Consider the following 72089-nt stretch of genomic DNA (forward strand, 5'->3'; position numbering starts at 1 on the left):
TTTTAAGGTGCACATGCATGTACTTGTTTGTTTTCTTACCGCTTGTGTGATCAGGACTCAGTGTGTGTTTAAACACAGAACTAAGCACGCAATGAGCCGATTGACCCAATGAAAGCTATGCTAAATGAAGCTCCTCCCACTCCCCTTTAAGCTCCTCCTCTCCCTCATATTCTGTTCTTTATAAGAGTGCAATATGTTTTTGGAATGTTTTACCCAGAATGCACCTTTCTGAATGCCCTACCCAGTATCCAGTCAGACAGGACCTATCTCCTATCTCTCTCTCTCTCTCTCTCTCTCTCTCTCTCTAGAACATGTCGGTGATGGAGTCACAGAATAATACGGATGACATCTCGCCAAAGAAGACAACAGTGTTCAAGGTGTGTGTGAAATGTGCCTGATTCTATGCCTAATTTTATGCCGTTTTCATGATGTAAAATCTGTTCCGGTATATTACCGGTAAAATGTAATTACTCAGTGACCCAATTCAGATATCACAACATTAAAAGTGACATCATCTTTTATCACCTAAATAGCCCTAATCAGACAGTAATTGTTTCTCATGAGGTTGGCAGGTATTTTCAACACTTACAGGAAGTAGTCTGTGATTTTATTGCTGTTCGAATCCAGAATATCTGTGTTTCTCTCCCTCATAAAAATCAGTGTTATTATCATTAACTAAAAACTTAAACTACATGAAAATGAGAAAATATTTTTATATTTACCATTAAAAAATTTGATGGCTTTAGTTTAAGTACTAAAATAACTAAAACTTAATAAATTACATAGACATATTTTTAAGAGTCAATAATATTAACAAAAATTGTAATAGTAAATCAATGATACTAAAATAACACTGATAAAAATTCCTGGCCAAATTACTTGCTTTTCTGTGACAAACTCCAAGGTCATCTGGTAATTTAATTTCTGACCGAATTTATAAGAAGGGATCAATTGAGCAAAGTACGGTAACTCTGGTGCTTTACGGTAATGTGCATGCATTTTAAAAATATACTTTTATTTCTGAAAAACGGTTTACAAGAATAATAATACATCACTATGCCACTACAGTTAATGGGAGCTGTTAAGAAGAACAAAAAGGAAAAATCGCATACATTTTTGAAACGAGCCATTATTATGGCAGCAACAGGTATGCATTACGTTTTAGTTGACAAAAGTAGCCTGGTCAAATGTTTATTTTTTCTTATGCAAATAAGAGGTGGCATTAACTTATTTCTGCTTATTTCCAAATTTCCAAATTTTAAGAGAAAATACAAGACAAAAAACATTTGAAACATGGCGTATCAATTTTCCTATTATTAGATCGAATACATAAATAAATGTGTCTGACCACCAGGGTTATTACCGCTAACTAAAATTAAACTATTAAAACATTTTTGTTGAACTAAAGCTGAAATAAAATAAAATATTTAAATATTAAATGAGAAAAACATTTCAGTTAGTTGCTAAATTTCTCATTTCATTTAGATACAACACTAAAATTACTGACACGAAATAAAATAAAATAAAAACAAACAGTAATATTAAAAGAAAAACTGACAAAAGCACATACTAAAATTTTAACTTCAATTAAAATGAAAAATGAAAATATAAAAATCAATGCTAAGTATGATTAAAAACAATAATAGTCTATAAAACTAAAATAACACCGCTGATCACATGAGAAGTGAATTTCTGGATTTGTGGACCACAAAACTCACTTCTCCACCATGAATAAATCCTCATCCAAACACATGATCATAGTTTTATCACTGAGCTATGAGAAACAATTGGCGTCCGAATCAGGCCACATATGCAAATAAAGAAACTTGATGACCTAAATATAAACTCAACCTCTGGTTTGAACCGAGTGTGAAGTTTTGGCAAGCTTGTGTTCTCACTTTCACTCAGTCGCGCTGTTGTTGTCCGTGTGTCCAGTTAGGGAACGGGTCAGTGGCGGGATCGAGAAAGAGGCCGTCTCAGGGGAACTACGAGAAGGAGAAAGATCTGTGCATCCAGCTGTTTGATCAGTGGTCAGAATCTGATCAGGTGGAGTTCGTGGAGCATCTGATCTCACACATGTGTCATTACCAGCACGGCCATATAAACTCGTACCTTAAACCCATGTTACAGAGAGACTTCATCACCGCGTTGCCAGGTAACTAAACACATGCACACGTACCCTAAACATTGGCTATAACAAATCCTCCTACTCCAACACACGCATTAGCAGAGTCAGAAATGTGACTGTCGGCATGCAGCCAGAACCACCCTCTTACATCACTTCACTTACACAGACATCTGATAACATGTAATGTCAATCTTTTTATGATTTATGATAACAAAGGATCGGATGTGCAATACAAGTGGTAGTTTAATCAGATAATGACGTAAAAATGGTTCTACTGACGTTGACTTTGAGGTCAGACTTCAGTCATTTAAGTAATAATAATAAAAATATATTATTTTACAGTCATAACATAAAGTTGTGGTCATAAGTTTACATGCACCTTGCAGAATCTGCAAATTGTTAATTGAGATATTTTCCCCAAGTTTTGGTTTTATTTTATTTTTTAGCACAAATACAATATTAAGAGTAACAAAGCATATATAAACACAACAATATATATATTGTTTACATTTTTTTTAAGAGGGATCATCAACAACAACAAATTGGCATTGTGTACATCTACAAAATGTTTAATAGCTTATTCAAGGCTGCACTAATTTAAAACAAAGTGCACAGTTTACAATCCTTATATAATACAAAAAATAATCCTTTCATTTTATTTATAAAAAAATACATTTTGCAAGTTCTGCAAGATATGACTGCAACTGTATGATGTCATGAAATAGAATACAATGTTCACTTGTTATGACGTTCCTCAAATCATCAAGGAAGCTCTTCCTCTGTAGCCTGGTTAAAACCAGACCATTCTCAGTTGTAACTGAGTTATGGTCTGGCAAAGCTTCATAGACAAATCATTTCCAAAGGGGCGTCACCAACGGACGTAGCTCAAATGCCTCTGGGTGCAATAGGCTTTATTCCGAGCGTCACGTGACCAAGCCGGAAAACAGATCACATCGCTTCCGATTCAGGTCTTTTGTATGTGCTTCATGAATTTTTTTTCCGGTTTTACTCAAGACAACTTAAAAGGAGCAAGCAAAAATGATCACAACCAATGTCCCTCGCATGTGCAGATTGATATTTAAAAGTTTTTTAATTTTTCTTCTGCACACTAACGTTTAGATATTTAAATAGCATAAAACACCAATAACAAAGTGAACTTAGTAGGTTAGCTGATTACCTTAAAAATCCATAGATATCGTAGTTAGTTCTTACGGCCGTTAACACTTTCTCTGACAAGCGGATGCAATGAGACCTGTTTTCCGGTTTGGTCACGTGACGCTCGGCATAAAGCCTATTGGATAGACTTAAAACCAATCAGAGCGATGAAGGAGATGACGTATGCAGAGCGACGTTCGTCTGTTATAGAGCAGACACTAATTGGCTACTTGCTCTACGTTTATTTAATATTCACAGCAAGACAACTAGAAGTGAATGTACTTTCCATTAAATAAATCACACACAGTAAACAAAACCTTAAAGTCCCTTTAAAGGCAATTCTAAAAAAAAATCTAAACCCATTATAAATGTTAGAAATGTATTGCTAAAACATATTACAAAGACTGTGAACTGTGAAGTACTGAATTGTGGAGTTAGACCATTAAACAGTTTTTCACCATTGCTATTTTCCGGGTTTTTTGGGCGGGGCTAAAACGGGGCTCGATGACGCACTGGAGCCCCTGACCTCGTGGACACGCCCCTACTTGATGACGCACTGAGGCCACTGAGGCTGGCTCCTCCCCTAACAATAGAGCACATTTGCTTCAGTTTGGCGCTCAATCGCGAGTTACTGTACTATTAGTTACTACAGCCTATGGTTTGCTAGCTAGCTATGCCTTCGACACGGAAATGCGTAGGCTACTACCTGGATGCGATCATGTACAAAACAGATCGGTGTCTTTATTTAAATTCCCTAAAAACGACCACATCAAGAAGAGCTGGATTAATTTTTTGAAGAGCCAACCTTGATGGAGAGCTGAGGATCACCGCCAACACCCGCCTCTGTAGCGATCATTTTACACGGATAGTTTTATATACTTTCGTCGGAGACAACTGGGATTCACTGATAATCCGCTGTTACTGGTGAATGGGGCCGAACCGACTATCTCCCGCCTCGGCCTTCATCTCCCCGTCCCGAAAGCAGTATCACCTAATATCAGCGTTGGCAGCTTTCCCGCGAGTGGGCGTGGTTTCAGCGCAGCCAGCGGACACGCCCCCAGCGTTTGAGAGCAGAGAATACTGCTCATTTTTTCAAGATTTTGATAGCTTATTTTATGTACTTGCCGGCTTTTTTTATCATTCAAATTTGGCTGGGTGGCTAATAACACATTTTTCTGTGGTGTGACAAACTCAGAACACATACTTAATTTTGACTTTACAGGGACTTTAACAAAAAAAACTTTGCAATGAACTTTGCAATTTAGACGCGCAAACTGGGTGCCGGTGCGGTGAGACGTACATGCTCGGGCAGATTCGGCTTGAAGTCGTTCATCCTCGGACGCGGCGCCGCGCGCTGTTACAAAAAAAGCCGTACACATAGCCAAGCGAAATGGGGTCTTGCCGGTCTTGCGCACCGAACGTGGCATTTTTGCCGCGCGCACCTTCGCACTCGTGCGGACGCGTCGAGTATAAACAAGGCTTTACTCCGTGTCAGCGCGCGCTCTGATCGGTAAAGGGGCAGAGATTTCAGACCTCCGTTTAATTAAGGAGATCTCAAAGATTTCTCTTCATGGAGGGGGGGGGGGTGCACAGACCTCTACCGAATCATCTCCAGCACTCAGCCTCCGAAGCACCACTAACTCCGCCTCCGTTTCCCTAGTAAGCTGATATTAGTATTTAAACATTCTCTATGATTATACATTTTTGTGAAAAAAATATTTTTATAACATGGTTTTGGCGGTTATAGAGTTCTAATGACGGTGTTCAACTATAACCGTCACACGTCTAGTTCCACAGCGGCATCCATCTTTGTAAATGTACAAAATCTACTTCACAGTCGCTGTGCTGTCGTCATCGTGTAAAGCCCGCCCCAACGTTTCTGATTGGTGCCGCGAATTCGACGGATTAGAAATGGCCTTGAATGAGCTCTTTGCTAGACTAACTTGCAGAGCAAATCTAAATTTGCCGGAAGTTGTCTGGGTTTTCCCAGGCTACTTCCTCCGTGAAGAACCTGCACCGTATGACTGCGAGTGTGTCTCAATCAGCTCCTAGGTCAGTAGTCAGGGCACTGATCAGGGAGTCAGACATTTTAAGGGCCTTCTCAATTGCTGAATCCTTCCAGTGCGCTAAAAGCACCCTGAGAAGTCCCACAATGCACCATGAAAACTAGCGAAATGCTCACTTTTCCTTAAAGTTCTGAAGCGTGAAACACGAGCCAACTCCCAACACATAACGACACAACAGATGTTTTTAAAAATACAAACCATCATTTTATTATATTTCAGCATCAACGCACATCGCTAGACAGTTAACGAACATAATCTAGCTAACATTTCTAATTTATCTACGGCTGAAATGTTGCATGTATATGTAACAAGCAAAGTATTTATCGTAATGTTATCTAAATAACATTTACAAGTAATGTCAGAAAGATATCAGCTCTGCTGTTGTTCATAAATACCAGTAGTAATGCTGTACAATGAGGACGTTTTCACGTCGCCGAGTCATCAGTGTCCCAATGTGTAGTGAACCCACGTCCTTTACTGTCCTTACCTGTCCTTACCGAATTCGTGAACATGATGTGACTGATAGTCACCGTGTGACCACACTGAATCTCACTTCATCTCTCTGTTTCTAGCTCAGGGTCTGGATCACATAGCGGAGAACATCCTCTCGTTTCTAGACGCTCGTTCTCTGTGCTCAGCTGAGCTGGTCTGTCGAGAATGGCAGCGGGTCATATCAGACGGGATGCTCTGGAAGAAGCTCATCGAGAGGATGGTGCGCACGGACCCGCTGTGGAAAGGCCTGTCAGAGCGGCATCAGTGGTAAAAACACACACACACAGACGCTCATTTGCATTGTTACGCTGAACGCACGTGTTTAAAACTGTGCAATCTTTATTTAAACTCTTTATTGTCGTTGTACAATGAAATTATTAGTCATGAACACTAAAAAAGATCATTTTTTTAAGCTTACGTGTTGGGTTCAGCAACACATTTATATGACATAGTATATATACGTGACATTATATATATACATATATACAGTGGGGCAAAAAAGTATTTAGTCAGCCACCAATTGTGCAAGTTCTCCCACTTAAAAAATGAGAGAGGCCTGTAATTTTCATCATAGGTACACTTCAACTATCAGAGACAAAATGAGAAAATAAGTATTTGGTCACCTACAAACAAGCAAGATTTCTGGCTCTCACAGACCTGTAATGGTGCGTTCACGTGCTATGGTAATTATGGTAAATACCAAAAGCCGACATGGAAAATGCACATGAACACCCCCTCATGTGGTATTTTCCACTGGGCAACTCGTAGAATATTTTGATGCACGAGTTGCCGAGATGAGATTACCTTTGACCTTTTCAAAATGGCAGAGAGCAACGCAAGAGTTGTGAATGGTAAAAATATGTACTATTCATGATCTAGAAAATATACAGCATATATTATTTACGTTTGAGTTTTGATAAATCATTTTCTTGCTGTAGCAGATGACTTAAGCAATCTAAAATAGTTTTAGCTAAATAAGAGGTCTGGATCTCCATCTTTTTACCACATTACGACAACAAAAGCACTTGAACGCAACACACTGGTAAATACCAGTTCACAAGTGGAAAATATCATATTTTCCATAGCACGTGAACGCACCATAACTTCTTCTTTAAGAGGCTCCTCTGTCCTCCACTCGTTACCTGTATTAATGGCACCTGTTTGAACTTGTCATCAGTATAAAAGACACCTGTTCACAACCTCAAACGGTCACACTCCAAACTCCACTATGGCCAAGACCAAAGAGCTGTCAAAGGACACCAGAAACAAAATTGTAGACCTGCACCAGGCTGGGAAGACTGAATCTGCAATAGGTAAGCAGCTTGGTGTGCAGAAATCAACTGTGAGAGCAATTATTAGGAAATGGAAGACATAGAAGAGTAAGACCACTGATAATCTCCCTCGATCTGGTGCTCCACGCAAGATCTCACCCCGTGGGGTCAAAATGATCACAAGAACGGTTAGCAAAAATCCCAGAACCACACGGGGGGACCTAGTGAATGACCTGCAGAGAGCTGGGACCAAAGTAGCAAAGGCTACCATCAGTAACACACTACGCTGCCAGGGACTGAAATCCTGCAGTGCCAGACGTGTCCCCCTGCTTAAAGCAGAACTAAGTAAGAATTCCGTTTTTGTCAAACAGCGACCCCTAGAGTCGCTGTGGAGTACTTGTACTGTCGTGAATAGCACTCACGCAGAGATGGCTCGCACTCACGGCCGGATCCCCTCCCCCTGTACACCGGTACCAGTTCAGTAGGATGGACGCGGTAACGAGTGGAAATAAGGTATGGCCCCTTTAAGAGCTGCGCGCGCCCTGCGTCTCGAACACCACATGAATACGGCGCCGGGTTATTTCTGTTTGATGCTCATTTTATCAGAATTTTATCAGATCTGTTTTTTGCCGTAAAGCAATTCGTTACCTCGCGAGACCTGATATCAAACGATACTTCCTAACACTGAGGCCGGCGGCTCGCCGGCCCAAAGTTGCAAGGGTGATTTTGCGGCTCACAGGCACCAGGGGGGTGCGAGGCGACCACCATTCAACACGAAATCAGTAATATAAACATTACAATGACTCCAAAGCTGTTCGGTTAAGGTAAAAATGTTACTTAGTTCACCTTTAAGCCAGTACATGTCCAGGCACGTCTTAAGTTTGCTAGAGAGCATTTGGATGATCCAGAAGAGGATTGGGAGAATGTCATATGGTCAGATGACACCAAAATAAAACTTTTTGGTAAAAACTCAACTCGTCGTGTTTGGAGGAGTTGCATCCAAAGAACACCATACCTACTGTGAAGCATAGGGGTGGAAACATCATGCTTTGGGGCTGTTTTTTGGCAAAGGGACCAGGACGACTGATCCGTGTAAAGGAAAGAATGAATGGGGCCATGTATCGTGAGATTTTGAGTAAAAACCTCCTTCCATCAGCAAGGGCATTGAAGATGAAACGTGGCTGCGTCTTCCAGCATGACAATGATCCCAAACACCCCTGGGCAACGAAGGAATGGCTTCGTAAGAAGCATTTCAAGGTCCTGGAGTGGCCTAGCCAGTCTCCAGATCTCAACCCCATAGAAAATCTTTGGAGGGAGTTGAAAGTACGTGTTGCCCAGCGACAGCCCCGAAACATCACTGCTCTAGAGGAGATCTGCATGGAGGAATGGGCCAAAATACCAGCAACAGTGTGTGAAAACCTTGTGAAGACTTACAGAAAACATTTGACCTCTGTCATTGCCAACAAAGTGTATATAACAACGTATTGAGATCAACTTTTGTTATTGACCAAATACTTATTTTCTACCATAATGTGCAAATAAATTCATAAAAAATCCTACAATGTGATTTTCTGGATTTTTTTTACTCATTTTGTCTCTCATAGTTGAAGTGTACCTATGATGAAAATTACAGGCCTCTCTCATCTTTTTAAGTGAGAGAACTTGCACAATTGGTGGCTGACTAAATACTTTTTTGCCCCATTGTTTTGGCAACTAGCTGTAAAAAAGTAAGCTGTAAAAAAATTGTTTTTTAATATTATATTTTTATATTTTATTTTATTTCAGTTAAAGGTAGGGTAGGCAATTTCGGAGAGGCTAGCAATAGCGAGCTAGCTTTGAACGCGTGAGATCCCACCCTCCCTTCAGAGCGTCTCCAAAGCCACGCCTCCTCCCAAACACATGAACGCACAGCAGAGTCTGCGAAGCTTCACGGGACGAGAGAGTATGCAATGATTGGACCAACATGTTTTGGTCCTGTGTCTTTCACAGAAGATATATGTACATGTTTTAATATTTAGACCATAAATTCATTCTTTTATTGACTTTTCTCAGCATGTGAAGAGAGTTTCAACCAGAATAACAAAGTGTTTATGAAAAAATTGTCTATCCTACCTTTTAACGTTTTTATGGTTTTAGTTGATGATAATAACCCTGAGCTTAAGTCAAATCTGCTGCAATTAAGTTATGTAACAACTTTCTCAACTCTTTATATATTTTTTTCATACTTGCTGAGCTTTGATGATACTTAAACATTCACTGCAAATAGTGCAACTGACTTTACTCTTCTTACACATCCCATCTGAATTCGATTGTTAAAATTTACACATCATAGCTTTTGCATTTGGTAAATGCATACAAATATTGAATGAATCTCACACATCAATGGCAATGCATGAACTTTTATGCTTCACGTTTTACTGCCAGAGCTGTGCTGAATATCTGTACATTGTTGTCCTGGTCAGGTACTAACATTTTCAAAATGATAATATCAGTCTGCTAAGAACAATGTTGCTAATTTTGGCTTTAAAAACTCATTTTTGTTGACTGGAGTGGTACAAATTTGATCACTTTTCCGTAGAAATATGATCTATTATGATCTAAATATGACGACATCCGTGCGTCGTTGTGAATCATAATTAGTTCTGACAAACCCAGAAATGCATGTGATGATTGTCAATCCTGTGCAATTATTAGCAGAAGCTGTTAGTATTTTACGCGTGTGTGTGTGTGTGTGTGTGTGTGTGTGTGTGTGTGTGTGTGTGTGTGTGTGTGTGTGCGTGCGTGTGTGTGTTTGTATGTAAAATATGTGCTGAAAATATTAATGAAGTATCAAATGAATGTGGACGGATACATGATCATGAAATCATGTATCAGTTCTGTTTTAATTGGGTTGTTTAAATGGTTTATACTTTGTTTGTATCTGATTGGTAGTTTTTTGTGTGTTTTTTTTTTTGTCTCCAGGGAGAAATATTTATTTAAGAACCGAACAAACGAGGTCCCACCCAATTCATACTACCATTCACTCTATCCCAAAATTATACAGGACATTGAGGTGAGCGTCCATCCCGTCGTTCATTTATTCAGTGGTCAGTTTATCCATCCACCCAGCCTCATTCATTCATCCGGTCTCCTGTTTTCTCATTGTGTCTCTCTAGACGATTGAGGCGAACTGGCGTTGTGGGCGTCACAATCTTCAGCGGATTCAGTGCCGGTCAGAGAACAGTAAAGGTGTTTACTGCCTTCAGTACGACGATGACAAGATCATCAGCGGCCTACGAGACAACTCCATTAAAGTACTTGTCTGTCTTTCTATCTGTATGTCTGTTGTTATCGTCGTTACATTGTGGTCGTCCCAATTTGTATACTTATGCACTATTCTGTGCCATTTAGTAGTATAAATAGTGTGTGATTAGTGTGTTCGCACTAAAAATTCCAAAAAAGAAAAAAAGTGCACTTCAAATACCCAGATGATGCACTTACTTAAAGGACAATTCCGGCGCAAAATGAACCTGGGGTTAATAACACATGGGTACCGAGTCGACCGTTCTCTGGGATGTGTTTTCATGATAATTTAATGTACCCAGTTTTAGCTCGAACCACAGATTAGCTTATAACGCTAGTATAAAGGCATAGAGTAAGTAAAAATAAAAATCGCTAGTTAATACTAACACTAACAAGGCTCAAAATAGCCCCACACTAACACGGTAACATAATGAGGGTCCCTACCTGCAAACCGAAGCATTGAGAACTTTGTAAGTGTACAGACAGTTTAATAAGAAGATACTTTACAGGTAGGAGCCATCTTTGGAAAACAGTCTCGACCAGTCGAACCACGAACGCCGATTCACCTCTCAGTGAAAATGCTTGAGCTATGTTTTTGGTAAAAATATTGAAAGTATGGGGCCCCTTCTTCCCTTGTAGTTAGTCACCCATATATTTTAATAGAGGTGATTCACCTCTCAGATATATTTCTGAGAGGTGAATCGGCGTTCGTATTTCGACTGTTTTCCAAAGATGGCTCCTGCCTGTAAAGTATCTTCTTATTAAACTGTCTGTACACTTACAAAGTTCTCAATGAATATATATAAATAAGCAACATTTGTAAATGAGTAGTTCTATATTTCTTAATTGTTTTTAATTCGATTATGCTATTCTCAGTGCTTCATGGGATTGTAGTTTTTTCTATCGCTAAAGCCATTGGTTACACAGTACTTTTTGTCTGACATACTTTTTTGCTTCAAATCAAAGTTTGTAATGTTATGATTCATCGTGTTGCTGTTTGGTTCATGGCTTATAACACCTTAACGAAGACTTTTTTCAAATCCCCATGTAACAAAAGAAAGCGATAAATACTTTGGGAACCAGCACCACTAAAAAAGTGGGCGGGCACTTTTGCACTGTTACAGAGTGAAGGGGGAGGGGCTATCAGCTTCCAATGTTAAATTAAATGCACTACACAGTTGAGTACATAGAAGTGTATAGTACAACATTTGGAACATAACTTCTGTCTCTCTCAGATCTGGGATAAACAGTCTCTGGAGTGTCTGAAGGTTTTGACGGGTCACACTGGTTCGGTTCTGTGTCTGCAGTATGATGACAGAGTCATAGTGACAGGATCCTCTGATTCTACCATCAGGTACACACACACACACACACAACACCATGAGTTTGGGGTCAGTGTGAATTTTTTAAACGAAATTAACACTTCTCTCAAGGATGCATTATCTAAAGTGACAGTAAAGACATTTATAATGTTACAAAAGATTTCTATTTCAAACAAATGCTGTTCTTCTGGAAATCATTATATTAGAATGATTTCTGAAGGATCATGTGGCACTGAAGACACTGAAGATGTTGAAAATTCAGCTTTGATCACAGGAATAAATGACATTTTATAATATAGTACAATAGAAAACTCTTCTTTTATATTGAAATAATATTTCACAATATTCCTGTTTTTTATCGTGTTTTTGATCATAAAAATGCAGCCTGGGTGAGCAGAAGACACTTCTTTTAAAACATTAGCAATATCCTTCGACCCCAGCCAAACTTTTGAATGCTTGTGTACATCGATGAGAAATTTCCCAAATTTAATGTTAAATATTATTTTATTATAAATGCTAAAACAAGATGTGTATTGATTAAAGAAATCCTCTATCCGCAGATCTAAAATATGTCTTTAGCCAGAAATCACTGTTTGTACGTATATATTTTTAAAGTCCCCATGTAGTCAATAATTTAATCCCTTAAAACTACTCTTTGATCACCAAAAATCCCATATTTAAACATTTTGTCCTTGAAAAATTCTTCATGCCTTAAAATAGCTTGAATGTAACTACACCCTTGCCTTTAGTATACGTTGTTCTATGAATATGCAAATGAGCCCCGCCTCCACTCACTCACACCAGCTCAGAGATCCACTCATTGACGATCACATGTTGATCTGATTGGTTTCAAGGTAGTTTGTGACGTCAGAAACACCAGCGATTTTAAAAAGTGTTTTTGAGACTGTAGTGTGGTTCACTGCAGTTTTAAGGAGAAAATACTCAGCAATGGTGTCGACTTATGAATTTACTAGGGCTGTCAGTTAAACGCGTTATTAACGGCGTTAACGCAAACCCATTTTAACGGCGTCAATTTTTTTCATCGTGCGATTAACGGTCTTTTTGGCCTTTCAAACTTTGTAGTTTTTTTCACATGCTTTTGCAACAGGACGCGGCACTGCGCTATGAAACCCATTCATTTCAATCAATGGCTTGCGCCGCGCGAGGACGTTTTGTTGCTTTGTCGACCAAAGCACAAGCGGATCTAGCTAGACCGGAAACAAAACAACAGGCACGCCGCACACACTTGTTTGGGTTTGCAAGCCGGCCAAATAGTTGGTTAACGTTATGTTTTGAGTGGATGACGAGCGCGAGACGCCGAAATGGATGCCAATAAGATTCTGAATGGAAAGTTTACTTTTAAAAAGTTGCCAAATGGTTCCATTGACAAGACCAAAGTGATCTGTGTGTTTTGTCGTTGTGAACTGAGCTATCATCATCGCAGCGCGTCCAGTCTGAAATACCACTTGATGATGGCCAAACACACACACACACACACACAGCTGATGCGAATTCTCCGCCCCCTCGTCAATATCAGGACCTCGTCAGTATTACTTTCACCCTTTTATTGATGGACAGTGTTACATTGTGTGAGAGATTATTTGCTCCAAGTGAGAATGTTAGTGTGAAATTGAACACAGTATTGTCAATGTTGTTTTCAATAAAAAACATTTGCACAAAGCAAGCCGATCCACTTTTCCATGTTGATAAGAGCATTAAAATGAGAAAAAATAATGGGACAAAAAGAAATCAAGAGACTTTTAGAATAGATAAAAATGTGCGATTAATCATGAGTTAACTATGACATTAATGCGATTAATCACGATTAAATATTTTAATCGTTTGACAGCACTAGAATTTACACATGTTTTTTCTTAAAGCATATTTAAAATACCACATAGACATATAAACAACATTAAAAACTTTTACCACAGGGAGACTTTAAATGTAAAAAAAAAAAAAAAATCATCCAGTAATCCTGGATGACTAGAAAAGTCCTTTGTCTAAAAGTGTGTGAATCCTTAAGAATGAAAATTAAAAGATGAGGAATTTCAGTACAGTGCTGATGAAACTATATAGTTGAATATGTTTCACACACACTAGCTCCCTCCGGCTGAATAATCTCTATGAAAACAATGACCTCACTTCCCTAGCAACTGTTTAAAGCTCCGTCCGGAGCGCTGTCACCTTTTCCAGTGCGAGTATGTGTGTGTTTCTCTCTCACCTGAGAGAGATTTGTGGAAGAAACTCTCCAGCTGCATAAATCAGGTTTACGTCACTCGAGTGGAAGCGCGAACGGCCGGACGTTTAACACCTGGAGAAGGAAACGGCTTTGTAATGTGATCGTGTTTAAAGAGCATTAACACATCAGTTGGCCGCGTTCAGCTCGAGCAGGGTGTTTCAGCTGCCGGTGAGGTCGTTCACATGTCATTTACGGTCCGGTTTGTTTTAACAACAGCTATGCTAATAAAGCGGAGCAGTTATTACAGGAGATATTTACTACTTTCAAACATGAAACCTGTTGAAAAACATTGAAGGAATCTGTTATTCCTTCAGCCTGTTCTGTTTTAAGCAAATTCTGGGCAATCAAAGTGTCAAAAGGATGCATTAAATTGTGACCGTAAAGACATTTATAATGTTACAAAAGATTTCTATTTCAAATACATCTGTTCTTTAACTTCCTATTCATCAAAGAAGCCTGAAACAAAGAATCACGGTTTCCACAAAAATATGAAACTGATTATATTAAGAAATGTTTCTTGAGCAACAAATCAGCATATAGTGCTGTTGGGTGACGCATTTTTGTAGGCCCAAACCTGGAAACGAGTTAGCATTTTAGCACTAATACTTTCACTTTTTATTCTACAACATAAAATACATCATTATCAGCCCACTCGTAATTTGATGTTACGTGTCTTGAAAGAGAAGGTTGCTGACATGGGTTTAAATGGGACTACAGAGGTTTTTTGAGATAATCCAAAAGCCTATGGAAAAATCCTATTGGTTTTTGTTTAGGGAACCAGTATGATGCAAACTTTCGGGTCGGCCTACAAATGTACGTCATCACTGCACCAAGGATCATGTGACACTGAACACTGGAGTAATGATGCTGAAAATTCAACTTTGATCACAGGAATAAATGACATTTTAAAATATATTACAATAGAAAACGGCTATTTTAAACTCTAATAATATTCCACAATATTACTGTTTTTACTGTATTTTGATTAAATAAATGCAGCCTCAGTGAGAAGAGACTTCTTTTCAAAATACATTTTTTAAAAATCCTACAACTGTAAACTTTTGAAAAGTAGTGTAGATCAATGAGAAACTGTCCACATTTAATGTGATTTATTTAATCTAACTAAATCTTTAATCAATACACATTTGTGTAGCTATGCTATTTTGTAGCTTAGTTATAATAACCACAAGCTCACATTCCCTCATATTGTGTACTAATCTGTAATATTTTCCCTGTCTCTGTCAGGGTGTGGGACGTTGGTTCCGGTGAGGTTCTCAACACTCTGATCCATCATAACGAGGCGGTTCTGCACCTGCGCTTCTGTAACGGGCTCATGGTGACGTGTTCGAAAGATCGCTCCATCGCCGTGTGGGACATGGCATCCGCCACTGACATCAGTCTGCGCCGCGTGCTCGTGGGTCACCGCGCTGCTGTTAACGTGGTGGACTTTGACGACAAATACATCGTGTCTGCGTCTGGAGACAGAACCATAAAGGTGAGCGGGTGGGAGTGGTCAGCGGGTGAGCGGGTGGGAGTGGTCAGTGGGTGAGCGGGTGGGAGTGGTCAGTGGGTGAGCGGGTGGGAGTGGTCAGTGGATGAGCGGGTGGGAGTGGTCAGTGGATGAGCGGTCGGTGGTTGAGCGGGTGGGAGTGGTCGGTGGTTGAGCGGGTGGGAGTGGTCAGTGGATGAGCGGTCAGTGGTTGAGCGGGTGGGAGTGGTCGGTGGTTGAGCGGGTGGGAGTGGTAGGTGGATGAGCGGGTGGGAGTGGTCAGTGGGAGTAGTCAGTGGATGAGCGGATGGGAGTGGTCAGTGGATGAGCGGGTGGGAGTGGTCAGTGGATGAGCGGGTGGGAGTGGTCAGTGGATGAGCGGGTGGGAGTGGTCAGTGGATGAGCGGGTGGGAGTGGTTAGTGGATGAGCGGGTGGGAGTGGTCAGTGGATGAGTGGGTGGGAGTGGTCAGTGGGTGAGCGGGTGGGAGTGGTCAGTGGGTGAGCAGGTGGGAGGCGTGAGCGGGTGGGAGTGGTCAGTGGTTGAGCGGGTGGGAGTGGTCAGTGGTGGGAGTGGTCAGTGGATGAGCGGGTGGGAGTGGTCAGTGGTTGAGCGGGTGGGAGTGGTCAGTGGATGAGCGGGTGGGAGTGGTCAGTGGATGAGCGGTCAGTGGTTAAGTGGGTGGGAGTGGTCGGTGGTTGAGCGGGTGGGAGTGGTCGGTGGTTGAGCGGGTGGGAGTGGTCGGTGGTTGAGCGGGTGGGAGTGGTTGGTGGTTGAGCGGGTGGGAGTGGTAGGTGGATGAGCAGGTGGGAGTGGTAGGTGGATGAGCAGGTGGGAGTGGTAGGTGGATGAGCGGGTGGGAGTGGTCAGTGGGAGTAGTCAGTGGATGAGCGGGTGGGAGTGGTCAGTGGTTGAGCGGGTGGGAGTGGTCAGTGGATGAGCGGGTGGGAGTGGTGGGAGTGGTCAGTGGATGAGCGGGTGGGAGTGGTCAGTGGATGAGCGGGTGGGAGTGGTCAGTGGATGAGCGGGTGGGAGTGGTCAGTGGATGAGCGGGTGGGAGTGGTCAGTGGATGAGCGGTCAGTGGTTGAGTGGGTGGGAGTGGTCAGTGGTTGAGCGGGTGGGAGTGGTTAGTGGTTGAGCGGGTGGGAGTGGCTGAGCGGGTGGGAATGGTCAGTGGCTGAGCGGGTGGGAGTGGTCAGTGGCTGAGCGGGTGGGAGTGGTCAGTGGCTGAGCGGGTGGGAGTGGTCAGTGGCTGAGCGGGTGGGAGTGGTCAGTGGATGAGCGGGTGGGAGTGGTCAGTGGATGAGGGGGTGGGAGTGGTCAGTGGATGAGCGGGTGGGAGTGGTCAGTGGATGAGCGGGTGGGAGTGGTCAGTGGATGAGCGGGTGGGAGTGGTTAGCGGGTGGGCGGAGCTTTAGTGCTGGATGATGGGAGTGTGAGTGGGTGGGAGTGGTGAGCGGGTGGGAGTGGTCAGTGGATGAGCGGGTGGGAGTGGTCAGTGGTGAGCGGGAGGGAGTGGTCAGTGGATGAGCGGGTGGGAGTGCTCAGTGGATGAGCGGGTGGGAGTGGTCAGTGGATGAGCGGGTGGGAGTGGTCAGTGGTGAGTGGGTGGGAGTGGTCAGTGGTTGAGCGGGTGGGAGTGGTCAGTGGTTGAGCGGGTGGGAGTGGCGAGCGGGTGGGAGTGGTCAGTGGTTAGTGGGTGGGAGTGGTCAGTGGGTGGGAGTGGTTAGTGGGTGGGCGGAGCTTTAGTGCTGGATGATTGGCAGATGTAGATAAAAGAGACCGTGTGTGTCTGCAGGTGTGGAGCACCAGCACGTGTGAGTTTGTACGGACACTTAACGGTCACAAGCGTGGCATCGCCTGCCTTCAGTACAGAGACAGACTCGTGGTCAGCGGGTCTTCGGACAACACCATCAGGTGAGACAATGTGTGTCTGTAAGTTTACTGTATGATTTGCAGTTGAACTGTTTTGTCTTTGTGCCTGTTTGCAATAAAGAATTATTTTTTTCAATGGTTTTTGTTCTCGCCATACTAAACATATTTGACTTATTACTTCCACAAGAAAATGTGTCTGTTTAATATTACAGTAATACAGTAACTTTTTTCATACAGTAAAAATAATAATATTGTGAAATATTATTACAATTTCAAATAACTGTTTTCTATTTGAATATATTTTGTAATTGAATGTGATTTATTCCTGATTATTCCAGTCTTCAGTGTCACATGATCCTTCAGAAATATTTCTAATATGATGATTTGCTGCTCAAGAAACTTTCTGATTTTTATCAATGCTAAAAACAGTTGTGCTAGTTTATATCTTGGTGAAAACCATGATGCATTTTTTTTCTCGATTCTTTGATGAACAGACTTTATTTAACAGAATTTTTTGCAACATAATAAATATCTATACCGGCACTTTTAATTAATTTAATGCATCCTTGCTGAATAAAAGTACTAATTTCTAACAGACCAAAAAAAATCTTGCTGACGAAAAACGTGTCATTGTTTTCAAATAGTCAACCCACAGTACAATGCAAAAATAGCTTGGGAGAGCATCTTCAAAAAAATCCCATCTCAATGTGGATGGAAGGACAAAATGTATAGAAAATCCGGATTAAGTGTAGACATCCGTGTGTGTTTTCAGACTGTGGGACATTGAGTGTGGTGCTTGTCTGCGTGTGTTGGAGGGTCATGAGGAGCTCGTGCGCTGCATCAGATTCGACAACAAGAGGATCGTGAGCGGAGCGTATGATGGGTGAATACACACACACTCGGTCACAGCACCATCTGTTTCTGACAGGCCGTTCATCTGTCAGCCTGGTTAATATCGAGCACTCATTACTCACCCGCACATTCTCTCTGTTCCTCTGCAGGAAGATTAAAGTTTGGGATTTACAGGCAGCTCTGGATCCTCGGGCCCCTGCCAGCACATTATGTCTGCGCACACTCGTGGTGTGTGTGTGTGTGAATAAAATAATTCCATTATCATATTTATAAATAGTTGAATTTATGTTTTGTAAAATTTCTCTATCTGGTTTGTATGGAAGCTTGTTTCCACCACGGAATAAAACAATTTGAAAGATAATTGCGACTTTTCTCGCAAGTGTGACTTTTTTTCTCTCGCAATTCTGACATTTTATCTCACAAATCTATTTTTTTTCTCGCAATTTAGAGTTTACATCTCGCAATTCTGACTTTTTTCTCGTAATTCTGACTTTCACTCATTGTTACTTTTCTCGCAATTCTGACTTTTTCTCTCAATTGAGTTTACATCTCGCAAATCTGACTTCTTTTCTCAGAATTGTGATATATAGACTGGCAATTGCGAGTTATAAAGTCCAATTCTGAGGTAAAAAGACTGACTTTTTTCTCAGAATTGTGAGTTAATATCACGCAATTCTGAGAAACTCAGAATTGTGAGATAAAATGTCACAATTACCTTTTTTTTTTAAATTTATTCACTGGCGAAACAAGCTTCCATAGGTTTTCCATATTATTATGGATACATTTTTCATTGTCATGCAAGTAAATTTCACATATGATAAAACAAACAGCCACAAGAGGTCACTGCAGGTTTATTTACACTGCTAATTACCTCAGACAGTTTGAAATGATCATTTAGTTAATATATTTGGAAATTAATGTAAAACATAATTCGTTATTCTCAAATTAACTGTCACCTAGTGCTACCTTGAAGCTAGTTTGGGAAACTGCAGGCTACTAGAAATTCAAGTTGTTAAACCACAGGGACTTACAGGAACATAGTGAGGAGTCAAATTAATTGGTGAATCGATTCTTTTTGGAACGTTAAAACTGAAAAAATAGGATTCCTAGATCTACTAATAAACAAACTTTGAATCAAACTGATTCACTGAAGGAATAGGATTCCTGTCTACATTATTGAATAGTATAGCTAAGAATCAGATTCTTTTAGTGAATCAGTTCGTTTCAGTGAACCATTTCAAAAAGAGTCGATTCAGTCCTTGTGCTTTTAATACTAGTACTTCTAAGTAGCTTGGCCAACTTCCCCAACCCTAGGTGACACCTCATTTGAGAATTATGAATTCTGTTTTACATATATTTCCATATAGGTTAACCAAGTGATTATTTCAACAGTGTTGCTGCGTTTACTCCCAACACCGGACTCACCGTTTCTGACAAACCTCTGGAGTGTGTTTGCGTGTATGTTTTTGTGTTCTTTTAAGTGTGTGTTTTCATGGCAACCTCTCGCAGGAGCATTCTGGGCGTGTGTTCCGACTGCAGTTTGATGAGTTCCAGATTATAAGCAGTTCCCATGATGACACAATCCTTATATGGGACTTCCTGAATGTCTCCACCAATGGACAGTCAGAGGGGCGATCGCCCTCACGGACATACACGTACGTCTCCAGATAGCAGGTACACGCCCAGACCAGTTTACAACAATTCACCAGCTCTTTATTTCATTATGTATTATGGTTCTTCCGAGGGGTTCTAGTTGACAAAATACACTGATCATCCAAGATAATTGTTTCCCCCCCTTTTTTTAATAAACACTTTTCTCTATAGTTCTGTATCAATTTGTTTATATTGTAGTGGTTATTATGGTTGCAATTTATTTGGTCATTTTGAAATTTTATTTCAAAAGAATGAAAAATATTTATGTGTATACATTAAAATGTTTTTTTCTATAACTCTGTAATTTGTATTCATATTATTGTTTATTATAGTAAAAAAAAAAAATCATTTGTTCATATTGTGGTGGTTATATAGTCGATGGCGGCCCATATAACTAAGTAGGAAAATTATAAAAATTGGCACACTGTGATGGTAATGAATGGTAATCTGACCAACTCTATAGCGCCACCACCAGTTCAAATATTCACTTTTCAAAAGGTTATAACATTTGAACCCGTTGTTCTAGAAAAATTAAACTTAGTAAACCTGATTCCACTCAGCGCTCTAATCGCATTCAACATTTTACTTTAAAAATTCACGGCTTTATAAAGTCTTAAATTTTGAAAGTATTTTTTCTAGGGATGCACCGAATATTCGGCCGCCGAAAATAGCCCAAAAGTGCATTTTCGGTTTTCGGCCGAAAGACTTTTATCACCGAAACAATACGGCCGAAATGTTGTGATGACGCAAACAGAAACCGCGACCTGCACGTGCTTGTCTGAAGCAACATGTCTGCGGTGTGGACGTATTTCAGTATATCTGAACCAGGCTCTGATCTGAACCATAGACTGTAAAAGATCTGAACCCGCGAGGAGACGGAAGCCTTGTTTATACTTTCGCCTGCCTCCGCAGCGCGAGTCTATGGAAGTTTTTTCCTAACAAAATTAAAATTAAAATGCTTAAAATATAAAATAATAAATCAAAGTCTCAAAACAACTGCTCAAATGATGAATCAAATGGTCAAATTATTAAAAAATAAATCAAAGTCTCAAAATGGCTGCACAAATGATGAATCAAATGCTCAAATGCAATTTCATTTCCTCAATCGTGGAAGCATGAACTGTATCAAAAATCAAGTTAAAACTCATTTGTATTTGATTTTTAATTTTCATTATCAACCCAGTATAAACCTGTCATAATTAAATCTATAAGTCAATACTCAAATCATAAATCAAATGGACAAAATATAAATCAAATGCTTAAACCAACATCGAAAATGGCAAATCAAATGCTCAAACGGACATCGCAAATGATAAATCAAATGCTCAAACGGACATCGCAAATGATAAATCAAATGCTCAAACGGACATCGCAAATGATAAATCAAATGCTCAACGGTAGCCGGAAACGGCAAATGATAATTCAAATGGAAATGAGGAATGTCAATCAAGTTGCGTGGGCGGAGCTTTGAGCTCAAGATCGATGACAAACTGACAATGTTTATACAAGATATAATTTTACATGATTACAGAATTTGGCTGACTGAGATTAACGTTAGACTCACCTTAAGGGCGTAACTTTGGTTTGAGAAGTGGGGGGACACAAAATGGGGGAAAATGTTTTCGATTTGAATCCCATTTCCTGGATGTACATGTACATTTAGGGACTATGGTGATACAAAAAACAGGAAATAATTTGATTATAATGATAAATTCTGCTAAAAAGAATAGTAAGCTATATGTATAAGTAGGGATGGCCCGATACCGATACTGGCATCGGGGATCGGGCCGATACTGTCCTCATATACTCGTACTCATAAAAAATCGCCGATACCACGTACATTTTGCAAAACGAAACAGGCCGCCGCGAGTGCTTTGTCGAGGTGAACTGAGGCATAGGAAAGTATAATGTCGGCGATTTGGGCTCATTTCAAGATAAGGAATGATGACAACAGCAAGGCAGACTGTAAGTTATGTTCAGCTAAGGTGTCGAGAGGAGGGAAAGAAAGTACATCGTTTAACACCAGCAATCTAATTAAACATCTGAAGACGCATCACAGATCTGATGGCCGAGCGCGCGCGCGGGCGGTAATGCACTCACTCTGTGTGTGCGGGTTACGGGAGAATAAAACGATTCGCGGGACTCCCGCAAACTAGAAATATCTATGAATAAAACATGAAAACTAATAGATTTTTATTCATCTCTTGCAGAAAAGCAACAAGAACAACTACAACAAAATTGAAACGATTTACAGGCCAGAGTTTCTATTCATAACATGGTTACAGCGTTGAGCGATGTAGCCAATCACAGACATATGTGTTGATTTCTTGAACGCAATGGCCAATCAGAAGCATTTAAGATGGACTCCCCTCACCGCTCTAAACTTACTTTTTTGTTCAGTGCTGAATTCTGTATGCTGGCAAATCCTCTAATTATAACAAACAAAGTGTGGATATTATGAAAGATTGATTGTGCAGTCAGCTTCACTGATAATAACAGATGTGTGAGATCGCGAGGAACTGTCAGCTTTTAGGATTTATTAAGGGGGCGCACTTTGCGTGCATTCAGTCATGCCAGACCATGCACGCAGTAGCCTGCTTGCTTTTATGTTAAATTAACAGTGGTTTGTGTGTTAATACATTTATTATTTTACTCATTTTTATTTATTTTTAGACTTGTTAAAACAAGCAGAGAAGAAAATAAAAACAGTCTTCTAACCTGTGTTCTAAAATAGTCGTCGTCTTTTCTGGGAGCCTATTACTTTTGCGGTAGAAATATCGGTATCGGTACTCGGTATCGGCAAGTACACAAATGTAAATACTCGTACTCGTATCGGTTTGAAAAAAAATGGTATCGGGCCATCCCTATGTATAAGACAAAAATATTTCTTACTTTCTTTATTGTTTATAGGGGCCGATCGCCAAGACTTTAGAGAATCATTTTATAAAGTCAAAATGTTAGCCATTAATGTTTTGTGTGTAAATAAAAATGTAATGTGAGCCTCAATTTCCACTGTAATGTAGAAACAACAAAGACAGTATATTTAAAATAATTGTTTAATGGCATCTGTTAATGAATGAAGGCCAGTATCACTGATATTAATGCTATAGCTACTGATGTCTCGATGAAAATGATTCTGCACACTCTAAAAATAGCTTACTGAAAGTTCTAATGAGCAGGTATCGCGGTTGCGGCACAGTCGGCGATGAAACGACAGAAACAACAGGTGACTTAATTGATTTTAGTTAAAAATCATAACAAAATGTTTTAAAGTGGGGGGTGGGGCACAAACAGGATTTTGAAAAGTGGGGGGGACATGTCCCCCCTGTGCCCATAGGAAATTACGCCCGTGCAAGTTGCAACGTTACTACCTCTTGTGCCCGTCGATCTGGTGCACATTCAGCCGAAGGCTGCTGGGGAGGGCCGGTTGTCAATAATGTGCTCTGCTCCAGGGCCTCTGCTGCATCCCTTAAAAGTTTTGTTATTGCATTTGTGTCCATTTTATATTAAAAAACGATGTCGTCGAAGAGGTAAAGTCGACAGCAGCGGCTGAGGTAACGTTCCCACGGCCCGTTGGTCTCAAAGCTCCGCCCACGCAACTTGCTTGACATTCCTCATTTGCATTTGATTTATCATTTGCCGTTTCCGGCTTCCGTTTGAGCATTTGATTTATCATTTGCGATGTCCGTTTGAGCATTTGATTTGCCATTTGCGTTGTCCGTTTGAGCATTTGATTTATCATTTGCGATGTCCGTTTGAGCATTTGATTTATCATTTGCGATGTCCGTTTGAGCATTTGATTTATCATTTGCGATGTCCGTTTGAGCATTTGATTTGCCATTTTCGATGTTGGTTTGAGCATTTGATTTATATTTTGTCCATTTGATTTATGATTTGAGTATTGACTTATAGATTTAATTATGACAGGTTTATACTGGGTTGATAATGAAAATTAAAAATCAAATACAAATTAGTTTTAACTTGATTTTTGATACAGTTCATGCTTCCACGAATGAGGAAATTAAATTGCATTTGAGCATTTGATTTATCATTTGTGCAGCCATTTTGAGAGTTTGATTTATTATTTAATAATTTGACCATTTGATTCATCATTTGAGCAGTTGTTTTGAGACTTTGATTTATTATTTGATATTTTAAGCATTTTAATTTTAATTATGTTAGGAAAAAACTTCCATACGAGTCTCCACAGACAGCGCGCGCACCGCTCCAAACGGTCGAGGCGTTTATACTTGACGCGCTCGCCGTTGTACTATTCTTTGAAACGACAGGGGACGACTCAAGTAACTGTCCTCTAACCATCAGGAATCGGTGAGAAGAAGAAAGATAAACACGTGACAATGTTTATTTTTTAGTACCACCACCAATACAAAAATAATCATGTAAAACCCAGTAAACCCTGAGATTATTACTTGTGACATTACAACAAAATATGTATAGGAATATGTAAATTAACGCTCTCTTAAATATTTTCTAATTTCACTAAACATATTTCATTAAGTTTCGTGTACATTTGTATTAAACATGGACCTTTGTTCATTAAAATGGCTTTTTATGCTAGTGTATGCTCATTTTTAAAATGTAATCAACTAATTTAGACGTGCAAACTGGGTGCTGGTGTGATGAGAAGTTCGTGCTCGGCTTTGTTTTTATGAGAGAACATTTCATTTTAAAACCTTTCTGCAGGCCAGCAGATTATTATTTAATGTACACATGAGTGGGGTCAAGTTAAACATTTTAGTTTGAATTTTATTTTATACTGTGCATTGTGCTAAATAAATATTTGCATAATTTGTAATTGATTTATTCTTTGAAAATGTTAATTTATGCAATTGCAATGCCTTGATTTTAGTAAAGTTTGTACACAGTCATAACCATAAATGCAATGGTACTTATAATTGGCATAATTTCTTTCGGTGTTTCGGTTTTCGTTTTTCCGGCCTTGGGTTCCTCTTTTTCGGTTTTCGGTTTCGGCCAAGAATTTTCATTTCGGTGCATCCCTAATTTTTTCTGAATTAGCTGTCCAACAGTTTGAGTCCCAAAAACATCGTAAAAGTGTGTGAATTTAGTCATTTTTATTTATTTTTTTTAAACGAAGAACTGAGGCACATGTCAGCATGATTGTTGTTGAGGGTGGAGCAAAGTTTTGTTTTGTTTTTTAATAAACTTTGCTTTGATTTACTATCCCAGCCTATTTTATTTTTTTATTTTTTATCAGAGTGGTCTATAGTCTTTATCACAAACTAAAACTGTTAAGTTAGAAGTATCACTGATGTAAATGGTTACAGCTTGAAGTGGCGGTGAGGTATTAAAAAATATTGAGAAGGTCTTGAAAAAGTCTTGAAAAGGTATTAAAATTAACTTCAAGATTCCTGCATATACCCTGGTACAGTAATCTGTTTCTTTTGCTACTCCACCAAATTTTGCCCAATTCTTGCTAAAATTTGCTTTGGACTGAGCCTCACAGACATGAATAAACATATTATTTTAATTCATCTTTGTTCAAAAGAGTCATGAACTTAATATGTGGACCCAATATTGGTTCAGAGGCTGTATTGCGGCAAAACTTTGATCAATCGAAACGAAATTTTGTATGCTTTATCGGAACCATAATCTGAGGATCCATGCCAAATTTGGGAACAGCGCTACAGGATATGAGATCTGAAAAATAGTCATAACTTTTGAACAGTTTGTCAGAATGTGTGTGTTCGTGTTTGTACCCGGGTAAGCGTTGAACAAATCTTTCTTCCTCTTGGATTAGAAATGTGTTTTTTGTTTATTCTGTGTTCTTTCTCATCTGAACTTCTGCTGATTTTGAGTTCATTCTCATCTGTACTTCTGAACCAGCTGTTTTTTAGTTTTTTTCCCTCTGCCTCTGCACTGCTGTTGCTGATGTTTATTTATTATGTTAAAGCAATATCATATTAAAAATGAAAATGTTTTTCTTTTAATTTATTCATATTGTGCTACTATAGTTGCAATTAATTTTTCATTCTTTCTTAAGCTTATTTATTTATTTAAAGTATAGTTAGTCTGATACTTTTTAGCTTTCATTCATATTATTGCTTATTATAGTCATTATTTTATGTTAAAACAATAAAATATTAATTTGCTTGTATTGTAGTAGTTGTTAAAGTTTCAATTTATTTTTCATATTTGTTTGTTTATGGTCTGTCTCTCCATTTCAGGTGCCTCTTCTATGTGCCAGTGTGTCCTGGGAGAGCTGAGAGCTGATTGGTTGTTGGCCGTGTCCATCACAGAATTGTGCCTAGGAATCCACCTCCTCTTCTCTGTCCTACACAGATCCATGCTTTGCCAAACACACAGACACATGCTGCTCTAAAGATTCAAAACACTGTTCTGCTTTATCTAGTGGGAAAAAGAAGCAAAATCACACACACACACAGATGTTGACAGCTTCAAACCTTATCTGTACTACCACTGCTGCTCAAATAACCCGAAAACCAATGATCTCGTACTCACAAGCTCTGCACTACTAACAGCTCATATCCACACCAGGATCACTCTGTTATGGAGAAGCTGGGATTCTGGGAGTGACGTATGGATGATGATGGACAGGGAAATGAACCAGGAAAGACTTTACGATCAGCTGTTTGAGAGAAAGAGACTCAGACAGCAGCAAAACTCTCGCAGGAATAAAAGAAAAGAGAGTGGTGATGGTTAAGGACGTCTGTTGCCTTTTCTGCCCGCTCGCTGTTGTTTTCATGCCTCTTCAGGACCAGGGACACACTTGTTTTTCAGGATGGCGGTGTGGAGCGCAGGTCCGTCAGCATGCATGACTGTCTGCTCTGATGCCTCTTCCACGTTTGTCTTTAGTTTTTATGATTTCGTTGTTCTATTTAATTTGCCTCATCTTTTCAGTCTGGTTCTGCTAGGCATTGTACGTCTGTGTCACTCAATGTCTGGTTTCTTTTTCTCTCTGCCTGCTTGCTCATCGAGGGCTGAATCTAGTTGTAAACAGAATTGTCTTGTCAGATTGTGTTGTATATTAAAAAAAGAGAGAGTTTTTTAAGAAAAAATATTGTGAATAAAGTACTTGACCATGGTTGATGTATTGGTCGTGTGTGTGTGTCTAAGGTCTGAAACGTACTCTACACAAGAGCTGGATTTCACTTGATGCGCTCCCAAATTGCATTCGAATGCAATTATGTTTTTGTAATCGGTCAGATATTCTCTTTCAGATCAACTACTGTCATGACCGAGCAAAGGTGTGAAGAGAATCTTCCTGAGCTGGTTGGTTTAAGTTAATTAAGCTAACCATACCTGAATAAGGAAACGGATCACATTGAATACCGCAATCGAGTATGTGTTAGTGTTAATTTAGTATCAGTGATATTATAGTTTTTTTATTAATATTTGAATTTGATTTTATTTATGTACTATGTTTTTTTATTTTAATTTTAAAGTTCTAGTATTTTTTTTTGTTAGGTTTTTGTTTTAGTACTTCAATGAGAAATGTTGCTAAAATAAGTTTAGTTTTATATTTTATTTTAGTTAATGTATTTATTTCAAGTAATGAAAATGTTTTTATGGTTGTAGTTTTAGTTAACGATGGTTTTCGATATTTTAGATGCCACGGACTGCCATATTTCATCTTTGTGCAAAGGACCTAAAATTTAAAAGGCATTTATACAATTACTTATTAAAGACCCAATTCATACTGTGAAGTAAAAAGTCTAAAATATTATCTGAGAATATTTATTTCTATCGTTACATTGTTTTTCTCTCTTAGTAATGTAGGCTACTGTTAGATTAATTTACTTTATAATGTAATTATTTTAATCCTATATTTAGTCATGTATTTATTTTTATTTATTTTATTTTACATTTTTACACCGTTTTTCTCCCAACTTTTCCACAGACCCTGCACTGCTCCCCAGTTTGAAAACCACTGGTTTAGAGTATGTTTCTGACCTCAGGCCTTTAATTTAACAGTGTACATTTCAGGAAAATCCTAATTGATTATCAATAACAATCAATATGACCTTTGACCCCCAGTAGTTCCCTTAAATAGTAATAACATGCAGAGCAGCACGTCCTTGCTGTTGTCAGAGCGGCCACTAGGTGTCGCTGGACGCCCACAGACAGACTCAAGCTCGACTGACACTGACCCGAGGTCATCCAGGCAGAACAAGCCTGAACGCTCCTGATGAGCTGCCGGTTAAAGCGCCTGATTGATTAAATAATAAGCGGATGACAGAGTGCCCTGGCCCGTGGGGTGTGGATTAATCCAGACTCGTGCCAACAGAGAGAATTCTTCCAGAAATCCTGTCTTGTCTTGGTTTGTGTGATAAACACTCTGACAGCGCCAGTCCATTGAAGTGGAGCCGATATTGTTCAGTATGTCACTCTCTCTCTCTCTCTCTCTCTCTCTTTTTTTTTTTTTTTTTTACGGTTTTTGAACTCAATGGGGTGAGTTTTATCTAAGATATTTTGTTCTTTGTTTCTACAGATCACTTTGAAGTCAAAATGAATCAGATTGGGTTAAAGGGTTAGTTCGCCCAAAAATGAAAATTGTGTGATGTTGACGCAGGATTTTGCATTTATAACCCGGAAGCGGTGCACTGTGTTTACAACGTGAACAGTGGCTGCGTCCGAAATCGCATACTCTCCTGCGTACTTCTTTTGAATTTGAGTAATTACTTTAGTGCTGCTAAAAAAGTATGTTCTATATGGTAGTATCATATGCACACCAGAATCTCGCTGGAAGTGTCATCCAGGTACTTTTTTGCCTACTCTTTATCAGTACTGAATTTGGACGTACTGCTTTTGTCACGTGACATACTGTTTTTCATCTACAATATAGTAGGGAAGTATGCGATTTCGGACGCAGCCATTGTCAGAGACTGAGGTAGGGTTGCCACCTTTGATTTGTGAAAAACCGGGACACTTTGAGGGGGAGGGGTCAACCAGGGGCGTTTCCAGCTTTGAAGGACATCAAAAAAGAGAACAATCCCGGGAAAACCGGGACGGGTGGCAACCCTAGACTGAGGCCCTGTCCCAAATGGCACCCTAAACACTCGCGGCCTTCCTACGAGTCCGCACTTTCGTGACGTAACGCCGCTTTGACTGTCGGGTAGAAGTCTGTTGCGGAGCTCGCACCAGTGCGGTTTCGGCAACAGGGCGCATCGAGGGCGCATGTCGTCCGCAAGCTGAGACCTAAAATGACAAATGGGACACCCTACGGTCTCATGGTCTTAACAGATGCGCTCACGCGGCAGCCATTGTAAGTCCTCAAGACCGAAAGTCCATATGAAGTGTGCCATTTGAGTCAGGGCCTGACACGTAAGAGAAGAAATTGTTGAATAAAGTCGTTATTTTAGTTTTCTTGCGCACAAAACATATTCTCGTCACTTCATAACATTAAGGTTTAACCACTGTAGTCACATGGACTATTTTAACGATGTCTTTACTACCTTTCTGGGCCTTGAAAGTGGTAATAACGTTGCCATCTATGGGGGATCAGAAAGCTCTCGGATTTCATAAAAAATATCTTAATTTGTGTTCCGAAGGTGAATGAAGGTCTTAAAGGGATACTTTACGCAAAAATGAAAATTAGCCCATGATTTACTCACCCTCAAGTCATCCTAGGTGTATATGACATTCTTCCTTTAGATGAATATCGAAGTTATATTAAAAAATATCCTGGCTCTTCCAAGCTTTATAATGGCAGGGAATGGCTGTATATCACTTCAGAAGGCCTTTATTTACCCCCCAGAATCGTGTAGAGGATTTTTATGATGGATGGATGCACTTTGATGGACTTAAAAAAATATACAGCCATTCACTGCCATTATAAAGCTTGTAAGAGCCAGGACATTTTTTAATATAACTCCGATTGTATTCGTCTGAAAGAAGAATGTCATACACTTAGGATGGTTTGAGAGTGAGTGAATCATGGGGTAATTTTTTGGGTGAACTATCCCTTTAAGGGTTTGGAACAACGTGAGGGTGAGTAATTGATGACAGAATTTTTATTTTTGGGTGCACTAACCCTTTAATACATGCTCAGTATTGATCAAAGCATGGTTTTGGTTTTCCAGTTTTCCTTGTGAAGGACCCCATCCTAAAATTTAAAAGGCATCAATGTAGTTTCTTGTAGAAAGACCCAATTTATGCTGTGAAAAATCAATATTACAAATATTATCTTCAAAATATTTTGTTTGTATTTAGTTACATTATTGTGTTTTTTTATATAATCATACTACTTGTATCTTTAAATTAAATAACATTTATTTCTCTTTTATATATATTTTTTATACTTTATATATATATTTTATATTTTAATCTTATTTTTATGTATTTATTTTTATGTCTTTTTTTACACTATTTTTCTAAAATTGGTTTCTAAAAACCACTGGTTTAGAGTATGTTTCTGACCTTTAATTTAACAGTAGCCTGGGAAAACCCAGACAACTTCTGGCAAATTTAGATTTGCTCTGCAAGTTAGTCTGGCAAAGAGTTCATTCAAGCCCATTTCCAATCCGCCGAAATCGAGGCACCAATCAGAAACGTTGGGGCGGGCTTTACACGATGACGACAGCGCTGGGATTTTGAAGCAGATTTTGTAGCCTACATTACAAAGATGGATGCCGCCGTCGAGCATCACTCGTTCGAATCAGCTATCGCGTCTGTTTTAAGCGATTTGAACGTTTCCTTTTAGTTAAAAACCGAGCAAAGAACAACACTCGGAGATGTTTCTCCGCCGCTCTGCATACGTCATCTCCTTCATCGCTCTGATTGGTTTTAGGTCTATCCGCGACGTCCGTTGGTGACGCCCCTCTGGAAATGATTTGTCTATGACGCTTTGCCAGACCATAACTCAGTTACAACTGAGAACGGTCTGGTTTTAACCAGGCTAATTTAACAGTGTAAGCTTCAGGAAAATCCTAATTGATTATCAACTATAGAAAAACATTAAAACAGTCTATTGATAAAACCTTCATAATAAGAGCATGTAAATAAGTTGTAAGTTGTGATTCATTTTGACTTTAAACTGATTTATATGTAGAAACAATAAGATCTCAGATAAAACTGACACATTTTTTCCAAAACAAAATATATGCTTATCTTGAAAACTTTAATTTAATTTAGGCTATACGTGTTTAGATTTTAGACCTGTCAGGATGGTTTTCGCAGGAAATTGCGTTCACACGTCACTCGTCTGTGTGTGTCTCCTCATATGTAAATAGAGAAAAGTTGCTCCAGCCACTCTCACGTGTGTATGGTGTAAAATAAATCTCCAACCACCGCGGAATCACCCGTTAAAAAAAAAAAGGTGAACAGAGGAGAGTCTGCTGGCTAAAACAGAACGTGCCAGAGCTTGAAATAAAACAAGAATCAACATTGGCTTGGCTTTTCAGAGATAAGGTGGAAACATCCACTTTACACCATGCAATCAATTCCTGATTTTTGTTTTGTCTTGTTGAATTGTGTAAAAAGTGTAGTTCACCCAATACTGATAATTCTGTCGTCATTTAGTCACCCTCATGTCGTTCCCAACCTGTGCGACTTTATTTCCCTCTAACCACAGAAAAGCATTGCATTATAGAAGGATAATAGGTTGCATGTACAAAGTTAGTGCAGTTAGTACAAGTTAGTTTGATAGAAGGATTTCTTTTGCAGGATCTCTTCTATTACTGTTACAGATGTATCTGAACTTCAACATTTTTAGAAACTTAGTTGGCATTCAAAAAAATCAAACCTTATACTAGCTCCCATTGGAGAAGTGTGATTCGAAACGGTCTGAACAGTGATGTGATTGGCTGGTTTCTGTGCAACCTGCACAAATCACATTACCGGCCAATCACATTCAAGTCTCTTGAAATGTGATTGGCCGGTAGGAGTGTTGTTCCAGTTGGACCTCAGCGTAAGACACCCTGCCAACCACCTTCACCCCTGTGTGGACTTATGCTTGGAAATGTTAATATGTCCTCAATGGATTTTCCTTGGCAAACTAGAGCATTTAAATGCATAAATGTAACTCATCCAGAATAGATTGGAAAAATTCACAACAAAACGAGCTAGAAGAGAGAACAAACTAGCACATGCAGGTTCAGAAGAGGTCTGGTTAAAGCACTTGTCTGAATAAAATAATAATAATAACAACAACAACAATAATAATTATTATTAATCATCAAACGTAAAAAAAAAACGATAAAAATTCTATATATAAAAATTATATTTGTCATTAAGTAAATTAAGCAAATTTGTAGAAATAATAATTGTTTTATGTTCAGACCTATACATAATTGTCATTATGTATAGGTCTGAATCTGGTTAAAGTGCTGTATATAATAATAATAATAACTATTATTATTGTTATTATTATTAATATTATTATTATTATTATCATCACTAAAGGTAAGACATTATATTTATCAGGATTAAGCAAAGTTTTAGAAATAATAATAATAAAAATAATATGGTATTACTTTACTTGAAGGGGTGTGCATAAGACTGACATGACACCTTCATAATCATGACATGACACATGTCATGAATATGAAGGATGTTTTATGCATGTTTATGACAACTGTCATTAACTGTCATTCGCTCAATTATTACATTTTTAATGCAAATATGACATTGTTTGAGATGTCTTTGTTATGACACCTTGACATAAACCAATACATCATAACCTGTCATAAATATGTAATAAACATGACATAGCAGCTTAATTATCAAATTTAAGAAACCACTTAGCTTTATGGGTTAACATTATATTAAACTGTCATGTGGTTGGTTTTGACATTGGCTGTCATGAGGCCATTATAACTGTGTCATGAATATTTGTCTTGACCTCAACTACAGTCGTACAAATTGAATTTATCTTTAAAATGTTTAATGGCCTCATGACAGCCAATGTCAAAACCAACCACATGACAGTTTAATGTAATGTTAACCCATAAAGCTAAGTGGTTTCTTAAGTTTGATAATTAATCTGCTATGTCATCTTTATGACATATTTATGACATGTTATGTTGTCTTAGTAATGTCAACTTGTCATGACAAAGACACTGACAGGTTATGATGTATTGGTTTATGTCAAGGCGTCATAACAAAGACATCTCAAACAATGTCATATTTGCATTAAAAATGTCATAATTGAGCGAATCACACTTAATGACAGTTGTCATAAACATGCATAACACCTCCTTCATATTCATGACACGTGTCATGTCATGATTATGAAGGTGTCATGTCAGTCTTATGCACACCCCTTCAAGTAAAGTGTTACCAATAATATCAACAATAATAATTATTATTATTAATATTATTATATACATGCATAGAATTCACAACAGATCAGTACGAAGAGAGCTCTAAATAGCACAGGCAGGTTCAGAAGAGGTCTGAATCGGCCTTAAACTGTGGCCATAAACTTTTCCCTAACATTCCCAAACAAACACAGACAATCCCAAACGTGGGCCTGCCGCGCTGCACCTGTTAGCGGTTCCTGGCGCACCTCAGAGACTCTCCCCCATTTCAAACAATTCCTCTGGCTCGCAGAGCGTTTGAAAGCCAGCGGCCAACATGAGAATGTTTGTCTGGGAATGTTGGGTTGTGCAAGTCGATTCAGCCCATTTCAACCAAATACATCTTCAGAAAGGGCATTTGTCTTTGGAGAGTTTTATCGTCGTGCCTTTACGGATTGGAAAGAGAGGATGTGTGTCAGGAGTAATTTGTTTGTGGTATCGGCGAGAGAGAAGGAACACTTAATGTTTAAAGCCGGTCGTTGTTTCACATTGTGGGTCTGGCTGCGGCGTGTCGATGTCGTTGTGGTTTGCTGTGCTGAAAAGTGTGTGTATGTGTGTGATGGAGCTGTGGTTATTCACTGCAGAGCAATATGACCTGGATTCAGTCTGTACACTGGGATATTAGTGGCCTTCTAGTGAATATTCGTGGCTGGATGTTACAGAAGAGCTTTGTGTGTGTTTGTTCGAGTCTTATGAACAAATACCGAGGACAAATTTCACCCCATGCAACATCAAAGGTTAAAAACAAGAAATTATATTTAGCATCATGTAAGAAATACCACCACCAACAACAGTTATTATTTGCTTTTTGACATTTTTCTTTATATTTTCAAATTCTTAACACCAAAAATGGTGTTAATTATATTATTTATAATTATAGTCATTTGTAATTTAAATGTAATTATTATTTAATAATAATAATTATTATTATTATTATTTGCATTTTTTTTGTATTTTCAAACATTCTTAAACCATGAAGTTTAAAAAAAATCTAATAACTTATTAGATTTTTACTATGATAACATTATTATTATTATTATTATTAAATCATTATAAATTCAATTTAGCACTATAAATTGCACTATGATCTGGAAATACTTTATTATTAGTAGTACTGTTGTTTTTTTATTTATTTTGCATTATGGTAATGAGTGATTTATAGAATTAATTATTATAATAAGAAGAATTTGGGGGTATAATGTGCTTAATTATCATCACGACACAATGCTCTTAGTTTTTGTTTATCCAAAAAAACTATTTCTTTCTTTCAGATTTTTGTGTGAAATATGACCTGGACATGTTTTTGTGATTCACCTGTTTTTCGCCAGTAATTTGCTGCATATAACAGCATATTTTAGCGCTGTGTCTGAAGCTGTTATATGAGTGTGTCTGCGCGTCCATCTGGTTGAGGGTGTGTTGTGTGTCAGACGTGTTCGGTGTGTGTCATACCGCGGGTGTGTATGAATATGTGTGAGCGTGACCTCTGCGTGTCTGGCTCTAATGGACCGTATGTGTGTGTGTGTGAGAGAGAGAGAGAGAGAGAGAGAGAGAGATGGAGGGTGTGTGTGTTTCCTGTGGGTCGGTGGGATATGTTTTTTTCCCATAATTCTTGCAGGTCTCAGGTCACCCCTGTGTTCTCACGCACATATTTAGCATTCTTTCCTCCTCCAGCATTACCATACACCTTCCTCTGGGTTTGGCCCGACAAATCTTTCCACCACTTCGCCTCCAGAACAGTCTGTTTCTCTCTCGGAATCCTTTGCTTTTCCCGCTGACTCAGCTGAGCAGAGACTGCCGGGATTACAGGTTGTTAGTGACAGTAGTGTGTGTGTGTGTGTGTGTTTTCACTGCTTTAATTACAAGCAACAGGTCCACATGTAATATATCATGTATACATGCACTGTTGGTTTGTTCAGATCACTAACAAGTACATGGACTAACAAAGGTAAATACAGTGAGAAAATGCTGGTCCTAACTCATGAATCGCTGACCATAAGGTTCTTCGTTTCTCTGTTTGATGATAATGATGACTCGCACAACATGTATGTTTTGAAACACGGACACGTTTCTGTAGAGTTTACTGGCTTTGGAAAGGTTTTTGCCGTACACAGAGATAAAATAAATAAGTGAAATTCTTTTATAGTAACAACAATGATAGTAGCAGTCAAAGTAATATCACTTAGTCAGCATTAATCTTTATATATTTATATATATATTTATATTTAGAAAAGGTTTTGTAATGTTTTTCCTTTAATAAGCTGGTATAAGACTTTGGTTCTCCGTTATATTTCCCAGTAGCAGCATTCCACATGGAATCCAAACAGGAACGTTGCTCCTCGTGTCATTTTGTGACGACCCACCCCATCCCATCCCATCCCGCTGTCCCCGCTGTTCAGGTTGTCACTGTCATTGGTCACCATTTGTCTTTGGTCGTTTAGTGTGTTTTTGGTGCAGCTTTGAGAGAGTTTCCTCATTATTGTCTTTTACATTCCAGTTCTGGTCAATTCCGTCCATCCAGCAATGGCCTTCTTTTGTTATAAGTCACGTATGATTATATCCCTCATGGTCTTTAATGCAACCTGAAATACGCCATCACACACACTTATACAGCATTACATTCATTCGTTCATTAGCTTTAAATGAATAGTTCAGCCTAAAAGGAATATTCTGTCATTATTTACTCGCCTCACATTAACAGTTCATAGTGACCACGTCTCTCATGCTCCAAAAATGAACAAAACACTATAACTGTGGGCCTTGTCTTGTGCACTATCTTTATATATCTGAAGTCATGATGATTTGCGCAAGCCAGGAAATGAAATTTCACCCTATCTATGAACAATTCACCCATGTCTAGGTTTAATTTTTTTTTATCTCGTAATGTTTAATCAAAAGTCATAGCTAGATTTTCCTGATGAAACGACAGACTTCTCCGCAGGATTCTCCAATTATTTAGTGTGCTTAAACTCCGCCCCTGCAAGTGAGAGCCACGCCCACATCTCAACAGCCAATCAACAACTGATCAACAATAATCTCAGATGTACATCACAATACAGAAGAAAATACATTTGATGCTACTTGTTTCCAACCTTCAAACTAGGATAGATACTATATTCAAATAATTAAATAATTAAATATTTTAGCGCTCGATATAACTATAAAAATGTTTTCATTATAGAAATATTTGTTAATTTCCATGACTTTTCCAAGTCTAGAAATCACACGTTTGAATGTACATCACAATACGGAAGATTGATCGTTTCATTGCAAATTTAAGTTATAATTGTCTATTGAGCTGTTGTTGTATGGACAAGAGCTATGCATTTGTTAAGTTATTATAATAATAATAATAAAACATTCATAATTAATAATAACTTTTGCTGCATGATTTCGAATGACCTGGAATATGATGCATGTGTGGGATGGATCATTGTTATGGTGTTTTTTGTGCTTTCGAGAGCTTGACGAACATGATCACTATGAACTGTTGTGTGAAAAAGAGACACATCAACCGCAAACAAGTTTAGAGTGACATGAGGTGAGTAAATGATGCCCAAGTTTCCATTTTTGGCTGACCGTGTCCTTTAAGTCAGGTCTTATCCAAGGAGCACTCCCATATAACAGTAGCCTTTCTCTTATCTGTTTCTCTCTTGGATGTCCATGTCTTTCTTTCTTTCTTTCTTTCATTAATTCTTCAGGTGTATCTGCTCCTCTCCCTTAGGCGGGATCACGTCCAAGTCTTGTCTTAGGAAAATTGCAACACGATCAGCATCTACAGGCCAACGTGGTTGTGTTTTGTTGCGTGTCTTCATTGGATGTCCAGCCTAACGCTTCCTCCGCCCGAGCGCTGGGCCGGCCGTTTGCTTGTGTTTGCTTTGGTTAGTCATCTCCGTGTCAGAAGTGAGCTGTCGTAAACCACAGCTCTGGTGTAAATTAGCTAGTATTTATTATTAGGGTTGTAGAGGTCCAACCCAGTGGAATATAAAGTGATGCCATGGCATTGTCTGGTCAAACAAGACAAGACGGTCCTGCTTTGCATTAGCAGTGTCATTTTCACTGGACTGTGGAGTAGGACTGTCTTTTTGTTTATTCCTAGTCCTCATGTAAACGTTAGCAGTGGGATATTGGCGTGCGCGTTAGCGTGGCCGCGCGGCACGCACTCTCTTGCTCCTCTTGCTGACGGTGGTGAAGCGGAACGGCATTAAGTCCGGCTGCTCTCCGGGCGGGAATCGCTTCATGAAGTGGACGTCCTGCTGGTTGGGAAGCGTGTGCGGACCACGGCGAGGGCGCCCTTTTTTGGTGAAGCCCACGTACCACCCTGTGTAGCGTGCTGACATTAGCGCCGTGTAGTTGTTTTCCAGAACCTTCTCTATGAAGACACAGTCTGCGCTACGATTGCTGGCCTTCTGGGGAGAGAGAAAAGTCCATATACACATACGGAGACAAACACACACAAAGAAAGAGAGGGGTGCATGTGTTAGCTTGATCATGAACATTATATGTTTAATGCATTTAAAGACCCCAAAATTGGACTTAATAGTCACAAATATCCATGTTTGTTGATCATCTATATTAGTGGTTCTCAACCTTTTCGATTTCATGTGGGCTTAGGGTGTGTTCACACTTAAAGCTGCAGTCGGCAAGTCTGGCAGATTGAGTGGATTTAGGCAAAATTTTGAATGTTTACAACTCTCATGCCCCTCCCCCACTATCAACGAATACCCTCCCACCGAGTTCGTGCTCGTCAGTGCGTGTGCACCAGATTTTCAGTGAACGCGCCCGTCTCATCAGCATCCATCAACACCATGGATTATTCGGAGGTATGCTGTCCTGGCTAATCTACCGATAGATTGCAATTGCTAACGTCATTTATACTCTAAATGAGCTTACTTGATTTTCCGCCATCACTCTTCGTTACTGCGCGAACTTCAGGCGTGTGCATGTGATTGTAACGTGCGCGAGGGGTGGCGTGTGCCCGATCTGTGATTGACAGTCAGATCTCACACCCCCCTGCGCTGATTGGACCCGATGATCCGGGAGCTGTGGATTTTTGCAAAACAAATAACACGCTCCAGGTGGAGTTAGAAGCTCAGGTTTTTTTCTAAAACCACTTTATTTATGTTGTTCTGTCGGATTATAGTGTCGATTTCACTGTATATGATCAAAAAAATGTCGCCGACGGCAGCTTTAAAAATTTAGTCCTGGTCCGCTTAGCGTTCACATTGGCATTTTAGCACCGAACCTAAAGATACGGAACCTAAAGGGATAAAGATAGGGATAAAAACCTAATCGGCTTTTATTACGTATATTTCGCAACGGAACTTACCGAACATTCAAAACAATGCTGATGTGTTCTGGGCTAAATGTGCTTGCTGTATGTGTGTAGCCTGCATTAGATGGTATTTTGACCGGCTGAACTCGTGAAGAAGAGATAAAATGTGTAAAGGAGTCAAAACAGCGTCACACCCTCCGTCACTCCGTCACACACAAACGAAGATCTTCCGCGAGGAGACGCGGTTCTGACGCCTGAACTGTGACGAGAACAACAGGTATGCTTGAGCATTCTGTACTTTTTAGAGTCGCTTCTTCTGACATCATGTCCCATTTTTGGTTTGTGTACATGTCTTTGGTCCGTGTTGCGTTCATATTTCATTAGAACCGCACAGTCCGCACTGTTGATTCGATTTGGAAGCGGATCGAGACCCATCTTTTCAGCGGGTTCGGTCCACTTGTTTGGTGGCACCAGGGTTCAGACGGCAGCGTTCACACTTATTTAAATGAACCGCATTAACAGAGCAATCAAACCAGGGTTCGTTTTAATCCAATAAAACATGCCAAGTGTGAACACATGCTTAGATGCACTGATACCTTAAGCTACTTTAACACGGTCCGTTTTGGGGATTTGACAACCGCATTTCCTTACAGATCTGAGTCACGAAATGTCTTGTTCACACAGCAACTTACAGTAGCGTCTCGAATACTGTGTGTATGAACAGGAGTCAAGTAATATCAAAGATGGCGACCTCAATAAAACTTAAAATCGCGTTTGCCACGACAAGAGTCCAATCGAGCCGTGAGTTCATCCAACAAATCTTCATTAACCGACAGCAGCTTTAATATCTGGCTGGAGAGCGGAGCATTTGAGTCGCGTGTAGGACACAGAACTGGCAGGAGCTGCTCCAGTGGAGAACCAGGACTGGATCTAAAACCTTCAGACATCTCCGTCGCTGTAAGCTACCGAAACCACATACGGAAACCCGCATTTGTGCAGCGTAGAACAGCTTTCTCCCACTGTATGACGTGACAGACAAGGGGCTGCGTTTCCTGAAAGCGTCGTAAGCCAGATCGTAGAACCCTTGGGAAACGCAGCCCAGTCCGGTTCCGGTTTTCCGAGAATGCGGTTCTCCTGTAAATAACTATTGCTGTGTGAACGTGGCCTATGTGTGAACATAAACAAGGACTTAAATACAGGACTAACACCCGTATTCTGCTGCTGTGTGACCGTGGTCTTTTCCATATTTGTTTTTACAGGTGTTATTTTGAGTTATACATATTGCATTGTGTGTTAAAGGGGTCATATAATGGTACATGCACTTTTACAAGTTGATTGTACTGAAATGTGTGTTGGCAGTGCCTGTACACAACCATCATAAAATGGTAAAAAATCCATCCAGTGTTTTTGTTTTAATCTCCTTATATGTTTTCCCCTGCCTCAAATCAAGCCGTTCGACCGTGTGACGTCACAAGCTCGGAAGCCCCTCCCACGGTTGTTGATTGACAGCAGCGTTTCAACACAGACCCGCCCTCGCTCGTGAGCGAGCTGTCAATCATAGTCTGCGCGGACCGGCGCGGTCATTGTTGATATGTTGGAGCACTGTCTGTCTATGAGCAGAATGGCGTCTAAGCGATTGTGGTGTTCTGTTCTTGGGTGTAATAACGAACACAGAAGTCATTTTAATGTTCCTAAATCCGAACCGCTGAAGACGCAGTGGCTGAGTTTGTTTTCGAAGGGAATATTCCCCACGAGCAACGTCAATGCTCTCATGTTTGCGCGAATCATTTCACACCAGACTGCTTTATAAACGAGGGTCAGTATAAAGCTGGTTTTGCTAAGAAGCTGCACCTGAAAAAAGGATCTGTACCAGCTATTCGTGTTCCTGCTGAACCTCTGTCTAGAACAACTGAAGTGAGTGTAACGTTTTATTAAACTTTATATTAATATTTATAATAATCTTTGCAAATCGCTAGCTGCACACTTCACAATGAATGCGTCTAAGGTTTACACTTAGGGTACATTACGGCATGTTTTCTATGTATGATGTTCTCAATATAATTCATAATCCCACGTTTATACTGAACAACGCGTTATGGTTATTGTGTTATTGTGTTACAAACGGTGTACGCACAGAACAGAGAGGCGGGGTGAGCAAAGCTCATTATCATTTAAAGTCATATGCACTGAAACGGCGTGCTGAAAACAGCTTTTTATTTTTAAGAATTTTTAAGAATTTTTAATTAAAGTATATTACAAACTTTTAATTTAGACCCTAAAGAATCATACTAGCTTGTACAAAAATGGCATTATATGACCCCTTTAAAGGAAATGCACGTAAACGTAGAAACGGAATATATATACAGAATATACGTATACAAAGTGACAAGGCTTATTCTTATGTATTAACTTCTGTTTCAATACAGGAAAGAAACAAAGTGAAGGAAGTGTGTTTCACCTTGCCTACGAGCTTTCCCCTGCGGTTCATACACAGGTAATAGTTGGTCTCCTTCCCTCGGATTCGCACCTGGCTGCCGAAGGTGTCTGCCTCCACTACGAGCTGGGCTTGTGAAGAGACAGGCAGAGAGACAGACAGACGTTACTAAAATATCACGGTGAGCTCTGGTTTTGCAATGACGTACATAATTAAGGTTTGTAATCTGATGTGATGGCTCTGTTTCAGCAGCTGCCTTGACTGGAGAGAGGGGATAGATAACCTGATTTAAGCCAAATAAATAAAAGCTCAATATAATTGACATCAGCGGTTGACAGAGGTATAGATAACCATCACACTCATGCTTATCAGTCTTTTCTTATTATTTCTGACTATGTTTGAAATGACATGCTAGCATACATGCTAACTGCATTGTATACTGTGCCTACTGGTTAAAAACAAAACAAAATGCAACAATACCAGAATATTTTCAGTTTCTATACGGATTTTTTCTAAGTTTATTTAATAAACAAATCTAATGAATATAATTGTAGCTGTTTTACCTTCATTTGATTTAAAGCATTTTGATAATATATATATTAAATATGCATCAATATTTTATATAGTGCTACACTGTTGTCACATGACTCCATTACATTGCATGTTTTTTTATTTGACATCCAGTTAACGTTTTTTTACATGTTAAATCCAATTTTCTGTACAAATGTTTTAACTTTCTGCAGTCTGATCAAATAATGTGAGTAAAGACAAAGGTGTTAAAAAGATTGGCTTCACTTCCGGTTCATTGTAATGCATCATGTTGGCAGTGGTGGGTGATAGAGATTTCCATGCATATTCCAGACAATATTCATAATGCACGGCACGCTGTAGAAATACTACGAGTAGTGTTGTACTACGCTCTTCTGAACATAGCCGCTCTGTCACTTGATTTTAAAAACCTCCATTTCACGCTATATTTCACTGAGGTCATTCAGCCTGTGTATGTGTGTGTGTGTGTGTGTGTTTCAGGATATGGCAGTTGAAGCTCTGAAATGGCTCCTTGCGTGACCTTTATGAGCGCAGGGGTCACTGGAGATCAATAACCTCTTTGTCGTCCTCCAATCTCTCCTCATCCAGACATCCCTCACTCGCTGTGTAAATACATTCATCCTCATCCCCCTTCCCATCTCCCTGTCTTTCTCTTCCCTTTATTTCCTGATGAGGAGAGTCGATCATAAAAACCCGGAAGCATTCAGAACAATATTTTCACAATAAAAAAATTAAAGCATTATGAGGACTAATCTCACAAAACCTGTCAAGATCACGTCAAGGTCATTTATTTACTCTGGAGAAATGAGTAAAAATTATATTTTACTTAATTAAAATGAAACTTGTTTTAGGACAATTAATAATTTTGATATTAATTTAGAGAGAATTAAGTCCATGTCAGTCCATTTTCTCATTCAGTTGTGTTCTGATTAATGCATTGAGGGAAAAAAAAAACTATGATAAATTATTTCAATTTAAAGTATTTATAAATAATGGTTAGTATTTGCTGTATTACATTTCATTTAGACTGTCTTAAATATAATGTTGATTTACAATATTTGTGTATTATAATACATTAATATATATATATATATATATATATATATATATATATATATATATATATATATATATATATATATATATACATTATACTTAAACATGAATGTATTTCTACGTATTTCGTATTATTTATTAAGTAACATTTGCTACAACTGCTAGATTTTTCTGAAAATGTCACAATGCAAAAAACTTTTTCTTTCTCTTGCTTTTTAAAAAATGATTATTTCTGTGGCTTTTTGATGTTTTTGTGAGATTCATCCATGAATGAAACCGGCCCGCTGTTCGATTTGAGCGCATATATCCATTTTCAACTTCCTTGCCCTTTAAATGTACATCCGAGACCATTGAGAGGAGGAGAGGGGGATGGATGAATGGATGGATGGGGGAGAACTGAAAGGTTTTTCCAGTAGCCTATAATGATATGTGGAGGTCGGGCGGCTGACGGCCACAATTACATTCATTTAAACTCAAAATTCACAATTTATTTTGAAAACAGAAAACGTGCAATTGTTTGGTAAATATTAGAATGGAAACAAGTGGGAATTTCGGCTAGTTGATAAAAATAAAACTTTAAGAAGAAAAGGATCTATATAGAATCATAAAGGGTTCCGCCAGCCGCTTCATATAGAACCTTTTAGAGGTTCCATCATCAGATCGGTTTATGGATTTAGTTTTAATGAATTCATTTAGTTTTAATTCATTTTTTTATTTTGATTAAATTTTATGAATTAAACAGCATGTAAACATACTTTATCACTAGAAAAATTGAAACAACCTGTTAAACATTAAAAAGTATTATGCAATAATTTAAGACATTTCTCCCTATATGGAATCTTTTTGGCATAAAGTGTTCTTTTAAATTGAGACAAGAACACTAGGGTTCAATATGCCATACTGAACCTTTAAGAGTGAGATGTTTTTCTTGGAATTTCAACAAAAACCTACAAGAAAACAGAATTCATTGGCGTCTTTTTCTCTCTCCCTGTCTGTAAATCACTGTATCAGCAGTAGCTGAGTCTTTGTCTTCTACTTTTCCTGTTTCCTGTGTGTGTGTCTGTCTGTGTGTGGCCAGTCTTTCTCATGTGTGTTTGCTAGAAGAGTGAGACATACATGTGTGTGTGTGTGTGTGTGTGTGTTGTTACCATATTTGTCTCCGTCCTCTCCGCGGGCGCTGATCTTGCGTCCGAGCACCTGGACGTGTTTGCCACTGGTGCGGCTGTATAGCTGGTACACGCGATGATGTCGCCGGCTCATGGCGTCTCGTGCACGAGTCTGATTCTCCACGTGCACACTAAAGTTCACCCCATCCACTCCAAACACCTGCAGGCAACAGACCACACACACATCCTCATCCACTCTTTCTTCCCTTCTTAATCTGACATTTTTCTGTAGTGAAATCATTGTAAAAACTAAAAAGTACCATGCTATGACCTATAGTTTGACTTTATAGTGTGTATTGTTAATGCAGGCATTTCATATCATATCTCAGTGTTAGTTCATGTTAGCTACACTATAAAAAATAATTTTCGAAGTTGTAAATAAAGATTAATGGAGTACGTTTTTTCTACTTCAGAATTTCATGTTTAATTCAATGTGTTACTTGTGGTTTCATAATTGTTTGTGAAATTCACAAGCAATTTCTGAGTAAAAAAAATTGTTTCGACACAAAACTACTGTTATAATGTTATCGAATGCGACCGTATCAAGTGTAAGCAAATTAATGAAAATGTATGATTATTAAGAAGACAAACATATTTGAAATAACATGCACTGATAAATCGTGCACAATAAGACCAGGAATGTGTATTAAACAGTCCGTTTTGTTTGATGTTGAGCAGGTGAACTCACCTGTAGAGGATTACACATGACCAGCATCATCTGGATATACCTGAGGAGAGAGAGAGAGAGAGAGAGGTCAGGTGAGTGCTACTGCTACCATGGTAACAAAAACAAATCCACCCTGCATCCCAAAGCCCTGCTGACGGCAGATCCACAGGGAAAGGGATGTTATCATTAACATCTCAAGAGCTTGAAGTTTATGTAAAGGCTAATGTACAGTCAGATGCTCATTATCACAAATAAACCTTGACTCGGGTCTTATATCCTACTGAAAGCGTTTGTTTATCCCACTTATAATGCTGCTGCTTATCAAATAAAAAAATAAACACCTTATGCAAGATATCAGATTCATTAGAAGCTATAGGGAAATAGCTAGAACAATGACAAAGTGCAGTAAACTGAAATCTGCTCTACAAACCAATGATGTGATGATAAATACCAGTTTGCAATATAAAGCAGCATAATGGACTGTCTTTGTACAGGTAACATAACTGGAAACGAATGACACAGGAAGACTCGAATGACCAAATGTCCGATCGCTCTTACGTTAAAAATAAGGTGGATATAAGTTATATATGATGTGACTTCAGCTTCTAAGAACCCCGGGAAATGTGAAAAGGTCCATTGCTTACAATAAGATCTATAGCATGCATTTAGAAAATAGATGAATTTGCATTTCATGCTGATTTTCAGCTACTTTCCCTTCTTGGTTTAATCTCCACATGTTGTTGGAAAAGGGAAAACCCTGACATTTGAAGCATAACTCAGATTTTCATGGAAACTTGGACGTCCGTGGGTGTGAGTACGATTTTAAGCGCATATGAGCGAGTGGATGAGGGCAGCGCTGCACGGCCCACGGTTAAGTTCTCCATCACCACAGGCCCTTTTCTGGCAGGGGACTGTGACTTTGAAATCGAACAGGCCCGCAGGACGGATCAGTGCGTCTGCTCAACATAAGTCAGTGTGAAAAGTCCGATGTTATGACAGCCAAAGAGGAGACCACAGGCCCCAACGGGACTAACGCCTCTGCAAACTCCAAACTATAGAAACCAGTGGAGGAACAGCTTTCACTTCTGCTCAAATACACTTGAAGGTGACGTGTTTATGTTTTCTGATGTAAAAACACTTTCTCCTATCCCAGCTAAATATGTAGAGACCACTATAAGTAAACCATTCGCAGCGTAAAACTGTGAGACGGATTGTTTGAGCTTCAACCAATGAAGCAGTATTGAACTAAATTGAATCAACATTGAGCTGAATAACGACCAATGTCTTCTGTAGAGCTGCTTTACATCTGAAACTGTAAATCATTTCATACTCTTAAAAATAAAGGTTCCAAAAGAGGGTTTTTTTCCATAGAAGAACCATGTTTGGTTCCCGAAAGAACCTTTCAGTGAACAGTTCTTAAAAGAACTATGTTAGTCTTAGTGTGAAGGACATTAAAACAAACCTAAAGAACCTTTTTCCACAATAAAGAAGTACAATGGAACGGAACCAAAGGTGTTAACGGTTCTACATGGAACCTCGATGCCAATAAAGAACCTTTATTTTTAAGAGTGTTAATGAATTTTGCAATTCTGTGAAGAAGCTTTGAAACAATCCTGTATTGACTTGTAAGGACTATCTGTTCCGGACTGTTCGGGAAACCTGTTTGGAAACAATATTTTTGCAATTGCTTTTTGCAGAAATAACATGCTTCTCCTTCAAATGCAATTAGATGTTTTTGTTTTAGAGTTTAAAATGGTTTAGCATAATTAATCAAACACAATGCTGTTGGAAAGGAGAATTCATGTCAGTATTAACTGTTAAGTCCTGAAGTGCTTCCCATTGATGTGAACACAACGCAACTAAAATTCCTTAGAAATAAGACCAGACATAAATGACTCAATAGTTGTCAATTGTCACACAGTAAGAGTATAAAAGCATTTGATCATGATTTTATATTGAAATCATATTGAGATCTCTGACTTTGGTATTAAATGTGAGATCACTGGGAAACATCTGAGGAGCAACAAAGATCTCCCTTTTCTTTTATTTATTTGGCTGCTCTGAAGATATTAACCTACTGCAAATCCTCTAAATCATCAACATGATCAAAACTTTCTGAAAAACCTGTTGTACACAATCTACTACATGCCATCTGTCGTCTGATTGATAGTTCATACTTTTCTTTTTTTTCGCAAGTAAAAAGCCTTTTAGAATAATTGTACAAACGTCCTCCTTCGGGTCGTGGTTCACGTGTCTTTTTGCTGTGAAATCCTTGCTGATTTTTATAAAGTACATGTAAGAATAACTTATATTGTTAGTAAAATTTCAAGATGAACACTTACTGGACTGAAACAACCTGATTAACCATACATTACTTTTTTTAAGTGTTAAAATGTGAGTATCAAATATGATCCATCAGGCTTTAAGTAAGGTTTATTTGTTCATCTCGCAATCATCATTGTATGGCATTGCATTATATATATATTTTTTTATTTACAATTACAGAGCTTTAATAAAAAAACTAAGCATTTAAATATCATCTTACTCATATTATTTGAGCTATACTGTTATTAAGATCTCATTGATTTACATTACATGAAGAATTACGAACATAATCCGAATTTCAGGGCACATAAATATATGCATATTTGTGCTCAGTTTGGGCCTCTGAATAAAACTGAGGTGTTTTTTCCTACATATTCTCATCAGACTATATGAACCACAAAAACCTGATGTATCAAATATGATACTCAACAAAAAACACATGCAGACATAAAAAAAACATATTTTGTCAAAATGTTCAAGAAACTCTTCCTTTTAAAGAAAAATTGTGACAGAAAAATCTGTCAATTATTTTTTGTCAAGCTTTACAGGGTTAATGAGAATCTCCATTGTGATTTTTCTTTAAAACAAATACATGCAGGCCAGTGGACTGATGCTGAGCTCATGCAGAAGTCTACCGGATGCTGGTCAACACCTGCTCAACAGAAGAGGTAGAGCTTCAGTTTTATGCATTTGCCTGTAGATGTGGTTTGCAAACAGATTTTAGAAGTTCTGATGCCACATGTGTCATGTTTGGGATGTTAGGCATTTTCCCATGCAGAACTCACTGTCGTGATACTAAGGTGTTGCTATAAGGTTACTAAAGCGTGGATGGTTTTAGCACATTGATTTGGTTTGCTCTGTAATCTGGTCTCTAGATATGGCTCAGTGTAAGTGGGATTTTCTCAGCTGTTTTATCATCGACCAGGTGAAAACCTTGAGTTTGATTACTTAAAGTAACAAAATAAGTGTCTGTTGCACAGCGGTATGAGAAGCGTAATGTGTAACGTTACTGTATCTTTGAATGTGTTTGTTTAATGCAGGGTATTTATCGTTTACTAAAACTGAAACCATAAAAAAATATGTCTATCATGAACTTAAAACCTATATAGGCATTTAAAAACACTTTACTAAAAGCCTTTAATTTATAATGCATTATAAAGTTATTCATAACGTACATATAATGCATTATAATATTTGCAGATTCCCTGCACATCTGAAGTCGTTTGCTAGTCATGTGTTTTAATGCATTCTATATTAAAGGGATACTCCACTTTTTTTGGAAATAGGCTCATTTTACAACTCCCCCAGAGTTAAACTGTTTAGTTTTACCGTTTTTGAATCCATTCAGCCGATCTCCGGTTCTGGCGGTACCACTTTTAGCATAGCTTAGCATACATCATTGAAGTGGACAAGACCATTAGCATTTCTAAAAAAAAAAAATTACCAAAGAGTTTCGATATTTTTCCTATTTAAAACTTGACTCTTCTGTAGTTACATCGTGCACTAAGACCGACGGAAAATGTAAAGTTGCGATTTTCTAGGCTGATATGGCTAGGAACTATACTCTCATTCCTGCGTAATAATCAAGAAACTTTACTGCCGTACCATGAGAGCAGCAGGCGTAATGATATGACGCAGCGCCTGAAAATAGGCCACCTTCCGTCAACACAACGGAACTATTTTCAGGCGCTGCGTCATATCATTACGCCTGCTGCTCTCATGGTACGGCAGTAAAGTTTCTTGATTATTAGTCAAGTCAAGTCATCTTCATTTATATAGCGCTTTTAACAATGGATTGTTTCAAAGCAGCTTTACAGAGATAAACATATAATTTAAGGTAACAGATTGTTTTGGCGTTATAGCGGTTCTTGAATAATTCTTGAATATTACGCAGGAATGAGAGTATAGTTCCTAGCCATATCAGCCTAGAAAATCGCAACTTTACATTTTCCGTCGGTCTTAGTGCACGATGTAACTACAGAAGAGTCAAGTTTTAAATAGGAAAAATATCGAAACTCTTTGGTCATTTTTTTTTTTTAGAAATGCTAATGGTCTTGTCCACTTCAATGATGTATGCTAAGCTATGCTAAAAGTGGTACCGCCAGAACCGGAGATCGGCTGAATGGATTCAAAAACGGTAAAACTAAACAGTAAAATGAGCCTATTTCCAAAAAAAGTGGAGTATCCCTTTAAGCGTGTTCAATGAATAATTATAATCAAATGTATTATAACTGTGGTTACAATACTCATGAGATCATACATTGCATTATAAGGTACAATACAAGGCATAATTAATGCATTAATAATACTTTTATAATGCATTATAAATAGTAGTCTTACCTATAAATAATAAAAATGACTAAAACGCATGAAATGAAAAAAATGACATCTATATCAAAAACTATAATAGGATATCAATGATATTAAAATAACAGTGATGGGTAAAATGACACTGGTTGTGTTTCACCTTCATATTCTCTTTATTTTCTCTCTCTCACACAGCTTGTGCACACATTTCTCTGTCTTTCCCTCCCTGTGTGCTTCTTGGCAAATGTTTGGTGAAAACAGTGAATCAGATATCGCTCTCTCTCTGGGTGGTGTGGGTGTGGTCAGTGTGATGTCACTCATTGAGAAGGCGACGGTGGGTGTGAACAGAGAGGAAAAAAAGCGGAACACATCACTTCCTCCTTATCGTCTCGCCAGTGACCCCGCGACCTCCCCATGACCGAATGTCTGAGATCATGAGCGTGTGGGTGTGTGTACAAGTTTTGCTATACTTGTGAGGCCAAAATGCTTTGTTGACGCTATAGTCAAAAATCACCTCACTCATAGTTGTCTTTTAAGCGATCTACATGTATGTTCATACATTATCTGTACGTGTACTTCTCTTAGTGGTTAGTGTGAGGGTTGGTATAGGGTATAAAAGGTCTTTACCAATCCCAGATAGAATGCATATTTTGCCTGCATGTTTATTAGATATATACTGTATATATTCATCTGGAAGAGAGTGAATGCTAAAACGTCGCCTTTTGAATGTTAGACCGTTCAGCAAATTCTATGTTAATTATACTGTGAGTAAGCCATTCATAGGCGAACGCTGTGTTGTTTTCATAACATGGCTGCATGAGTTTGATTCATGCTATCTGTTTGTCCAAACAATGGTAGACCAATCGAGCTTTTACGCGTAAACACATTTCTTTTTCATGATTATTTTGGTGATGCTGAAATGACACATCTCATCTTTTAACACACGCCGTCGTCATGTGTGTGCTTATTCAGAGACCGCCGAAAGAGAAGGCTTATGATTTCTTACATGGTTTCAAAAGCAACATGATTCCATTGATTCCAGAAATGCCCTCTGACCCCTGATGTAACAGCGCATCAGTGAGCCCACTCCACCAGATTCCCAGTCAATGAGGTTTCCTCTGTCTGACGTTATGATTGGTGAGAACTGCGGCCAGGTTAAGGCTCTTTGCAACATTAATATTACTCTGATCGCGATAAGACGGTAGTTTTTGATTTATTCTGGATGATTCAGCTGCGGCCCGTCGCTTGTTTACATCCCAAAAATTCACCCCGCAAAATGAAATCACCACCAGGGTCAGTGGAGACGCCGAAAACAGAGGAAAACATGCCGGAGGGGGGAAAAAAGACAGGAATGGAGGAGATATGAAAGGAATTGAGAGAGTGTTTCTCATCTTGTCGTTTTTAATCCCTTGCTCTTTCTCTCCCTTCCTCTCTCTTGTTTCCCTGTCTGGAAGTAGAGAATGAAAGACTCCCCCACACTGCCTCAGCTATGAAGAGATATGTGAGAGAAGAAGGAAGCGTCTCACCAGCTGACAGCTGCAACGAGACAGACACACACATGTACACGCTCTCTCCATCATGCCTGTCAACACACACTTAATGTACACATGCACTCATAACATGACAAAACCACACAATTAAAGGAATGCTTCAGTACAAGTTGATGGAATAGTTCACCCAAAACTTTGTGATTTACTCACCCAAAATTGGTGGTAGAAACGATTTTTACTCAAAAATTGCTGGTAAATTTCACAAATAATGACAAAGAAACGGCAAGTAACACATTCAATTAAACGTGAAATTTTGTTGTAGAAAGACATATACTTAAATATTTTTTTTTCTATTTACAACTTCGAAAAAATATTTTTTAACAGTGTACTAGAAACGTCTGCCTGTTTTTATTTTTATTTTTATCTTTTTATTACTGTTTTCCTTACAGTAAAAGTGGTGGGAATGAATGCTGTTGAGATCTAAAATAAAATAATGGTTTATCGTTTAATTTTGAATGAAATTGTAGTTTATTCCTCACACAAAGCTTCATATGCTTCAGAGGACTTTATTTTCTTTATTTTGAAATGCTTGTTTTATTTAATAATTTCCGATTGACATCTCTGCAAATATTTCCATTAAGTTAAAAGGTTATTTCTGAATGTTCTGAAAATCTCAACTGCTTGATTGTTTATATCATCACAAAAATGTAACTATATTTTTGCACATCTCTCTATATAAAGTTGTATATACACTCACGTAAAGCGATATATACCATATAGCGAATCTCAACTGCTTGATTACGTGTATTGTCGCAAAATGTAAACTATATTATCGCCCAGTTGTAATCTACTAAATGTGATTACATGTACATGGCATTACGAAATTAAGATATTATACACATTGACATCATGATTCTCTGTAAAGCTACTTTGGAACAATACACATTTCTGAAAAGCGCTATACAAATATACTTGACTTGACATGTTGTAGTGTGGAGGATATATTCAACAGTAAAAACGAGCAGAAGTGCTGTTCATAGAGCTTAACTTGTTTTGAAATGGAGCATTTCTTTAAAATGTTCTTAAAACACACACACACACACACACACACATGTCTGGTCCACTATCTTTATGGGGACTCTCCATAGACGTAATGATTTTTATACTGTACAAACTGTATATTCTATCCCCTTACACTAATCCTACCCATAAACCTACCCATCACACACACACACACACACACACACACACACACACACACACACACACACACACACACACACACACACACACACTAACCCTACCCCTAAACCTACCCATCACAGGAAACTTTCTGCTCTTTTACATTTTCTAAAAAACATCATTAAGTATGTTCATTAATCAATTTCCCTTGCGGGGACCATTGGCTAGTCCTCGCAATGTAGGTGATTTCACGTTTTACTATTCTTGTGGGGACATTTGGTCCTCACAATGTAATAAAAACAAGAGCACACACACACACAGTGACATTTCATTCCCATTCATTCCCATTCAAATGTGTTCTTCACATCAGCTAAACACTCCCTACAATAAACAGCAAACCACAGGAACACACCCTATAATAGCAGCACAGTGTACAAAAACCATGTTCACTGTTGTTGCATGCTTGGCACCTACCCACACATGATATACAGTAACCGTCTGTCTGGTAATTGTTTGGAGGAACATTGTATACGTGAAGGTAACATTGAGAGAACCTTGCCAGAACGTTCCCTGTTATCTGTGTCCATGCTGTTGTTCATTACGGTAGGCTCAGTTGCTGAACAGTACGTGCTGAATAGTTGGTGATTTGCTCCGAAAATTGGCTTTGATATGTAAATGTCATAACTGTCATAATAACGATGATTTCTAAACAAGTCGTTTTACAGCTTCGTTTCCATGTGAATGGAGTGTGTTTGCCTAGTACAGCAAACTCTTATTCCAAAGGACAAGGGAAATCATGTTTTCCACAATATGTCCACTTTAACCTCACAAGAGCTGAATCAATGGCTCTGTGTTTACACCTGGTATTAAGATGCGTTTTGGTCGATCGGATCACTAGTGGACGACGCTAAATACAGGTGTAAACAGGGTCTGAAACATTTTGAGCTTGTCCACTTTCGTCCACTTCCAGATTGCTTCCGGATTGCTTTCGTAGTGTAAACGCTCATGTGATCGAATGTGTTCGAACTGCCACAGAAGACCATCAACTCTCCGCCTACTGACCTAACGCGTGAACATTATGGGGAGAACTCGAGACAGACGGGATTTACACTTTGTCAGCTGAAGACACAAGTTTGATTTGAAGAGGAAAAACGTACCAAGCACAATGTTCTCTCACCATTCCTGATTTCTAACACACACTAGTGGCTGTCAGAGCAGAAACTAAAGCTGACGCTCTCCATGTGCTCTCTGCATCTCCGGTCGCGTTCATATGTAAATTGTGTGAGCCTATTTCGTCCATTAGATGGGAAGATCTGAATAAGCCCATACATTTACCCGCTCATAGACCCTCCCCTCGAAGAAATCAGGACAGAAGTGGTTAAACGTGGACAAAATGTTGCCAGCAGCCGTATCACCCTGTAGCCCAAGACTGGTTGCCCACTAAAGCTAAGCAGGGTTGAGCCTGGTCAGTGCCTGGATGGGAGACCTCCTGGGAAAACCCAGTTTCTGCTGGAAGAGGTGTTCGTGAGGCCAGTAGGGGGCGCTCACCCTGTGGTCTGAGTGGGTCCTACGCCCCAGTATAGTGATGGGGACACTATACTTTAATAAGCACTGTCCTTCGGATGAGACGTTAAACCGAGGTCTTGACTCTCTGTGGGCATTAAAAATTCCACAATGTCCCTCGAAAAAGAGTAGGGGTTAACCCTGGCATCCTGGCCAAATTTGCCCATTGACTTCTATCCATCAAAATGGCCTCCTAATCATCCCCATATATACTGATTGGCTTCATTACTCTCTCCTCTCCACCAATAAGCTGGTGTGTGGTGGGCGTTCTGGAGCAATATGGCTGCCGTCGCATCATCATCATTGAGGTGGTGCTGCACATTGGTGGTGGGAGATTCCAAGGAGATTTCCCCTTCAAAGCACTTTGCGTACCCAGAAAAGCGCTATATACATGTAAAAAATGAGTATTAGTATTATTATTAAAAGAGACGGATTAAAACACCAGGTATAAACGGGAATGTGTCTCCCTCATCCACATGTGATCCGATCGAAAAAAAACCTGCATCTTAATACCAGGTGTAGAAAGCTATCTGTTATCTGCTATCTGTCTTTTTTGGCAGTTGTTTGGCTGGCGCATGCAAATCTGAAGTACCTGATTTGAAATGTGCCATCCTTGTATTTTACATACACGTTTTTTGAGAACAAGAAAAAATATCGGTCAGTACAGTCCGAAAAATAAGCTTAATTCAAAGTGAAACCAAGACTATAATTCTTTCACTATTGGCAGATTTTTTCTTGTTTTAAGGATATGTTTTCAAGTCAGAGTGCATCTCAAGTAAATGTATCTTGTTTTCAAAATGTTTATATATTTGTACTGGAAAACAAGACGAAAATACTGAGGAAGAAATTTTTTTTTTGCAGTGAAGATGCGCATATATTTCCAATCTTCTCAGTGGTGACTATCATGAAATGTGAGTAATGCATAACTTACCATTTATATATGACATGACCCCTTAAACCTTTGACCTTATCTTTTGTTTATAAGGGATTTATTCATAATTTTATGTTATTAGATTTTCCTGTGGCTCTAAAGTGATTAGGGAAAAAAGTTAACTACTTAAGATGTGTTTTAGCAGTTAGTGTAGTTACAATGGCCATACTAACCAGCAAAACCCCTTTATGCTGAATTATCTTCAGGGTTTTCAAAGTGATTCAAACCAATCAGATTCTTGGATTTGATCTGACGTTCTGTTAGCCTGGTTAAAACCAGACCATTCTCAGGTGTAACTGAGTTATGGTCTGGCAAAGCGTCATAGACAAATCATTTCCAGAGGGGCGTCACCAACGGACGTCGCGGATAGACCTAAACCCAATCAGAGCGATGAAGGAGATGACGTATGCAGAGCGGCGGAGAAACATCTCCGAGTGTTGTTCTTTGCTCGGTTTTTAACTAAAAGGAAACGTTCAAATCGCTTAAAACAGACGCGATAGCTGATTCGAACGAGTGATGTTCGACGGCGGCATCCATCTTTGTAATGTAGGCTACAAAATCTGCTTCAAAATCCCAGCGCTGTCGTCATCGTGTAAAGCCCGCCCCAACGTTTCTGATTGGTGCCTCGATTTCGGCGGATTGGAAATGGGCTTGAATGAGCTCTTTGCCAGACTAACTTTCAGAGCAAATCTAAATTTGCCGGAAGTTGCCTGGGTTTTCCCAGGCTAACGTTCTGTATAATTTCCTGGTGTTTATACAGCACATAAAACAAGTCATGAAGCGCAGGTGTCACTGCACCCTAAAAACATTTTTCTCTCTTACTAAACTCCTCCACTTGCTGAAGATGTTTAAATGAAGCTGTAGGAAAATGTAAAAGCGTGTGAAAGCTCTCCAGAACGGATCGAGACGGCCCTTTTCTTCACCTCCAGTCATACTGGCCCAATATGCTCACGAGCTCACACGTGTTTGTGAAGTTTCCTCAGCAACACATTACCAATGTAAATGGAACAGAGACACTCTGTGTATCATGTTGCTAAACGGTGCGTCACCGAATGGCACAGGCTTCACCTGTCTGGCCGACACACACACCTGCTCTTTGACCCTTCATACCTGAGATCCCCGACCCGGCCACACACCTCGGCATCATCACTGACCAGATGTGCATGTGCTGACCAGGTTCTCATGTGTGTTTATGTGTGTGTGCACCTGCTCACATAAACAGCTCCTCTCCACCTGTGTGCACTGATTTATGCTGTCTGCATTTCTGATGTTAATATGCATGAAGCTGTATAGACAAACTAAGGAACTAAGCGTTCATGGGTTTGGGTCGGTAAGATTTTTCAAATGCTTTTGAAAAAGCCTCACGGAGGCTGCATTTATTTGATCAAAAGAATACAGCAAAACAGTAATATTGTTAAATATTATTACAACGTAAAACAGCTGTTTTCTCTGTGAATTTATTGTAATATGTAATTTATTCCTGTGATCAAAGCTGAATTTTTAGCATCATTAATACTCCAGTCTTCAGTGTCACATGACCCTTCAGAAATCACTCTAATATGATGATTTTGCTGCTCAAGAAACATTTCTGATTATTATCGATGTTGGAAACAGTTGTGCTGCTTTGGTGGAAACCATGATTCAATTATTTTCAGGATTCCTTGATGAATAGAAAGTTCAAAAGAACAGCATTTACATCTTTTGTAACATTATAAATGTCTTTGCTGTCACTTTTGATCATTTGAATGCATCCTTGCTGAATAAAAGTATTAATAATTTTTTTTAAAAATCTTACTGACCCCAAACTTTTGAATAGTGTGTTTGTACAATAGCTAATATACATAAGTAATACGCCTATAGTATTAACCATTTTGTTTTCCATTTTCTGTGCTTATTGGGTCATTAATAAGCAAGGTCTTATTAATGTTATTGAGTGTATTAAGAATATTTAGTGCTTTACTGAGCTCGGATGCTTGTATGCGTGTACTATGCACACATGCTGTACATTTAACTGAAATGCATTAGTGTGCATGTGTTGTGTTTCTCTAATAGGCAGCAGAGGTCATGCATGCTCACTGCACACGGGCCGCACGGTATGCAGATTTGCACATGCGAGATGTGTGCATGCTGGCTGCAGATCAGCACACATTGGCTTCGGATCTGTGCATGTAAGGTTGGTGTAGCTGCCAAACCCTGGCTGCGCAGGTGAGACTGGCTCTGGGTCCCGTAAGAACTCTCAGCTGTTAAAACAGTAGTGCTTCACCGAGAGAGAGAGGGAGAGAGTGAGGGGAGAAAGAGAGAAAAAAAAAACTACTTCAGCTGCAACCTCGGATTCTCCGTATCCCTCCCAAACCGCAACGAGCCTGCGGCCTGCCAGAGAGAGAGAGAGAGAGAGAGAAAGGTGGGGGGAATGGGGAAAGAGAAGGAGAAAGAAAGAAAGAAAGTAGCTGCGAGCTTTACTCTACTGAGCGCTATTGTCGGCAGCCAAAACAAGCAAGGTGATGACATCATCAAACCTGAGACAGAATGATTCCTGAAGGCGTTCGTGTGTAGAGTTGAGCGCAGCGAGGTGGAGTCGTATCCCAAATCACCCTGCACACCCTTCAAGCACAATTTACACCGCTGGCCAACTTTAAACAATATAGCAGCACAGGGAAGGAAAGAGAAATGCAGTCAGGGCTGTAGGTGCTGCGAGTCTTAAGATTAATGTTCCAGTGGTGTTCTCTAAAAGATCTACAGGAACAGAAAGTCCCGTTTGTGTGATATGTCACCGTAAAGGCCTCGATTTCTGCAGCACTCACTCAAGGGCACTGGATCAGTCCTGATATGGTGATAGATTTCCTAGATTTGTACTCCTCTTAGGCCTGGTTTCACAGACAGGGCTTAGATTAAGCCAGGATTAGTTCAATTAGGACATCAAATAGCTTTTATAAATGTGCCTTAGAAAAAAACATCACTAGTGTGCATCTTTAAACAAAACAATGGCACTGACATAGTTTAAGATTTGTCAATGCAAGTTGCTTTCGGTTCAAACAGCTCAAACGTGCATTTTAGTCCGACTAGACCTAAGCCTTGTCTGTGAAACTGGGTTATAAAGTTCACCATTTTTAAACCTACTTTGCTTCTGATGTTCTTATCAGTGAGACTTCATTGGTCACCCGCTTCACCAGAACAAAACAGCAGCACTTTTGCCAGACCAGCATAGAAAAAAATGGCTAGTATTTGCTTTGCAACAAATTTCACTTAGAAATTGCTAGTGAATTTCAAATGATTACAAAGAAACTGCAAGTAGAAAGACTGAATTAGTATTTTCTTGTAAAACAATCCATAAAACTTCAAAAATAACTTTTTACAATGTGGTGAAGTGGAATTGGAATTAGGAAATTGATTGGTTTTTAAATAGATTGAATTCCATGCATTTCATCCTTCTTGTATGTAGAGCATGTGGTTTGTACATTTCCGTCCTGATTACATGAGTTGCACTAATCAAGTCTTCTTCCATTGTCTACAGCTTATCGCTACGGCCTTGAGCAAGTCACTGAACCGCAGGTGCTTCGCTGAGAAGAGCTTCGAAAGAAACTGATAAATGGTGACTAACTTATCTTCACCTCATCTCAAACAAATAACCTCTAGCGCACCTGACGCCTCTCGCTTTCACAGGCGAACCAGACTTCAACACATCTGTGCCTGCTGTCTTCTGTTTCTACAGACCCTGAACGGAAACCACCTCAAATATGGTGCGTTTTATCATTAGACGGTGAATCCGTTTGTAAGGACACCAACCTTGAGAACAAGCGCACATGCTAAGCAAACATGATCTAGTCTCACTTCCACAATTCCTGGCTAATTCTGCACAACTGTCTGAGAATGTTAAAGCTCTGTTTGATGTTTTTCTGTCTCTAAACGGCAGTTTCCTGTCGGAGAAGGTCACATGGCCACTGCTCTTTCCAGACAGGAGATAAGGTGCCAGCTCTGTGCCTGCTTCAACAACCATCCTTGGGCGTTATTATTAGTAATTTGGAGAGCTCGGGACCAGACAGGCGCTCTGACAGACAGACGGAGCGTCTGCCTTTCGGGATATGGATTATCGGAGGCCCTTTGGTCCCATCCACAGGTTGGGAAAGGAATGATAACCATCTCAAGATGACTGCCATGTGTGCACAACAAAAAAAAAGAAAAAAGGAAAATAAGGAGAGTGGCAGGCACACCTTTGGAGCTGTTTTCATTGGATGGGCCTTACCTGAGCTGGGTGTGATTGACATCTGTGTCCATGGTAACCCAGAAGTGTAATCTCATAAGATCATTATGTATGCAAGACTTGGAGTTTGTCATGCCAAGTGAAGCGTGTGGCACACAGACTGTGGTAATTGAGCTTTTTTGAAAGCAGCATTTATAATTTACGCATTACAACTCATTCTGCATGAGGTCATTCAGAAATGACTTACAAGACAGCCACCGTGGAGAGAAAGGCCCACATCGCTTCCTCCGCGTCCGTGTGGCTCCGTGCGCGCTTGAGAAACGGCTCTCCGGATCACGGCTTCACGTCTGTCCGGTTTGTTTAATCCGTTTGAATGCAGGGTCGGCGGACGTTCCCGCTGGCGCCGGTGGACTGCATCTTTTCACCATCAACGGGCGGCTCGGGGTCAGCGGGGTGTGAGCGCACCACCGCCGTTACGGATGGCTGCGGTCCGCGGTCGGTAACGGGCAGGGGGCGGGGCGAGGCGGGGCGCAGCTGAATCCTCCGGAGTCTGACGAACAGGTGAATCGAAGTTCAAACGCGACCCACACCTATACGCAGTTTCCGCTCATAAAAACTTTCCTGACAGCCAGCAAAAGGTTTCCAATCAGTCCGACCGTAACTTTTCCTGCTGAAAATGTCCTTCCACAGATAAGGATTAAAACTGATTAATTCCGTGGAGTGCATGCGCACGCGAGAGAGTCTGTGTCAATGCTGATCCTCCACGGGCGAAATGACGCGCCGCGGGAGGCAAAGCACCTGGACGGGGATGGAGCGATGAAGACGCAGAGGCGGCGAGCTGGACCCCGGGTACCGTGGAGCGTGCTCGGTCATGGCTGCTGAGACGGGGAAATGAAATGATGATGGGGGGAAAGTGAAAGGAAAGCAGAAGGAAAGGCGGAGGGGTGAAAGGCACACGCTCGCAGCCACCCGCGACAGCAGCTCCCTGCACCTGATTTCCCGGACTCAATTCTGAAGCTCCAGCGCAACAGCAGCCAAAACACGGGCCGATGACATCACCTCCAAAATGTTTGGAGGGGGAAAGAATGCAATCTGAGCTTTTTATTTATTTTTTAAAATGAAGAAAGTTTGCAGCTCCCCCCGCCAGAACAGCGCAAAAGTCTGCCCGACGAAAGGGCTTCGGTCGATGAGGTAAAACGCGTCTCTTTTTTGCGCATTAAAGAAAGCAACCCATACACTGGATGCAGCGTCCACTTAACCTGCGCCGCCTCCTCTTCCTCAGCCGCTTTCATTCACAAATTCCCGTAAAACGTTGGATGCAAAAACTAACGACGCGTTTTTGCGCGCGCGGTGCGTAAACGCGGCTTGTTTCTTCTCCGCTCGTTTGTCTTCTGAAGCTCCACGGCAGAGCGCAGAAATCACTCCAAGTAAAAAAAAAAAAAACAGAACAAGATTTCAGATCAATCCACCCTCCCTCCCCCAGCCCCCCCTTCTCTCTCTCTCTCTCTCTCTCTCTCTCTCTCTCTCTCTCTCTCTCTCTCTCTCTCTCTCTCTCTCTCTCTCTCTCTGCTTTCCCCCTCACACACACTTATTGGATCCAAACAAGATTACTCAGCCTCTGTGTGATGTCGCCCGACTACAGCGAAAACACTCGCCAATGTCACCGTGCGCAACAAAAGAGCACCGGGGAAACAAGCTCAGGCCGGGTCCCAAACTATAACCCCACACTTTATGAGGGCAAAAATCTGCCCCTGGTTCAAGCCCAAAATCCCCCATCTCGTGTAAACCAGGACCAGCCAGAACGCTTAACGGTTCTTCGAAAAGTTTAGTGCTTTTGATGCTTTTGGTGCGTTTCATGACTGTAAAACTCAAGAGGGCAGAGTGAAGAGAGACGGTTCGTTTGAAAGTGAGAGGGAGGTATGAAAGCTCACGGTCCGATCCAAAAGGAACATTTCTCAGCACCGCGACAGAACCGCAGACGGTCAGCCAAGCCAACACTCACCCACCCTCCCTGAACCCCCTCCTCGTCTCTCTCTCTCTCTCTCTCTCTCTCTCTCTCTCTCTCTCTCTCTCTCTCTCTCTCTCTCTCTCTCTCTCTCTCTCTCTCTCTCTCACACACACACACACACACACACACACACACACACACACACACACACTTTTACTTAACTATCTAAATGAGTACATACCTTAGACATCTGTTGTTTTATATAGAGCTAAAGCAAGACTAGCCCAGCTAACAAAAATATGTTATAGGAACGTTTCTCTAATGTTTCCATTAAGCTATGAAAACGTTATTTCTATGTTCTCTGGATGTTCAAAACGTCCAGTTTTCAAATGATTTAATAGCGTTAGAGAATTTGTGAACGTTTGCTGGTTTCCCAGTCTGATTAGCTGAACACCTCATTAAATCCAGCCAACAGAGCAGCCTGACCGTGCTTAATTGAGAATGTCCTTTGTCTATTTATCTAACTTCTGGGGACATTTTTTTTAGCTCAAAGTATAACCAGTAAACCCACGCACACACTCAAACACAATAGTCATGTGCATGTGTGTGAGCTGGAAGACAGTTATTATTAATAGTGGGCCATGAGGGTCAGTAGTTAGTCAGTGATTTGGACTTGCAGGTCATCCCTTTGGTCCCCTCCACCCATTGTAACACACACACACATTGACTTTCTCCTCTAAATGCATTCATGTTTGCTTCTTGTTCAACCTCTCCCACCTCATGAAGTATGTGCCATTGGAAAGAAAGTTGTTTTTCAGAGGAAGAGAGAGGAAAGGAGGGACGGAGAGGAGGAAAGAAGAGGCAGATAAGAACCATTATTAATTCACCTGACATTTAGAGAGCATTTCCCTCCGGTCTTCCCAATGTCCGTCACCTCCAACATCCGGTTTCCTATTGTGTTCTGTGCTGTGCTTCCACTAGAGGGCGTCTCTAGGATCTCTGCCCTCATTCCCTCATCCGAGGACATCAGGTATTCAAGTGCAACAGTCAGGATATTTTCTCAATAGCATTCTAGCATGCCATTCTTATTTTTCTGCATTCAAATACACACACAGACACAATATTATAAACTGCACAGTAAGTTAATACTTTTTTGTCCTGTTTTGGATGCTGTGCAGGGGACGGCACGACAGGTGATTTCAGCACATTAGACTAGAATAATGAATGGGTTCCTCACACACTGAGATCCTGATGTACTCAGACTCAGGTCAAACCTCAAGACACTTAAAAATCCACAAAGTACTTGTGTTATTTACTAATAACAGTCATGAATGGGAACAACAGACTGAGTTCCCACAGTCATGTAAAGCTGGAAATATTGGGGAATTTGTGGAGTTTGTGGAAATGAATCTTGAAAGTCATGGAAATTTCTATAATGAATGCACACTGCTCTAATTATGCTCTAAAATATTTCATCGCCTAGATATTGTTCTTGTATCTAGTGAATCTGGCTCATGAGCCATTGTGATGTCTGATTTGTGAGCGAATTGTTCTTTTCGAGTCTCTGAATTTGTCAAACCGATTCACAAATTGGTCTGAATGATTTATTAGTGAATCCTAACCCAGTAATCACAAACGACTGGAAAGGTCATGGAAAAGTCACCGAAATACATTGGGCAAAAAGTATGAGAACCCTTCGCTAAGTGCATAACTCTTGGATTTTTTGGCTTTGTTGCTCTGAACTTTAAGGGTGATTTGTAGAGATTGTTTTTCTTTTTGTCCTGTCCCTTTAATTCATTCTCTCTTGTCTTTCCCCCTCTCTTTCTTTCAGTCCCTGCTTGCTGCTTGTAGCGGCAGTATTGATTGCCCATGTCTTTGCTTTTGCAGCTTTGGGCTATTGATCTTTGGCTGAGGCTCCACACACACACACACACACACACACACTCGTATTGTCTCTGTTTGAGATGGCTTGCTTCGAGATGGTATGAGAGGAAGAGCTGTGGGTTAATGAGTCTGTCTTGGCAATGTGTTTGGCTGTGAGTTTCTCTGTGTTTAATACCTCCATTCTGTTCTACAATTAACATCAATCACTTCAGCTCAATACAGTCTGAGTCAGACAAAGACTCGAGACCAGCTGTGTGTGCATGCAGGCATAGTCGCTGCACCACAACATACACTGATATTTACATGGCAAGCGTATTGCATATTGTGGTCATAGTTGTAGATTTGGGATTGAACGCTATTTATGGGCCTTGTCCTTATCTCAGGTAAATCTCAGGTAAAGGTCAAGTGAGTGTCACCAAACATAATTTTTTCAATCAAATTTAAAACAGACCTCTGGTTTAGTCAATCTGACATGTCAACAACTATAAAGACCACATGCATGGTTTTGACTTATATGTTTACTTAAATATATTATTTAGAGGTGAAGAAATGGGGGACCCCTGTTGTGTTCTGGACATTTTGACACAGAGAAGATGATCTTTTTCCGTAAAATGCCAGTTAATGTTATTGCATTGGACTAAATCTTCCTGCTCATCATTGTTTGTGCTTTATGTTCTTTTTTTCAGTCTTTGTTACACTTGTGGTGTTCCCAGCCTACAAATAATTGCTTATAAATCTCTCATTATGCTATGTTATTGCCAAATATTGGATTCAATCCTTTTATCAAATTCTTTTCTTTGAGTTAGGACTGGTTTTGTAGTCCTTTTTAAAACTTTTTGTCTAATCGTAGGCCTCATTGATCTAAATATGCACCGCAGTTTCTTTAGGTGAACAAGCTTGAGTGAACTTTTCTCACTTAAACACTTAAGCTTAGATCAATGAGGTATGCAAAGAATCAGTTCCTAAAAGAAATTCAAAACCTGTGCTAATTGAAAGAAAACAAGTTGACGAAAAGATCGAATCCAATATTTCGTGATAATGAGAGATTCACAAACAATCTCCCGGTCATTTTTATCCTGGAACACCAAATTAAGTAAGGGATTTTCAACTCGGCACAGGAGTTAAACACATTCCTATCTGTAGTAAAACTAAACCTATGTTCTCTCTTGGGCTTTCAAACAGGAGACACATCTCAGTTTGATCGCACCTTCACGGTCGTAAGATTTTCACTGGCCGCTTTCTCTGTAACGTCTGCGGTAGAGATGATATTCACTGTGGATCTGGTCTGGAAACAAAAGTCCCTCTGTGGTGAGGTTAGTCCGCAGGTTACCAGTAAAGAGCTTTTTAAACCGCACAAGGAAACCGCACGTGTCTTTTTAAAGATCTGTGGTTGATAGATATGAAACCAGATTGAACGATTCCGGGCTTCCATTAATGCAAAGTGGTTACGAACCTTCTGGTCTATCGGTTAACCTTCCTCAGCTAAACTGGATTAAGATCTGTGACAACACGGTTTGTGGGTTTTTTTTGGGGGGGGGGTTGTAGTATTGTACCGTTCCAGCGCAGTGTTGGAATCGGCTGTGCTTGTAGTTCACACTCTCATGTTTCTCATTAGGGCCGCACATGATAGAAAGGCTGTTGAACTAGCGCGTCACATCTCATCATAAAGTCGTTATCTACAATGAAACTCCTTTTTATCAGTGACTCACTAAATCTAAACCGTTCCCCAATGTGTAAATGTATGAGACACATTATTGAGTGTCTTTGATGACTGGCCCTGGCGAAAACGTCAAGTGCCGCAGAGCTGCGGAATTTACGCGGCGCTTTGAAATGAGAACCTGTTAGCCACTTGTACCGCAAGCGAGGACAGCTGCGAAGGGAACGGGTCAGGAATTAATTACAGCAAGACGTGTGTGTGTGATATCACAGCGAGGAGATGAAGGAGACTGAGAGGCGAGCGAGCAAGAATAAGAGATGAAATATTGTTTTTATTAGCGACGATGTAGGTGGCGGGGTGCCGACTCTTGCGCTCGGAGATCAATCCGCGCTTCGCTTCGTGTTTGGAATCCATCACGGCTGTCTTGGTGATGAGGGATAACTTTACTTTTCTCGCTGCGGTGCAGTTCTTGTAAGAAGAGTGCGAAATGTTGAATGTGATAACTTTAACATGACACCGGTGACATGGAGCAGCGTACGCTCCTCTCAAGTGAACCTCGCAGATGCTCTTTCACCGACTGTTATAGTCAATCCTGTATATTTATAGATATGACAAGACTGATAGCATGCCAACAAATCACATAAAGCTTAAGTTTTTAATCATTTGGGTGTTAAAATACTTTCTCCTTTCCCATCTCAATTCGCAGAGACAGCTGTAAGACATTTGGCGGTTGATTTCACAGAGTATCACTGCATGCTTTCACAATATTGCTCTGTTTGTTTGAGCAGCCTGATGCAGCAACACTGACTCAACCAATCACGTGAGTTTGGGGCGGGACTATCTGTTTGCCGACCAATGGCAAGTGTTTGGGAAACCTGTTTGAAAAGCATCATTATTTCTGCAGTGCCTTTTGGTGACACTAGTGGTGCAGAAACTACATGCATCAGCTATAAAGTTATAATGAACTTTCTTTCTATTTATTTTCTGTAAATACATGCCTCTGGACTAATTGTGAAAATGACAGAAAATTGTATTATGAATGTCCGTCTTTCATCAAAATGTAAGACTTTCTCCATAAAGATCTTTCGGTAACAGTTTACTTGAAGTATTTTGAATGCAATATTTATATTTCTTGTAATGCACCTTATAATTCATTCATGAATAATTGTAATCACTGTTAAAATACATTATAATGATTATCTATTAATTGTTACACTTCTAGAAAGTATAATGCATGTAAACATGACAAACAACCAACTTCCGATATAACAGGTAATCTGAAAATATTGTTATGCATTTTAATGTTGGTTACAATTATTTAGGAAAGGAAAAGGCTTAAAGTAAAGTGATACCCAAATTTGTGCTGTGTAAAGTGTGTAAAGTGCTGACCTAAATATTTAAGGAAGAATATCTAGATCACTACATCTATATGTCACATTACGGAAGTAAGATGGGTTGAAAACACTATTTCCTGTCTCGTTTCTCTTCGTGAGTAAAAATTTTGACTTTTTGATTAAAACTCCTGCTTTCGAGTGCAAAAAAGGAGCCCAACAATCTTCAATTTGGCTTGTGTAGAGTTTCAGACAAGATCTCAATAATGGCGCAATCTGTGCTCAGATTTGCCAAGATACCAAAGTCTGTACTCAAAAGTTCTCAATATGAAGTCATCAAGTGATCTGAGCTCCTTCAAATTCATTTTATAGTTCTAGACTCTTACTGGATGATGACTAGTGACTCATTTTATGTCTTTTATTATTTATCCCAAGGAGAAACATCTTGTTGGAGTCTACTGAGCTAGGAAAGAGCACCTTCCTCTGGGATATACAGTATACAGTACAGTGACTTTGGGTTTAAGGATGGCATATGCTGGTTCGACACGACCAACGGCCCGATTGGCAGCACGTTTGGACGTTGGTGTGAATCTGACAGGAGCAGTGTGTCCTCTCAGGTAGTGACTTACTTGTGCTGCCAGGCCCAATGAATGTCAGCTATGAGTTTAATTCACAAAGCTCCGTTAGCAAGTGCAAACGTCTTTTTCGCTGCAAATACCAGCAACTGGAGTAAATTTATTCCTAAAGTTCCTGGCGCGGAGACCCAACATTCCCCAGCAAACACAAGAGTTCTAATGTTTGCCGTTGGCTTCAGAAAATGGAGTGACAAGCCAAATGAACTTGTCTAAATGGAGGAGAACACAGCGAAACCCTGCCAACAATTACTAACAGGTATGGCACTGCGGCCCAGGAGCTCGGCGGTTGTTGGTGTTTGTTGGAGGGATTCTGGGGTCAGCGCACAGGGGGTAGATCCTGGAACTCTGTCAGCGTTCTCCTCCACTCGCAGGAAAAGCACAGGCGGAGATGGTTAACAGGTAATTGTATAATTAGCAGCAGGTATTGTTTTTGAATAGCTGACTGACTCTGACATGTGTCCGCCGACAGAAACAGCAAACTTACATCATCGCCTTGCCCTGCCACGGCTGAAATGGAAGCATTTGTCCTTTGCTGGAACGGAGCTGGAAAAGAAAGTCATGTTTCTTGCAATTGCTTCTTTCCCTGAGTTGCATTCGGGAAGGAGATTATCATATCCTGGAAATCGTATGGACCATATGAATCCTTATTTTTTTTGTAAACTAATTTTTAAAGTCACCATGAAATCAAAATGGACAATTCTTTTTTTTTTATATGGAATATTGCAGTATTTATTATACATGATTTATCCACACACATCATTTTTTTTACTTCATGTGCCTCATTGTTAGCCTGGCAAGCCAGACCTACATCAAGATGTTAGGTCTGGGAACTCACAATTGGCATACCTCAATCCGAGGGGCGGGATAAACGGTTGTCTTTCAATATCCCTCGTCACGCAATAGGACAGCGCTACAACCAACCAGAGCAACGAACGGCTGTGGCTGAGTGAGTCCCATGCGTTTTCCCACCAGTGAACCAGCTAGTTGGTATATTAAACTTTTGCCGTATCCGGTCGTCAAAACTCTGAACACATCTTCCTTTTTTAGGAATGACTTAAGTGACGTTCTCTTAACTCCAAGTCACCCAGAGTCGCGGGCAAAACCGATTTGAAAGACCGCTGTTCGCCAGCAGCATCTTCTTTGTTTTCAAGCAGAGGGAAATCACGCGGAACCGTCATAACTCTGCCGTCATTATGTTAAGCCCGCCCACCAACTCTACACGATCTGATTGGCCGGACCAGTTTTTGTTTTTTTCAGCTCAAAAGTCTATGGAGAGTTGCTAGACCACACTTTGCTGCAAAATGATTTTTGCTGCCGCTAGGGTGCGTCTAGATTTCTAGGCTACCTTATTGTCTTTAATCAAAATAACTTCCCCTCCCTCGCTGCGACATTTCTTCTCTGATGATGTGTTTAATGGCGCGAGGGCGGGGCAACCTGTCACTCACATGAGATCCACTGATTGCAAACCACAACCATCCAATCAATTCCCCACGGACAAAATCAAGTCCCACACTAAATGCATTTGTTTTTCTTCAAGAAGCTGTTTCACTCGGATATACATCACAATAAAGAAGAAACTTCCTATAGCAACTTCCGCTTCATTGCCGACTTTAAGCTTTCTGCCGATTTCATTATAATGGCATCAGGGAATGAGCAAATCAGGGACACAAGCAGTGGCAAATCATCTATTTTAATGCATGTTCACCCCTCAAGTTTTGGAAAAGAATCATTATATTTGAAAGGTTTTGATTTGCTTGATCGTGGTTCAAAGGCAACTTTTAAAGGGGCTGTTTTTTTGCAATAGAGCGCATAAAATGTCCACTACTTAAATATGTCAGTGAAAAAGGTGTTGTGAGAAATCAAACCCATATCTGTGATAGCACTGGACTCTAAACAACAAGAAACACCGAGCATTAACATGCATTTTCAGTTATCAGATCCCACTTTTACCCATTAAAATCTAGATGTAAATACACCTAAAAGAAGCATTGTGAACAGCGTCGGGTTGCACCAGTTCTTAGCTAAATTGGCATTTAAAGTCGACACTAGAGGCTTAGTAACTAACTGTACTTTATTCGGTTGCCCCATTTGTTCTTAAGGCAGAGGATGGTCGGATGAATTTCTGGCATGTCAGAAATTTTGGTCGCCCCTCCTGAGGTATCGCACAGTTACAAACCAATTGACCTAAACTCAGTGTTTAAACTAGGTCTAAGTTATAACTTGCGCATGGCTGGTGCAACTGGCCCCAGATCACTGAAAACACATTCACAGATAGTCTGTTAGTAGCATTTGGGATTTTGCATGCCTACTATCTCTATCCACTGAACATTTATGCATTTGCCAGACGCTTCTATCCAAAGCAACTTACATTGCATTTCAAGGTACACATTTTTACATTCTTATCAGTTCTTGCTTTCCCTGGGAATCGAACCCATGACCTTTGTGTTGCAAGCGCCAAAGCTCTACTGCTTGAGCTACAGGAAACATGCATTTCAATTTGAATAAATGCATGTTAATTCCATGCGTACAAGTGGAAAATTTTATCTTAGCCAATAAGCTCTGTGCGTCTCAGACTTGTGCTAAGTCCATCGGAAGCTTGTGAAACAGCTGACAGCACCTTTCAGACCAAGCACAATCCTCTGCTAATCGAATGCATCGGCAGTGGACTGAACAAATCCGGCCATGATGAGCAGCCACTCACCTGCCTTTCAGCAAATCAATTACACCACCTAATTTAGAGCCAAGCTTAAAAAAGATTTATAACATGTTCTTGCACACTTTTCAGATCAGTCCAATGCCCTTGGACCAGGCGACGTCTCCTCTGTATGACCCCGAGTGTATGTTTGAAATGTGTGTTTGTGTGTGTGTGTATTGTCAACGTGTTCCAGATTGTCTTGACATATGCTCTGTGTGTTTATTATGAGACGGATGCGTGTGTGTGTGTGTGTGTGTGGATTGCGATGGCATGTGTTGCAGGTGTGTGTGTGTGTGTTTAGGAGTGTAAGGTGTATGGTATGATTGTGTATATTTGGAATATGAGGTCAGGTTTTCAGGCCGTGCTGATGGCGAGAGCAGATGTGGTTTGTGTTGGATTCTGAATTTTCTGGATGTCGTTTTTTTTTCTCTCTTCCTCACCTTTTTTTTCACTTTCCCCTTCGTCTTTCAGGTTATAGCCTTATTCCTCTTCTTTTTTCAGCACATTTTTGTTTCCTCTCCTCTCCATCATTTTGCTGCTTTGCAGAAGAAGAACTCTACTGTTTATGAAAGCCTTTAATGTGCTGTGTAATTACTCTTGGCTACGGCTTCCTTCATTAGTCACATCAATAAAGCACCTTATAATCACCAGGGAGAATGAGGTTAAAACAAACTCAGGTACGCAAGTGCAGACATGACGCTTGACCAATGTGTTGCAGGCATGAGGAACTTAAAGTCAGCATGAAACACAAGTTGCAATTTTTCTTCCCTATTGTGATGTATTTCTGAGTGAAACGGCATCGCGAACAAGATACAATTGTGATTATACAACTTGATTATATCCATCTGGAATTGATTGGATGGTTGTGGTTTGCTATTGGTTGATCTCATGTGAGTGACAGGTTGCCCCGCCCTCACGCCATTAAACACATCATCAGAGATAATAAATACTGCAATATTCCATAAAGAAATAAGAATTGTTCATTTTGATTTCATGGTGACGTAAACGTGTGTTCCTGCGTTTCTGTGGAGGTAACAAACCTCAGTATTCAGATAGCTAGCAAGTCAACAGTGTAACTACAACTTGTTCGACCGTAGAAGAAGACAGTTTACACTGTCTACTATAGTGCACCTTGTGGAACATGCTTGCTTTGCATTATAAGTTCTGACACATTATGAGATGCATGAAATTGATCTTGCATAGATGGACGTGTTTGAGTCGTACTTGATTATGTTTTGACTTAAGAATGAGACTTGAGATATAAGAAAAAGAATTTGACTTAAGAATGAGTGTGAGGCAAATTAAAAAATTCTCTATTTTTTTAAATCCCTTTTTATTTTATTTTTTGTCTATTCTCTCACTCTCATGTGTGTGTGTGTGTACTTTCAGTATATATATATATATATATATATATTGAAAGTAGTCTCTTATGTGTTAACCTAGACTGCATATACATAAAAAAACAGTAATGTTGTGAAATTATTGCAATTTTGCAATTCCAACTGTTTTCTATTTGAATTTATTGTAAAACGTAATTTATTCCTGTGATACAAGTAACTAACCTCAACCGTAACTCTATAGTAAGTACATGTAGTTAATTAATATTACTCAGTACTTATTCGAGTAAGTACAATGTTACTATGTCACCTTAAAATAAAGTGCACCCCAAAGCTGAATTTTCAGCATCATTACTCCAGTCTTCAGTGTCACATGATCCTTCAGAAATCATTCTAATATGCTGATTTGCTGCTCAAGAAACAATGTTGAAAACAAATTTTTTTTTTTTTTTTTTTTTTTTTTTTGCATTTCTTGTTTGCATTGATGAATCGCATTTATGTATTTATTTGTAGTGGAAGTCTTTTGTAACATTGTAAAAGTCTTTACTGTCTCTTTTGATCAATGTAATGCATAATGTATATATGTGTGTGGTCCTGGTAAACCCTACATTATGGGGATAAAATGTCCCCACAAAGATGGCAATACCAGAAATCTTTTTGGTTCCCACGAGGAAAACAGCTTATAAATCATACTAAATTATGTTTTTTGAAATTGTAAAAATGCAGAGGGTTTTCTGTGAGGGAACCCCAATGCGCGCGCGCTTGTGTGTGCTTGCGTGTGTGTGTGTGTTGACATGTGCCCCTTTCACTAGCTCCTCCACAATCACTTACCACTCCACAGATTAGGGGCTTTACGTGGATCTCTTTCAGTCTGTCTTTGCTTGCTGACGGCGGGCGCAGGTCTCCACTGTCAACACAGCTGGGATCTAAAGTACTGGACCACGCTTGTCGAGGCTCTAAAACTGGATCAAGCACAATTTTTCTGCGTATTGTTTTAGACGTGTTCCTGATCCCTTCGTAACCCTTGGCTTTAAAGTGTTGCCACGCTCCACCTCGCGACCTTTGAATCTTTACCCCTGCCCCCGGAGATTCGTGAGCGAGCGAGAGAGAGAGCTCTCGTTTGTCCAACAAATACTACAACAAATTAAGCAGCATTAGAACAGTCGGGCGTGAAGCCTGATGTCTGTCTGCGTTTCATTAGTGCGTCTCTGTAACGTGTTCCATCTGGAGGGGCTGCTCGAGATCCCTCTCGCCCCGTGCGGTGTGGCCCGGCCTGGGTCAGGATGCCCTCAGACCCCCCGGCAGCACGCGGCCTTTTGTCAACTCTAATTTAATCTGAACTCCATACAAAGTACAAAAGCCAATATCTCTGATACCATAACAAATACTTCTATTAAATGAAAATGTCTTTTTAGTATCTGGGGGGAAAAAAAGGGAATTTATAACCATATATTACGTTGCACATACATCAAAAAAAAAATATATTAAAGATTTAACCATCTGTTTCTCTCTCTCTCCATTCCCCCTTTTTCAGAAAGCAAAAAGGATGATGGGAAAGAACAAGTGCGAATCCGATGACACCTCCTCCATCACTCTCTCCTCTTTAGTGTCACCGATGGGATTTTTCCATATTCACACACAAAGTTTGTCAGATTCTGTTTAGAGTGAGTCGGGAATATGAGATGTGACAGGGATATGGAGGCCGGCAGTCGTCTGGAATGTGGCAGAATTTTAGAAATTGACAAAAACGGAATGGTGAGAGAGTTCTGGAATACTGCAGGCCATCAGAAACCCTATAGAACTGTGCGGACATAAGGAGTATGACAGAATTCTGGAAGAATATTCTGGAATGAGACAGAAAAAGAAAGAGAAAATGAAACGTAGACAACTTTTTTTTTTATTCAGGGAATGAATAAGAGAATAGGGAATAATCTGATTGTTGAGAAATGAGGTGTTGAAAACTTATGAGTTTTTGTGGTTGGAATGGGAATGGGGGTTACGGGGGGGGGGGGGGGCTGTCATGGCTTACAATGATATGTGTGTGCGCGTGTGTGTTTATATACGGTATATTTAAAGATTTATTTAAGGTTTCAGGTTAGTCGTATATATATATATATATATATATATATATATATATATATATATATATATATATATATATATAATTACTTAATGCATAAACTAACATGAGCAATACATTTGTCACAGTATTTATTCATCTTGTGTGTTAGATCATGTTAAATAATAACAGATACAACTTTTGATTTTTAATAATGCATTATTAAATGCTGACATTCAGAATTGATGTTATTAACTTTAGAATAATTTCTCAATGTT

The 72089-nt window shown here is 39.7% G+C and overlaps 2 protein-coding genes and 1 long non-coding RNA gene across 5 annotated transcripts; 2 read left to right on the forward strand and 1 right to left on the reverse strand.

Annotated features, from left to right (window-relative positions):
* Positions 1-287: 287 nt before the first annotated feature.
* Positions 288-26426, forward strand: LOC130078454 (F-box and WD repeat domain-containing 11-A). Of its 2 annotated transcripts, none has more exons than XM_056243970.1 (12): positions 288-377; positions 1936-2155; positions 5922-6108; positions 10074-10164; positions 10268-10405; positions 11630-11748; positions 15204-15453; positions 17246-17364; positions 18095-18205; positions 18324-18402; positions 19684-19848; positions 26034-26426. In XM_056243970.1, exons 1-11 carry the CDS (start codon positions 312-314, stop codon positions 19843-19845), a joined length of 1542 nt encoding a protein of 513 aa, XP_056099945.1. In that variant the 5' UTR covers positions 288-311; the 3' UTR covers positions 19846-19848; positions 26034-26426. The 2 variants fall into 2 exon arrangements, with proteins under 2 accessions (XP_056099945.1, XP_056099944.1); XM_056243969.1 differs by having other exon boundaries at positions 19684-19829.
* A 9640-nt stretch (positions 26427-36066) lies between these two features.
* On the reverse strand, positions 36067-59708 carry fgf18a (fibroblast growth factor 18a). 2 transcript variants are annotated; one of them, XM_056243972.1, is made up of 5 exons: positions 58513-59708; positions 44291-44330; positions 43585-43762; positions 40856-40962; positions 36067-37528 (listed from the first exon to the last, which is right to left on the reverse strand). In XM_056243972.1, exons 1-5 carry the CDS (start codon positions 58542-58544, stop codon positions 37262-37264), a joined length of 624 nt encoding a protein of 207 aa, XP_056099947.1. In that variant the 5' UTR covers positions 58545-59708; the 3' UTR covers positions 36067-37261. The 2 variants fall into 2 exon arrangements, with proteins under 2 accessions (XP_056099947.1, XP_056099946.1); XM_056243971.1 differs by having other exon boundaries at positions 36067-37531; positions 58513-59705.
* On the forward strand, positions 40929-44356 carry LOC130078457 (uncharacterized). The gene is made up of 3 exons (XR_008805927.1): positions 40929-41012; positions 41861-41986; positions 44281-44356. It is a non-coding gene; the product is annotated as an uncharacterized LOC130078457 (long non-coding RNA).
* Positions 59709-72089: the final 12381 nt, after the last annotated feature.

This window comes from Rhinichthys klamathensis, unplaced genomic scaffold, assembly GCF_029890125.1.
Source record: "Rhinichthys klamathensis goyatoka isolate OS25496 unplaced genomic scaffold, OSU_Roscu_1.1 h1tg000877l_1, whole genome shotgun sequence".
NCBI classification, from domain to species: domain Eukaryota; kingdom Metazoa; phylum Chordata; class Actinopteri; order Cypriniformes; family Leuciscidae; genus Rhinichthys; species Rhinichthys klamathensis.

Coding starts and splice junctions, on each gene's coding strand:
- LOC130078454 (XM_056243969.1), top strand. CDS start 312: ATGTCGGTGATGGAGTCACAGAATAATACGGATGACATCTCGCCAAAG. Junction 10,165..10,267: donor AAATTATACAGGACATTGAG/GTGAGCGTCCAT, acceptor GTGTCTCTCTAG/ACGATTGAGGCGAACTGGCG. Junction 10,406..11,629: donor TACGAGACAACTCCATTAAA/GTACTTGTCTGT, acceptor TGTCTCTCTCAG/ATCTGGGATAAACAGTCTCT.
- fgf18a (XM_056243971.1), bottom strand. CDS start 58,544: ATGTGGGCCTTTCTCTCCACGGTGGCTGTCTT. Junction 44,331..58,512: donor CTCTCCACGGTGGCTGTCTT/GTAAGTCATTTC, acceptor CTCTCTCCTCAG/GTATATCCAGATGATGCTGG. Junction 43,763..44,290: donor TCATGTGTAATCCTCTACAG/GTGAGTTCACCT, acceptor TGTTGCCTGCAG/GTGTTTGGAGTGGATGGGGT.